Here is a 71,031-nt window from a genome sequence, read left to right as displayed (position 1 = left end):
AATTAAGTACAAAGCTGCCTCGAAGCTCATTATACGTGGGGAGCACTTCCTCATGCTGGGGGTGGGCCCCAAATGCAAGAAGGCAGAGTCTGCTGCTTGGGAAACCAGTTCCCACGACTAACTAGCTGGAGTTCTCTTCAGATATTTCCGTGAGCGTCTTCAGAAAATAATGCGACTTGGAAAAAGGGATGTCGATGAGGTAATGGAGACTTGTTTTATGTGTGCTGTCGTTATTGTTGCTAACTAGGAAATAAATTCTTTTTGTGATGGGGTAGTCTTCCTGGGAGACAGAGGAGGATCTGACCCTTACGAAAGTACAGCATGTCCAGCAACCACGTCAACATCCCTTACAGTAAGGAGGGAGGAAATTGAATCAGATATTTCTCTGCAGTTAACAAAACCAGTGGAATTCAAGCCCAGCCCGCAAGCCCGTCTGGATTTCCCAGCTCACGATGCAGCTGAAACCTCACTGGGATCCCTGATGGGGACGAAAACCACAGCACTCTTAGCATGAAAAGATTTGAACCCAAATGAAACAGAACTCTTTAATTATATCAAAATGGGGATGTAGACTGTCCTCAAACGCATTCTCTGCTACTTACGGCTTCCTTTGCTTCCTTATATCAACATTCCTCAAATTATGTGTAAAACCAGACTGCTTTCCTTGCTGGTGTGCAATCTTAGAGATGGGAGTGACTTCGTAGTCACTGATTTAAGCTCTAATCTCAGAGATGAAGAAAAGGAAGCCCAAGGAAGTTTCCAAAGTGCAATACCAAGGTCATACAACCAGCTGGTGGGAGAGGATGTTAATTAATGATTTTTGCCATTATTCTGGTAGTGATAAGTAACTTGGAGTGCTTCTTAAGATCTTAAAGATGGGCATGTCCTCAACCCCGCTGCTCTGAGAAATTATTATTTTCATACTCTTTTCTCAGAAATGCACTCCAGATTCTGACACTTTATGTATCCTACCTTCTATTACGAACATTCCTCTACTTGGTTTTCAGTGATATACACTGGGGAAAAAAGACAATGCTTCCAGGATATAATTTAATTTAATTTAATTTGGGGAGATTACCCTTCCTTTGGAGTATTTTCATGGAACTCTGTGGTGCACGTTTACATGGGGCATTTGTTCCGCAAATGAGTTGAAAATTTTGTTGATTTTAAAACACTGTTCATCAGGCTGCAGAATCTCAATGACAAGTATTTGTTCCCCAAACCATCTGCACACACATCAGGTTCCATTTCCAGACACCGGGCACCTTGCCATTGTCCCATTCGGATACGGGTGGTTTCAGAGCAGGACTGCGTTAGCGAAAGGTAATGAGCAAAGCTGCTTGCGATAACAGATCTTTTGGTAGATTTATTTCTGCCCAACATTCTTAGGATGCGGCTGGATATTGACAAACTGTGAGAGAGAAATTTCCAGGTAAAGGAAAAGGATCTTTGAGAGTTCCAGGGTTTGGGAGTGGAGCTGGGGGGTCCAAACCGTCCAGATGCCATTTCTGAGGCCAGCAGCTCCCTGTACAAACGGGGACCCCACCGCTGTGCTTTCCAACACCCTCGTTAGCTGTGGCCTCGGTGAGTCACCTGCCTTCCTTTGGGCTTTGGGTTGTGCATTTGTGAAACGAGGCACAGGGCATGGGACGGGGGAGACGCCCAGGGATTGTTACAGCCTCAGGATTTCATGCTTCTATGTCACAAATAAAAAAAAATGTCTGGAATGTGGCTCAAAACAAGCCATTTAAAGTCTCTCTGTCTCTGGCTACAGAACATTTAACAGAGGCCTGCAGAGTTCTTTACCGACGAGCTGAGTGTATTTCAGGTCACACCAAGGTTGAAAACGCAGCATGTCTCGGTGACAAGTGCCTTAGAGATCTTTTGAAGGCATTCACGTCTGCTTCAGTGTTTCTCTAGCCCAGGGTCATATTTTATCTTGAATTGTGATGTTGACGTCGAATTATAAATACTGCAAGTGTTAATACGCATGTTCAGTTACATAACACAAGTGGATAACATTGTTTAAGTGAGTAAGTTCAATTAAAAAAAAAAAGCCTCCTGTGTGACCCATGGACATTCTTATCAGCATTTGAGGCTGACCTGTGACTTATGTGTGTGGCACCGGCACCGAAAGCAGCGTAATCAACTTTGTAATAAACCCGATTCCTCAGCCCCCGTCACCGCCGACCGTGACAAAGGGCGTGCACAAACACAACTCGTGCCCCGCTCCCTGGGGCTGGGGGCCCGCCCCTGGAGGTCACATCGCTGGGGCCACCTCAGTCCTTGGCGAGGACACTCCCAAAGAGGCAGTGTGGCACCTGCGTCCTGCTCCCTCACGGTGCCAGTGGTTACAGGAATGCCTGTTCGAAGCCAGGGCTTCCTTAGAAAAACACAGGTCAAACCAAAGCCAGCTGCTCTTTGGACAGTGGCCTAGTGCAACGTGACAACCGACAACAGCAAAGGCAAGCAGGAGCCCGGGACACCAGAGTGACGGGCCCCATGTGTTCTCTGCATCTTGTAAACCCTCCCTGGCCTTGATTTCCACCTGTGTTCACGGGATTCTGTTTTCAAGAAGGACGTGGGTCTGGAAAGAAAAGAGCATTTACTTTAACGTCAGCCCAGAAAACCCTTGGGAAGGAGCCAGTGGTCATGCGGAAGAAGGGCGAGTGTTTTCAGGTGGCGGAATCAATAAAATCCAGAGCACAGATTTCCCAGCCGGCTCGGCCCTGCACCCTCCCGCCCCCCCGGGCTGCTGCCTTTCTGCTCCGTCTCCCGGACAAAGCGGTCACGGTCACGGAGGTGGGAGGGAAGACGGCTACACCCCGGCCCCCCCATAAAACGGGAAAAGAGAGTAATGAGGTCCCGAGGATGAAATAAGTAAGCCCCTCTGCCCCTGGACTCTAACCTCAGACATTGGGCAGATGCGTTTCTTCTCGCCATCAGGGTGGCCCCTTTGAGGGTTTCACGTGACCACATCCCAGTGGGACTTCTCTCAATATTCCAATTCCAGAGCAGGCTGACTTGAAAAAACAATATTAGCCCAGACTGGCAGTGTGCATCCAGCAGGAGGGAACAGACGCACCGCGTCGGTCTCTTTAGGGTTATATGATGACAGAATGTCCAAATGTCGCCAGCCCCCAAGGAGCATCGAGGCACAAACCCTCCCTCCTGACCTCAGGACATCACCGCCTTGCGACAAACAGGGACAAGAGCAAATGGCAGCTCAGTGCTGGGAGGACTCTCCCAAGAAAGTACCCGCCTTGCTTCCTTTTCCCCTGCGAGACGCCCCGCAGGACCCCGTAAAGGTACAAAGTGCTTCGTCTCCTCCCCAGAGGCTCAACAGGAAGTAAAGATCACAAGAAAAGGCCGCTCCATCAAGAGATCTTAAGTCAGAGTAACAAAGTCCTAAGCTCCCAGGGCAGAGCTCAGTTTATAACTTCTGGACCCTGGCCCGGGTTTTGATAGCACCGTCGATATTCCCGTGCGAAAACTTAATAGGAAAAAAAATGCACTGAGAAGGTTGGGTTTTCAATGCGATTGCTCCCAACGTGCGTGACCGAAACAATTGATAAAGACGTCGAGTGAGTTTGGATGGTCACCCGCACGCACCCAGGACCTGGACAGCCCTTGAGAGACATAGGCTCTGTTCATAAAGAGCACTCAAGGGTTAAGACATAATAAACGATCTGCGCAAGCAGTCGTTTGAAAGTGACAACCGAGACCTAAGAGGAGCTTAACAATATGCGTGTGACAGATAAGTTTGAATATGCAGGATTGGAAAGATAATGTTTCTCATGTGCTTCTTTAATTATAGCTTTGGAAGAGAAGGTTGTCAGTTACGCCTTCCTGGAGGAAACTGTCTTGCGATGTCTCCGTGAATTACGGCTGTCTGTGTATTGTTGAGAAGGTTCCCAGTCCCCCGGCCTTGTGGTAGGTAGGTCCCTGGCTGGGGCACTTTATCCACAGGCTGGTCAGTGCAGTTCTCCAAAAAGGGGTGACGTCAACAGGCCATCCACTTGGACTCACGAATCCCCTGCTAGCCTCCACGAGAAGCCCCATCAGCATAAGCGCCACGTCACCTCCACGGCACTGGCCCCCTGGACACCGATACCAAAGTCCATCGTGGTCATTAATCTTATTGATGGAGAGCTGTGTGAGTCACCGATGACTTTGTCATCTGTCGTTTGCAAAGGGGTAAGTTCAGGGAACAGTTGGACTCACATGTCAGAAAGGCCCTGACTAGGTAGAATTTCAAATGATATACATAAATACTTCCCCCTCCAGCCGGTGAGCTTACCACCACCCTTATCCCCCTGGAGTGTGGGTTTGACCTCGTGACTCACTTCCAAAAGACAGAGGATAGAAAGGAGTGAGTAACGTGACATCGGACCCTCCACCGGAACCAAACGGTCAAAGTGATCGCACGCAGTGACGTCACGTGCGCATCGTGTGCCCCTGATACGACGCCATCCAAGGGAACTTCACCTTCCTGGTATTCTTTCCAAAAAGTCCCTGAGTCCCTGTGTCAACATGAGAAAAGTCTCAGAGAAGCCACATTGTGGGGCATTCTACAACACTGAATAACACTCCTCAAAACCATCAAAAATGACAAAGACTGAGAAACCATCACAGACCAGAGGAACCTGGGGAGGCAGGATGCTACATGCAGTGTGCTTCCCGGGATAGGGTCCTGGATCACAGAAAGGTCACGCGTGGGGGAACTTGGGAAATCCAAACAAGGGCTGGTGTCCGGTCGGCAGCAGTGCGGTGCCGTGAATCTTCGACACACCACGGCCATGCAGGATGGCATCAGGGCGGACCGGGTAAGGAGGACACAGGAACGGGGCGGGGACCAGGCGCAGGTGAGAGAGGCATCTGAATGCAAATTTATGGAGGCGCTCGCTCTCAGGACGTTGCACGTGCTGGCCCTGCGTGACCCTGGGTGGGGACTCTGTGCTACATTTGCAGCTTTTCTGTGAATCTAAAATTATGCCAAAATCAAACATTTATGAAAGAGAAAGATTCTGGTTGGAATCTTGCAATATACTCATTAGCATACAGAACTGCGGTGTTCCTGGCAAGGGAAAGGGAGAGTCTGGCACGAGCAGGAAGGGGCCGTGACCATGGGGGTCAGCCTATCATACCTGCTCTCCAGGTGCGTGTGGATCTGCCACGTTAGGTGTAACACAGACAGACAGTGTCGTTAGGCAACCCCAGCAAACCAGTCGGGGTGTAATAGTCAAGCAGGAGCACCCCAGGTAAGGTCCCCATGTGTAACAAACCCAGAAGGACTCCTTAACTCGGGACCTTAGAAACCCAATCAAGGTACCTGTGAAGGATGTTGGCCCACATATCGATGGGCTATACTCACTGCTTACACCAAATGGGGATGATACAGAATGGATGCTGGTAAGACTCCCTAAAGCACCGGGATGCCCAGGTGGCTCAGTCAGTGAAGCGTCTGACTTCAGCTCAGGTCATGATCTCACCATTTGTGGGTTCGAGCCCCGTGTTGGGCTCTGTGCTGACAGCTCAGAACCTGAAGCCTGCTTCAGATTCTGTGTCTCCCACTCTCCCTGCCCCTCCCCCACCCACACACTGTCTCTGTCTCTCTCTCTCTCTCTCTCTCTCTGCCCCTCCCCTGCTCACACACACTCTCTCTCTCTTAAAAAAAAATAAACATTAAAAAAAAAGAATCCTCAAAGCACTGACAAGAGCCCCCAAATCAAGGTGGATAGCGTCTCATTGGGTCTTGACGGGAGTGAGAACCGTATTACGTGGTCTGGACTGGTTGGAAGGACATTACTGCCCAGTAGCCCCACGCCTATTGGCCACGGAGGCTCTCAGCCTTCACTTGAGAACCTCAGGAAGGAGCCACGTGATGTTACAAATCTCTCTCCTACCCCGGGCATTCTATGTCTGCGGTCGCCTTGAAAGATGAACATTCCCACTGGCTATGCCCTTGACAGATTGCAACAAGACACGGGGCACAGGATGGAGGGAGGGCGCGAGGAGATTTCGGGAGAAGAGTCACCTCCTACTTGAATCGAGAGCTAAAATAAGTTTCCCCATTTGTGCAGCAGCACGTAACTTCCGGTGTAATGCCATGAAACACCCCCGCTCAGAACACTCAGATGCCTGTTCTTCCTCCACTGGCCGGTGCCTGGGCACAGCCGAGGGGAGCCAACTAGCCCTGGAAGCAGCCAGTTCCGAGGGAGATGGGGACATAACAACGAACAAATAGGCTTTTTTTTTTTTAATTGACAAGGTGAAAAAAAGTTTTAAGATTGGGGACTCGTGCCTGAGGAACAGCTGAATGTCAGTGATGAAAAAGAACACGGAATAAACCCAAAATATGTTCTAAGGAAACCCCAAAATGTCTTCTGCATAATATTATCTCCCTGGGCTAGAATGCCAATTTTGAGTTTCTCACTATTTTTATTTTCTTGAGAAATAATCATTTTTATAAATAGCTTTTTAAATGTCAAACTAACCAGCTGAGTAATTTATCTCTACTTATCCTGAGTAACTTAACCCTTGCTTAATTTTCCCGGCATGTCTAAAGGGGTGGGGTGGGAGATGGGGAGGTGACATCAGCCATAAACATTCAGAGTAAGTCATACTGGCTTTGAAAGGCTTGACTTTCTCTCATACTGGCCGTGCCTGTTCCAACGGCTGGAAGGTGGTCGTCTGGCTGACATCCTGTTGGTTCTGGCCACTCATCAGTCACAGCCCACGGCTGATGTCAGATAAGACAGATTGAAACCACTGAGGAGCCACTAACCAGGGTCCAGAGGTGGCCATACATCCACCCAGTCTGAGGTACTGTGGACACCTGCCCACTTGGATGGTTATGGGCTCCTTGGTCGGGGCCAGTCAGAACCAGCTCAAAGCCAGGCTGAAGAGACCAGGAGGTCTAGCTTGACCCGGAACTTAGTTCTCCAAGGTCATGCAACGGCATCCGAGGCATCTGGGGATTCACTAGAAATGCACATTCTTGCCCCTCCCCCAGACTCAGAGAACTGGAACTCAGGAGTGGGGACAGTGACAATGACCTGATCAAGTTCAAGAATCCCTAGTCTACAACCTTGGTCCTCAAATGGGCTGTCTGTTAAAAAACAAAAACAATTCCCTTGCCTTTGGGGATGTGTCGAGGCCAAAATGAACAAATCAGGAGACTATAGATGCTGGAGAGGATGTGGAGAAACGGGAACCCTCTTGCACTGTTGGTGGGAATGCAAATTGGTGCAGCCGCTCTGGAAAGCAGTGTGGAGGTTCCTCAGAAAATTAAAAATAGACCTACCCTATGACCCAGCAATAGCACTGCTAGGAATCTACCCAAGGGATACAGGAGTACTGATGCATAGGGGCACTTGTACCCCAATGTTCATAGCAGCACTCTCAACAATAGCCAAATTATGGAAAGAGCCTAAATGTCCATCAACTGATGAATGGATAAAGAAATTGTGGTTTATATACACAATGGAATACTACGTGGCAATGAGAAAAAATGAAATATGGCCTTTTGTAGCAACGTGGATGGAACTGGAGAGTGTGATGCTAAGTGAAATAAGCCATACAGAGAAAGACAGATACCATATGGTTTCACTCTTATGTGGATCCTGAGAAACTTAACAGGAACCCATGGGGGAGGGGAAGGAAAAACAAACAAACAAACAAAAAAAAAGGACGTTAGAGTGGGAGAGAGCCAAAGCATAAGAGACTGTTAAAAACTGAGAACAAACTGAGGGTTGATGGGGGGTGGGAGGGAGGGGTGGGTGGGTGATGGGTATTGAGGAGGGCACCTTTTGGGATGAGCACTGGGTGTTGTATGGAAACCAATTTGTCAATAAACTTCATATAAAAAAAAAACAAAAAAAAAAACAAAACAAAAACAAAAACACATTTTACCACCAGAGGTTATAATTCCGTTAATATGGGATATGGCTCAGACACTGGGATTTTCAACACTCCTCCAGGTGACTGTGAAGGGTGACAACAATTCAGAAGCTCTGAGCCTCGGTCTTTCTTCGACTCCGTGCACTAGGGGAACACTCTGTCTTCCAGGTCCAAAACACTCGTTGGTCTCTGAGCATCAGTCTAGAGCAGGGTTCGCTGCTCTGCCTGCACACTGAATCATTTAGTGAGGTCTCCAAGATTCTTGCTAAATTGCTTTTTAATTTTACTATTATTATTATTATTATTACTATTATTATTATTATTATTTCTCAGGTAATTCTAATGTGCAACCCAAGTGAAGAATCAAGGGGTAAGAAGCCACACTCCATTCTCATTTGGGCAGGGCTGCTCTCCAACAAAGCATTGAATGATCTCACAGATGGGATTGGGGTGGGGTGATACTGTAATTTTTATAACAGGAAATAAGTTTTTGGTCTTTTCTCTTTTCCTGGCATAGAGCTCCTAAAACCCGTGGAATTTCCTGAAAGGCTGAGAGCAATTAAGGTGTCTTTTGTTATGTTAATGATGTGCCTTCTGGAAAGCACCAGAGGGATGGGGCCCGGTGGTCAATAGAGCCAACCCTATGATTCTAGGGTTGGAACTTTCAGTCTCATCCCCTGACCTCTGGGGAGGGGAAAGAGGCTGGAGACCAAGTTCAATCACCAAAGGCCAATGATCTAATCAATCCTGCCTGTGCACTGAAGCCTCCGTAAAAACCCAAAAGGATGGGGTTCAGGGGGTTTCTGGATTGGTGAACACGTGGAGGTCTAGAGAGAGGGGAGCATCTGGAGAGGGCAGGGAAGCTCTCCGTCCTTTCCCGTCACCTGTCCTCTGCGTCTCTTAAGCATAGCTGGCTGTTCCAGAGTTAGGTGTTTTTTATAATAAACCAGTCGTCTAGTAAGAAAAATGTTTCTCTGAGTTCTGCGAGCCTCTCTAGCAGGGGAACCCAAGGAGGCAGTCGTGGGAGTCTGCAATCCTCAGCGGGACCATCAGAAGCCCAGGAGACAATTTCCCCTTGTGATTGGTGTCTCCAGGTCAACAGTGTCAGAACTGAGTTGCAGGACATCCAGCTGGTGTCCCAGATTGCTTGGTGGTGGGGAACCTTCACACATTGGAATTGGTGACCAGAATTGTCAGCTGGGAATTCAGTCCAGGGTTAAAGGTGAGTTCACTCTTCCCAGTACTTTGGGATGGCTTGGTTCTTTGCCGTGCACAGACCACCCTTCCGGAATGACCCTTCTTACACCTCTCCTGGGACTTTGGGTCACAGCAAACCAAAGACCCCTGTGAACAACGCCTTCCCGATGTCAGCCGCTGGCTCGACCTTTCTGCAAAGCTCATTCCGTGGTGGTATCGTGCTTCTATAAAGAGGAGAAGTATCATCTTTTCCCTTTTAATGTTCCCTGTTTGTATTCAGGGGCATTCATAATTAGGGCAATTTTATTAAATCTTTAAAATAAATAATCCCAAATTACATTTTACTGTAGCCTGTTTCACTGTAATTAAAATGCCCTGGTAAATATGAATCACCCAGAGGAAATCAAGGCCTCCATTTACATTTCTAAAGCAAGTGTGCAAAATCTTACTTAAAAGGATCTCAGCTCAACTGTGTCCCTTCCTCCAGGAAGCCCTCTGTGACCTCCCCCAAGGGAAACGAAACCCCTGGTCAAGGGCCTTCTGGCTCCATAGAACTTGTCTCCTTGTCACGCAAGAGTCTGCAGCCATTGACTCCTGGGCGATTTAGTTCCTCTCTGTCCGGTGAGGACTCAGCCAGCAAGGTGGCCCCCTCTTGTACCCCCAGGGCTTGGCCCAACGGCTGACAGAGGCCTCGAATGAGCAGTGATTTCCTCCTACTGCAAAGAGCAGAGCGTGTGTCCCTTCTCTGGCCTTCGCAGCCTTCTCCGGAAAGGTGGGCAATTCGACACCCACAGGCACTGGAAGGGGTGCTGCTTTTCAGGAGCGCTGGCTGCACAGCACGCGTGGGGCTAGTCGAGCCTGGTTTGTTCCATTTTGGATTCCTTTTGCTCCAGAGGGTCGAACACAAAGCAGGGAACGTGCCGCAGTTGAAGGGGTCGGAAATCCCCCAACGAGATCTTAATAAATGCTACCATGGTGGGGAGGGGGGTTAGAAGGAGCAGACCTTCTTTAAAGAGGGTGGGGCTCTTTCCCCTGATTGCCTGTGGTTGATTGCATCTCGGAAATTTTCTGGACAGAATTACAATCTTAGCATTTGGTATGGACTGAGTTGTGTCTCCCCAAATTCATATGTTGCTGCCCTAATCCCCAGCGTGACTGCATTTGGAGATGGGGCTTTCGCGGAGGTGATTAAGGTTACATGAGGTCGTAAGGGTACGAGCCGAATCCAATAAGACTGGTGTCCTTACAGGAGGAGGAAGAGACCCCAGAGCTCTCTCCCCGCACACGGAGGCAAGGCCGCGTGAGGACACAGCAGGACAGCGGCCGTCCGCAAGCTGAGGAAAGAGGGCTCTGCAGAAACCAGCTTGGACCTCAGACTTGCAGCCTCCAGAACAGCGAGAACATAAACCTTTGTGGCTGACCCTGGCCTTGTCTGTGAAACTGTTAGGGCGTCCTGAGCAGACCGACTCAGCATTCATATCTGCCTTATCAACAGCCATGTGTCTGATTTTATCCAGTAAACCTGGGACAATCAGCAAGAGGGCTGACTTGGGAGAGCGGGACTACCCAGGCACGTTGGTTTGCCTGGCCCTCTGGCTCTGGGTGTTAGGATTTCACTCACTCTGGACCTCAACGCCTTGTTTTTGTACAATCCTTTATCCCCTCCCTATAACCAGGGGTTCTCAACCGGGGGCAACCTTGTCCCCTACGAAGCAAGGGTCACTTGGCAATACTGGTTGTCCCAACCAAGGGCACGTCGCTGCTGGCTTCCGGTGGATGGGGACAGGGATGCCGCTAGACACACAGGACAGCCCCCTCAGCCCAGGTCCACGCACAGTGACTCTGCCCCCAAGAATAGGCCGAGAAACCGGCTCTCATTCCACAGGTTCAGGTTCTGCATAGTCACAATGTTTTCAAACCCCAGATTCGCTCAACTAAACCCATCATTAGCTGAAGCCTGTGAATAATTATATTACAGACACCAGAAGAGAGTCATGGAAGAAAATGGGAAGGAAGGAAGGAATCATTAAGTTTCCAGTGAGCTTTATTAAAACCGAACAATTAATCTTACCACATCCTAATGCAAATAAAACATTAGCTACCAGATAAGATGATGTTCTTTTCGATGCCAGCTTGTCACCTAGGCATGTTTCCCGACGGGTCTCACATTACGGTGATGGCAGGAGAGAGCCCCCGCGACATTCTCTCTGTAAACACAGTGTCAGTCATCGGAGAGGCTTGTGGTTACGGCCGCAGGAGACCAAGCTTCCCAAGCCCATGCTTTTCCTGCTCCGCCTTTTACAATTTAATAATATCTCGTATAATTATACACTGTTACAGGCTGTGATGTCAGAGATGCGTTCAGAACGCTTCTTTGGGGGGTGGGGCCCCTTGGCTATGCTGCACCCAGACGCTTTCCCAATCTTCAAGATGTTCTAGTCTTTTTATAGATCTAATAGAGAAATAACAAGGCAGCTGCGAAAAAGCGCCCCTTTGCGTGGACCGCCCCTGCCTTCAGTGGGGCTCGAGGACCGTGGCGTTCAGGGAAGTGACGCTTGGCTTGCGCGGGGCACCATGTGGCTCCAGCCGGGGAAACAGCCCGCGTCTTCGTAACGGGGGCCAAATCCGCGCCCCCTTCCCTGCTTTCTCCGGCCCCTGTGCGTTCGTCTCCCGGGGCTGCCACCGCAGAGTGTCAGCAACTGGGAAGCTGAGACGGCAGAAACCCACTGCTCCCGCCTCTGCAGGTCATTAGTCCGAGGTCAAGGTGTCGGCAGGGCCATGCTCCCATTGGAGGCGCTAGGGAAGAGTCTGGTCCAGGCTTCTCCCCACGGCGTGTCCCTCTGTGCCTGACCAGGTGTCCACGTTTCCCCCTTTTATGAGGACAAGTGTACTGGATCAGAGCCTGCCCCCTCCCACAAACTCCTAGGTTACCGACGAAACCCTCACCGATGATGTGAGGAGGTGAGGCCTCCGGAGATGCTTCGGTCATGAGGCTGTGGCACAGTTGTTTGTACACACCCTCCGACGTAATCTCTCCGCAGCCAAATAACAGACTAAATTTCCTCCCACTTGGAGGAAGTAGCGGACAGGACATTTAAACCAGCGGCTCACACAGCGGGGTGCTGGGGGTCTGACCCGGTCCCAAGGCCACGCACTTTCCCAGGCCGGCCTGCGGCCTCCAGCGGCCTCTCCTTATCCTTGTAATTAAAGTAAATGGGCGTTCATTTAGCTCTTCTATCTAAGAGCCCTACCGCTACGCCAGAGGAAACCAGAAAGCCCTGGCATGTCACAAACGTGTCATTGGGAAACTGGCTTCCACGATTTTGTGTTGTCGACTTAGGGGACAAGCGCGGCCCGTCGGCTCCGTAGTGATTTTTCTGAGTCTCGTTAATTATGCTCTTGGAGATCCTGTATCTGATTGCTTTCCTTTTTTTTTTCTAAATAAGGGACTTCTTGCCTTTGAAGCGAGCAGTGACCCTGCACAACTCCTGCGGGCAAACTCACTCTGTCATCTCGGTGACGACAACTGTCAGGGCAAGAGCAACGTCACACGAACCTCAGGGGAACGGGCTTCCGCAGGACCGCACGCGGCCCAGACTCTGACTCGGGAGCATGTGGCTGAGTCAGAACTCCAGATGAAGTCATCTCTCTTTCTCTCTCTCTCATCATTTTGGCTTGCTCACCTTGACCCCTTCCCACTTCCCAGTCTCGCCAAAACTCCACTTGGAAGACGGACTGTGTGCTTTGCCCCGCAAATCAGGACACGCATATTCTGTCCATTTTAATTATGTCCATGACTTCATGGCATACTGACAAGTGGAAAACCACTCTCGTGGGAATCGGACTGTATTTCATGGGACAGAAATGGCACACGGGGAGGCTGGTGATTGCCAGCGAGTTAACAGAACAGAGGCCCCTCGTGGTCGCCCAAGACCGTGCTCACCATCAGTACCATCCTCTCTTACGGTTTCATTCAGGGTTTGACACCTTCCATACAAGCGTGCCATTTTTATTCTCTCACCTGTTACAGGTTGAATTGTGCCCCCAAAAGATACACTAAAACCTTGGTTTGCGAGCATAATTCATTCCGGAAGCATGCTTGTAATCCAAAGCATTTGTATATCAAAGTGAATTTCCCCATAAGAAATAATGGAAACTCAGATGATCCGTTCCACAACCCCAAACTAGTCACATAAAAATGACTACAATGCTGTCATATAATACAAAATAAACAAAATACAAAATATAAAGAAAAACGTTTTGACCGGCACTTACCTTTGAGAACCGTCATGAGTGCTGTGCGGGAGACAAGAGAGAGGAGGGTTACTGTGTAGGACGACTTTCACTATCACTGGGGCACCTGGGTGGCTCAGTCGGTTGAGCATCCAACTTCAGCTCAGGTCACGATCTTACAGTCTACGGGTTCGAGCCCCGTGTTGGGCTTTGTGCTGACAGCTCAGGGCCTGGAGCCTGCTTCGGATTCTGTGTCTCCCTCTCTCTCTGCCCCTCCCCTGCTCACGGTCTGTCACTCTCACTCTTAAAAGTAAATAAACATTTAAAAAAATGTTAAATATCCTTGAGAACAGGAATTATGTTTTCCTTCTTCCTAACATGTGCCGGTGCTGTGCCTAATGCCCTTCTACTGCGGAACATATGCCTAGAACATCTTATGCTAATTGTGTCACTTGCGACAACATATTCATGTATGGATGTATGTGATATATAAATTATATTGTATGATATACATCATATTTGCATATTATAACTGCACTAAAATGGAATTTTTTATTCTAATTATTATATAATCAATTGTATTTATAACCACATAAATATAAATCTTTAAAAGCATATTATAGGGGCGCCTAGGTGGCTCAGTCGGTTAAGCGTCCGAATTTGGCTCAGGTCTTGTGGTTCGTGAGTTCAGGCCCCGCGTCGGACTCTGTGCTGACAGCTCGGAGTCTGGAGCCTGCTTCGGATTCTGTGTCTCCCTCTCTCTCTGCCCCTCCCCTGCTCTCTCTCTCTCTCTCTCTCTCTCTCATAAATAAATAAATAAACATTAAAAAAAATTTTATATATTATATTGGAGACCCTAAAATCTCTCTGAACCTGACTAAGACACAATTAGCCTTTTGCCTTTTTAGATAGCTTGCCCCTAAAGGTCCTTGACAGACAGACGAATGCATGGATGGAGGGAGGGATTTATTGATATACAGGCCTCTATCTTGAATCAAATGACATTTTTTTTTTTAATTTTTTTTTTCAACGTTTATTTATTTTTGGGACAGAGAGAGACAGAGCATGAACGGGCGAGGGGCAGAGAGAGAGGGAGACACAGAATCGGAAACAGGCTCCAGGCTCCGAGCCATCAGCCCAGAGCCTGACGCGGGGCTCGAACTCACGGACCGCGAGATCGTGACCTGGCTGAAGTCGGACGCTTAACCGACTGCGCCACCCAGGCGCCCCGAATCAAATGACATTTTAATATAGAAGCTTTAATATAGAAGTTTTTGCCCCCAGGGGACATCTGGCAACATCCAGAGACCTTTCTCATTCTCACAACCGAGTCATGAGGATGCCACGAGCAGCTGGTGGGCAGAGGCCAGGGATGCCGCTCGACTCCCCAGAATGCACAGGATGACCCCCTGACGAAGAGTGATTTGACCCAGAAAGTTAATCGTATCACAGTTGAAAAACCCTGGGTTGAATCAATGACGCCTGAGACACCCGAAATGAAAATAAAGCTAACGGGGAACATTACCAATGTCCTTCGGATCACTCCGGGAGGGCCACAGATACTTACTGTGTGCCTGATACGTGCCAGCCGTTTGGGAAAATTTGTTACATCTAATACCCATGGCAGTCACTGGGGGGCAGGGAGCTGCCCTGATTCTATTGAAGAGGAAAGTTAAGTTTCACAGAAGTTAAATAATGTGCCCTAAATTATGATGGTGCCCATAGATCCAACCCAACAGATGACCCACCAAAACACTTCTGCTTATCAAACCAAAAGGCCTTCCCAAAGCATGAAAGATGCAAGTTTAAGGCCGAAAGGAGGGATGGCCTCACATGGTCAGAAGTAAATATACAGAATTCAATACTCACAAAATTTAGTACAAGCTAAGAGTAAATATAGCTCCAGAAGATGCTGTACAAATGCATTCATAACATTATTAATGGCATTCTTTTTGTTAATATAATTTATTATCAAATAAGCTTATATAACACCCAGTGCTCACCCCAACAAGTGCCCTCATGGGAAAGCAGGCTGTTGGTGGTTTCTGAAACTGACATTAGAAAGGACATTCCTGGGGCACCTGGGTGGCTTAGTCAGTTAAACTTCTGACTTTGGCCCAGGTCATGATCTCACAGTTTGTGGGTTCGAGCCCCGCGTCGGGCTCTGGGCTGACAGCTCGGAGCCTGGAGCCTGCTTCGGATTCTGTGTCTCCCTCTTTCTCTGCCCCTCTCCTGCTTGTGCTCTCTTTCTCACCCAAAGATAAATAAGCATTAAAAAAATTATTTTAAAAAGAAAGGAGAGTACTATCTTTCTAGAAACAACCTTAAGACTAGGCCTAATCCTGTGTCTCTTGCTCAATAATCACTTGTCAAATTAATCTGAAATCCTTGTTGCTCTGGTCAAAGACAAAATTCAACCAAATGGGTCAAAATTACAATTTGTAAATTTAGATGTTCTTAGCTAAGAGAAAGAAAGAGAGGAAGGAGGGAGGAAGGGAGGCAAGAGAGGGTAGGGGCAAGGGGGGGAGATAGGAAGGGGTGGGGGAAGGAGGGGGGAAGGAAGGAAGGAGAGGGAGAAGGAGAGAGGGGAGGGAGAAGGAGAGAGGGGGGAGGGAGAAGGAGAGAGGGGAGGGAGAAGGAGAGAGGGGGGAGGGAGAAGGAGAGAGGGGAGGGAGAAGGAGAGAGGGGGGAGGGAGAAGGAGAGAGGGGAGGGAGAAGGAGAGAGGGGGGAGGGAGAAGGAGAGAGGGGAGGGAGAAGGAGAGAGGGGGGAGGGAGAAGGAGAGAGGGGGGAGGGAGAAGGAGAGAGGGGGGAGGGAGAAGGAGAGAGGGGGGAGGGAGAAGGAGAGAGGGGGGAGGGAGAAGGAGAGAGGGGGGAGGGAGAAGGAGAGAGGGGAGGGAGAAGGAGAGAGGGGGGAGGGAAAAGGAGAGAGGGGGGAGGGGGATGGATTGAACCCATAGTAGATGAAGCCAGCTCAGGAAGGGACAGGACTTTGGGTGGTTACATTAAGAACACATCAACACCCCTATTAAAAGAAATGGGGTGCCTGGGTGGCTCAGTCGGTTGAGTGTCCGACTTCGGCTCAGGTCAGGATCTCAGTTTGTGAGTTCGAGCCCCACATCGGGCTCTGTGCTTACAGCCTGGAGCCTGGAGCCTGTTTTGGATTCTGTGTCTCCTTCTCTCTCTGCCCGCACCCCCCCCCACTTGTGCTCTGTCTCTCTCTACCAAAAATAAATAGAATATAAAAAAAAAAATTTAAGAACACATCAACACACCTCAACCACCAGTTCAGGGAAATCTCCTTGAAGACGGGATAATGTATTCAGGCATAGTTTCCAGATTTCTCCACTCCTGTATTTCTATTTTAACGCAATTTTCAAATCTGGATGTATTAGTACTAGTTCCAAATCTGAATATTTTTAAATTTTGCTCTTTTACAAAATTCGGCAGATCTTCGACCTTTAAATAAGTAGCTTTCACGCGTCTTCCTGACCTCAGACTTTGTGACGTCCGCGTATCGTCAGGAGACGGGTCACATTTTCCGCTTTGCACGCGGACTAGTTCTATGTCACAGGCACAGCTTTTGTGTATTACTTTTAAAAATAGCCCCCTCTGGTCGCGTGCCAGCGCTGGCTCCTCGTTTCCTTCTGCATTGGCTTGGAGAGGTTCCCAGGCTGGAGGGTCTGCGGAGATGTGTGGAAGCCGGGGCGGGGGGGGGGGGGGGACGGCGGCGGGGGGCGCAGCTAACCAGAGGCCCACCGGATGGCTTTTGTTCCCACCTCCAAAGCCTTTCCAAGAGGCCATGCCATTTAAGAGGCTGTCTCTGAAATCGGGGGTTGGGCTAGATGTGTCTCCGGGGCTCATCCAGCAAGGACCCCCATACATGCCAGCCTGTCCACCCTGACAGGTGCCCGCAGGCTCAGCTGGGCCACGTCCTCCCCACTTCCTTCCCTGGCAGAGCCCTCGGGGCCTGGCCCTTGCACCTCTCAACAGCAGTGTGAAGGGACAAGGGAGAAACAAAAATTCTTTGATCTCACTGGATGCACTGCCTGTATTCGGGAGAGAAGGGAGGGAGGGCAAAGGAGGGGCATGGAGGGAAGGGCAGGGAAGGGAGGGGAAGGAAGGTCTCTGCCCCTCACACTTTCCACTAAGGACACAGCCTCTCCCAGCACAATCCCGAGGTCCTTCGTGAGCCGCTATGGTTCCGGGTGCCCTGCTGGGTGTTGAGGGCTATAGAAGAGGTGGGGTCCCCGCTCCCGGGCACTTCTTAACCCAGTTGGAGAAAAGAATAAGCAAATCCACCTATTAAAATGATGTGCTTTCAAACAGAGCGATGAAGGACTCGGCTCCCCTCTCCTGCCCCTTCTGTCCCAGGTCCCACCTGGAGTCTCACCCAGAACTCCAGCACCACGTCCTGCGTGGGACAAGCGAAGGGGAAGTTACCCGTGGTACCAGCAGAACAAACAGCAAGCGAGCCCTCTGGGGGTGGAGGTTAAGTGCGTGCGTGCATGCGTGCGAGCGTGTGTCTGCCTGAGGGATCCTGAGATAAAGCGCAGAATGAGTGGCCAGGAAATCACTCCATATGCACACGTCTCAAAGGCCGCTGGGCACCTACTCGCTGTGCATGATAGTGTTTTAAGGACAGCTCCAGTCTGTGCTCTAGCCGACTGAAAAGCAAGCCTTGACGACACAGCGCTTCCCAAACTGGCCGGAGACGAAGGTGGAAAGTAGAAGGCAGAGCCATGCAGACTAGACAAGGGACCCGTACGCAACGATGCCTCCCCGTGCACCGCACAGACGGGGGCTCATCCGGGTGGGCTCCTTCAGCAGGCCGTGCTGGTTCACTAGACCTGCCGTAACAAAGTGCCGTCTTCTCACAGTTCCGGAGGATAGAAGTCCAAGATGGAGATGTCAGCAGGGTTGATTTCTTCTGAGGCTTCTCTCTTCGGCTTGTAGACGGCCGTAGTCTTCTCTTTTGTCTTCCCGGGGTCTTCCCTCGGTGGGTGGGGTCTGAGTCCTAATCTCCTCTTCTGGTAAGGGCACCGTTGTGCTGGATGAGGACCCACCCGAATGACCTCATTTTACCTTAATTCCCTCTATAAAGGCCCCAGCTCCAAATACAGTCACCTTCTGAGGTCCTGGGGGTTCGTTAGCGCTTCAACCTGTGAATTTGGGAGGGGAGGGCACAGTTTATTTATCCAAGTACAGGGGAAATCTGTGAATGTGTGTCTCGGGGTGAGGAGGGACATGGCCTTCGCTCTCCGCCGACCCACACTCACGTACACGTGGCTGAGTAATTCAAATAACTAGCACTCCTGCGGGGCCACAGGTAACTGAGGAAGGGGAGCTAAGGGCATCTTAGGGAGGAGTGAGCCTCTTGGAGAGAAGGGGAGATCATTTTCCAGCATAGAGAACATAAGTGGGCGGTGGGGGGTGAGTTAGAGAGGAGCAGGGGGTGATGGGGAGACGGACGAAGGCGAGTACGTAGAGGAATTTTGCAGGAGGGCGGGGGCGCTGGGGGCCACAGGTGGACACCGGGGCTGGCCCCCGCCTGCCTCTCCGTTAGCCCAGGACTGGCCCCGTGGTCGTCGGACGAGGCAGGTAGTTCACTACGTACATCTGATGTGAATAAAATGATACCCGTGGAACAGGGGCCACACCTCAGCTTGAGCGCTTCCTCAGAAAATACAAGTATATTCACAGAAATGCCCTGCCCTTCAAGACAACATTCTACATTCTTCTGTCCCCAAACCACAATGTTGTTTACATAATGAGTTTGAAAACAAAAGGGAAATATTAGACGGCGTCCTTCATGAATTCTGATAAGGGTATTATTCTGTTCAGAGGCATCCTAATTATAAAGCAACACAATAAGCCTCCATTCCAACAGAGTTATTCTTCTCTATCAGGCAGATGGTAATTGCTTTTTAAAATAATACATATATATGTGTACAACTCGTGGCTTATCTGTTTAAGTTATCTGTTTGGGGGAAGTAATATCTATCTTCTTAAATTGCCTAATTTTTTATTCTGCAGAGGCTAACTCTGACTAAAATCTCTTTTCGAGAAACATATTAGTGCTTAATGAAAAAGCAGCGCTAGGAGAACAGGATATAGTCTCAGAAATGATGAGATTGCAGAGCGATGGCTTCGGAGGGAGGGGGTGCAGGTCTCTGCCCGCCGCCACCTGTGAACGCAGAGGGCAGCAGTGATTGTTTCGGCTCTTCTGCCCAAGGCACGCCAGGCAGGTTGGGAAGGAGGTGGCCTCCAGGCTCGGCCTCGTCCCAGGAGGAGGCAGGGAGGCAGGGGAGACTTCCAGCCATCTTCGGGATAGCCAAGTATTGGTTACGCCCAAGGACTTCCAGGATCATTCCCTTTCTTTAAAAGATGGCTTCACATCGAGGGCCCCAGCCATAGCCCAGAATAATGCTTTCCTGCCAATGAAACGTTCCGTGGAGACAAATATTGTGGTGGAGAGCGGGGGTTGCCTTTCGTTAGTGGAGGACGATGTAGGGCAGAATTTTAACACTGTAGGTCAAAGCTGATTAGATAGAAGTGAAGTCAATTTAGCATTTGCTGAAAAATGAAAAGGAGAGACTAGATTAGACCAGATGCACGTAGGGCTTGTACCGAGGGCAAGCGCTATTTGGTAAGCCTTTAACGTTTCCAGAGTTAAATGCCAATTCCATCTGGGTGTACCCTCACCGGTCACCCACCCTCTGGGCACGAAGGGTTAGCTGTCCCGGAGCCATCCAGGCCCAAACCAAAGGCGTTGGAAGGCATGGAAGGCCACTTAGACGCGGCGCCCACGCTCACGCGGAAAAGCCCGGCTACCTGGGCTTGCTCGCTCGCCTGTCCCCAGAACACTGAACGGGCTGGTCTTGCCTTGTCTGTTGACTCAGGAGCTGGTTTAGTCTGAGGCGAAGAGAACAGGGTTGTCCCAAGATCATCGTGCGCTGAAATCCACCACCCTCCTTCCAAACACGAACATGGGACATTGTAGACATTTCTTAACAGGGTCCACCTGCTTCTAACGGATTCCTATAGATTTGTCTGTCAGTGTGCCCGGCTACGTTACAGCCCACCCACGTATCCCCTGTGTCCAAAACACATGCATTTCCTGCAGAAATGTTTATAATTAAAATTTCCATTTTTAACAAGATGAAGGACAAAAGGAAATCCAAACACGGGTTTAGCCGCGTAGAGGCAGCTCAGAGTCAGCAGCAGAAATCCAAAATTATCATTTGCTCCCGAAATAAATGTACGAAGTCTCGAACCACCAGCACCATCCCCCTGGATGTCTTGCTTTCATCCGGCTAAAAACACTCTTGCACTTTGGGATACTAGGGGATCGTAGTGGGATCAGGATTCTAGAATCACGATGGGACAGCAATCGCCACATGCCTTAGTCACAGCCTCTTGTCTTCCACCAAAGCCTCCTTGACGCTGGACGCTGGCTTTTCCCGTCTCTTTGTCCCTCGTTCACACTTGGTCTGAATTAAGTTAGAACCTAGTGTGTTGCTCTCCACCCTCAGCCCTTTCCCCGAGGTGGAAAGACTTCCCTGCCAGGGCCGTCAGTCAGCCGATGTGTCTGTCACCGGCTCTTGTCACACACTACAGATACAACCATTCCCCTAAACCTGCCAGGGATTCCGGGAGCAGATCTGAGCCCGGTGATCCCGTGGCCTTGCCTTGGTCTTGGCTGTTCAACAGCAATCGCGACGATGCATTCCAGCAACAACGCGTTCCAGTGTGGTGGAATCAGGTGACAGTTTGTGAAGTCACACCCCTCCAAGCAAGGTGAGGGCTCTCAGAGGCTGGCCGCCCACGGAACCCCACTGAAAATCAATCCCCTTGCTTTTAAAAAGCAAATACAACGGACAGTGGGGGGGGGCATGTATCATTATGACAACAACCATTAAATGGCATCTCAAGGGGGACCCTCACCCCTCCCTGCCCCTAGGGCCTGGGTTTCTATACAAGGAAAGCTGCAAAAATACGATTCTGGTGAGGCAGCGTCACCTGTGGGGATTGCTGTGATCCGGACACAGGCTTTTCTCTTTAAATACTCATTCCTGGATTAATTCGTCCGCACACATACCAGTCATTGAGCAAGAGTGCATTCAGAAAGGCTACCCACTGAAAGAGAGCACACTAAATTTTATCTCACACTGCTTTTGAGGATACTCGTTGCATATATTAAAATCTCCGGGTTTGCTCTTTGAGCATTGTTTCAGATGTCCGTTCTTTGTTTAGGGTTGCTTTCTCTCAAACCTTTGGTGGTGTTCTATTCACTGTGAATCTGCGTCTGCTCAGGAATTCCTGCCCGAGTCCTGGGGGAGGCTGATTCTGCATTTCTTGTCTGCCATGACTGAGGGTGAGGAGTAACCTCCAGAAGGAGTGAACTGGTCCTGGTCGTCTAGGTGAGCAGTTTCCCACCAGTCGTGGGGTCTCTAGCTATATCCGCACTTTGTCCTACGTTTGCACACATCTTCCAACGTCGCCTGCTGGTGACACAGCCGGGATCAGCTTGGTGACTACCAGAATCCGCTTCCTGTCCTGTGTCTCCGCTCACTCAGAAACAGCTCCGGCCTTGGTGGAAGGGTTTCTGTGCTGTGGATTCTCTGCTCTATTTTCTCCCACAATCTGCTCCAATCCGCTATCGTCTTTCAAGGGCTCCCCCAAATGTCACGTCCACAGATGAGCCTCTTTCTTGTTTTCTGGCAGTTACACAGGCGGGAGTGTTAAGTGGTACAGTCATCTTGGGAAAACGTTCAGAGGATTCTTGTGAAGTTAAACACATGCCTAGCCTTTGACGCGGCCATTCCATTCTTGTCACAGTCCGGGAAGAAGTGAAAATACGTGCCCCAAAAGACGTGTATGTGAGTGTGCTTGGAAGCTATACGCACCATACTCAAAACTGGAAACAACCGAAATGTCCTTCCACAGGAAGACAGAGAGACTGTGGTATATTCACACAATGAGTATCAATGAAACAAACTATCACTACCCACCAATAAAAAGAGACTACCAACCCCAGCAATGGCACTACTAGGTATTTATCCAAGGGATACAAGTGTGCTGTTTCGAAGGGGCACATGCACCCCCATGTTCATAGCAGCACCATCAACAATACCAAATTATGGAAAGAGCCCAGATGTTCATCGATGGATGAATGGATAAAGACGATGTGGAATATATATACAATGGAGTATTACTCGGCAATCAAAAAGAATGAGATCTTGCCATTTGTAACCCCATGGATGCAACTAGAGGGTATTATGCTAAGTGAAATTAGTCAGAGAAAGACAAATATAGTATGACTTCACTCACATGAGGTCTGTAAGACACAGAACAGATGAACACAAGGGAAGGGAAGCAGAAATAATATAAAAACAGGGAGGGGGACAGAACATAAGAGACTCTTCAATATGGAAAGCAAACAGAGGGTTCCTGGAGGGGTTGTGGGAGGGGGGATGGGCTAAAAGGGGAAGGGGCATTAAGGAATCTACTCCTGAAATCATTGTGGCACTAGATGCTACCTAACTTGGATGTAAATTAAAAAAAAAAAAAAAGAATCTGGGAAAAAAAAAAACCAACAGACTACCAACACACACACACCACATGGACGAATCTCACCATGAGATCATATATTGATTTTACATTGATTTACAGAAGCCAGATATAAAGGGTGCATACTGTATAATTCCATTTATGTGAAGTTAAAAAGCAAGTAAAACTGCTTTATGGTGATTAAAAAAAAAACAAGCACAAGAGAGGGTGCCTCTGGTGGAGGGGTGGGGTGGACTTGACCAGAAAGGAACTTTCTGGAGGGACGGAATGATTCCAGGTCTTGACTGGTGTGTAAGTTACACAGGTGCATACGTTTTTCAAAACCTGCCGAGTTGTGCGGTTAAGATCCGTGCCCTTCACTGTATGTAAATCAATCTTCCATTTAAAATAATTTTCAGGGGCGCCTGGGTGGCTCAGTTGGTTAATCGTCTGACTTTGGCTCAGGTCATGATCTCACGGTCCGTGAGTTCGAGCCCCACATCAGGCTCTGTGCTGACAGCTCGGGGCCTGGAACCTCCTTCGGATTCTGTGTCTCCCTCTCTCTCTGTTCCTCCCCCGCTCATGCTCTGTCTCTCTGTCTCTCTCTCTCTCTCCTTCAAAAATAAATTAAAACATTTAAACAAATTTAAAAGAATAAAGAAAAAATAAAATAAAATAATTTTCAAAATAAGAGGCTATTTTCGAGCATGAAACATGCAAGGTTTATTTTTAATCGTATTTTTTAAAGCTGACAGGAGGCAAGAAGACATTTACTTGCTGTCTCACACCGCCGGTAAGATAAACAGTAAAGAGGTTCAAAAGATCCCATTACATCCTATTGCTTCGAAAACGCATAAGATAAATATAATACATGTTCTCCGTTTCAGCTAATTATAATATTTCACTCCCCACCCCTCAGCTGTGCCAGGAAACAGCACTGACTTTCCTTTCTGAGAATACTATATTCGGACCTATATTTAGACCTAATATTTAAGGTAACATTGAATAGAGACGCCACCTTGACACGCAACACCAGCTGCCATCTCACGCGTGCACACAGCCAGAAAGTAACTGCCTTTGCCTCGAGCGAAGATGAAAAGGACGGGAGAAATGAGATTATTATCTCTGGAAATCTCTCCACCACGAAGCCGCTTCCTCTTCAGAAAAGAGTGCGTGGCTCATGTCACCACTCAAGCATTCCTTCAAGGGCCAGGGAGAGGAATCTACATTTGGCAATTACAAACCCTCCCTCGGACCCTCCCTCCCCTGCCCAGGAAGCCGAGCACAGCCCGGGAGGAGCCCTGCAGAGATCGGCACGGTGATGGCACTGACGGGTCCTCCAGGTGATGCGCCCACTGACCGCCTTTGGGCCAGACCACCTGATGTTGGGAGATCCCGAATTAACCCAGGGGTTGGGGTGTTGCGCTAGCCCCCCACCCCTCTGCAGTGACAGCAGAGGCCGAGCAGCTGTGGACCGGGAGCCCTGGTTGGGGGCGAGGTGGGGGGGCGCCTCTGTACCAGCAGAGGCTTCACTCGGGGCCCCTGCGTTCCTGCTCCGGGAGGCGAGCGGCTGACACCTTGGGGTGATCCCCCTGTCTCTTTCGGCTCCCTCGGCACCCCCTTTCTTCTTTTGTTTCCCAAACACTTCAGCACCCCTGTCACTGATTGTCTAGATTGACCCTCTTGCATGGAAACACACAGTGTGGCTCTGTGTTCCTGATCAAAGCCCGATTAGTACACGGCTGAGGACCAGAAGCAGGTTCGAAGGCTGAGCAGACCATCAGCGGCTTTGGGCTTGAGCACAGGGACGGGCTCGACGCCGTGGACATTGGCAAACTGGTCGCCGTGCAGAGAGGCGGGATCACAGTTCTGTAATCGCACCCCGCGTGGCCTGGGACGAAGGGCACGCTGAGAAGGGAGCCAGCAAGCTGGTGTGCGCTTGGCCATCGGGGCAGGAACGCAGACGCGGTGGGGGCGCGGGACGGCTGCGCCTGACTGCCTGGGAAAGGTCCTACAAGGAAAACAGCAAGCTCGGGGATCGGAACTCTGAGGTCGAGAAGAGTCAGAGCGGGCAGGACACTCCACGATGGCCCTCGAGGGCTACCGGAAGTCTCACGGCCGCAAGACTGGTACCAAAAATCAATCCCCAAATTTCTTCGGGGAGTTGCAGAATTACCTAGTACTTTGAACCCACAGCCTTGCCAGTCCTCTGATGTGAGAGTTAGGGCATCGACTGGGGGGGTGACGAGCACCCCGAGCACTGAAATGTGCCCACTGGGTTGACTCGGAAAGCTTCGAGAAGCTCCAGGTCTTGAGGACGCCTTGCCAGACGTGGTGTCTCCTCACCTGGTTGAGAACATCAGCTTCCCTTGGCCCAAAGACCCATTATAGTCTTGCCCCAGGAAGTTGCCTTATGAGAGAGTTTGTCCTCAACACTCACCCCCCACTTCCTGCTGCTACCAAACCGAGCCCGGCTCACGCCAAGGGGACAGATACCATGTCGGATCCAAGAGGGTTGCAGGCACGTGTGATCCGAAATCTCCATTCTACAGTTTCACTCTCCAAAAACTGAGCTGTTAAAAATCCAACTAGGAAGGTGCCTGTGGTTCAAGACTTCGAAGTGGCTCCCAGACTTCAGACCTCCCCGTCTCCTTCCAGTGCGTGGAAGTCAGGTGGCAGGTGGGCTACGTGTGAAGGCGGTGTATCTAACCTCCAGGACCTTTAATGACAGTCACTTCCAGAGCCAGGGAAAGGCAGCAACTGAAGCCACCAAGGAAGCCGCGTCCCATTGCATGCAAAAGAAATAAGCTTCTTATTTGAGCCTCTGGATTACTTTTTGTCACAGCAACTTCAACCAGTGTTCTAATGCAAGACATATTCTTTTAAAATATAAATACTCTTAGGGAACTATACGTGACTTAACATTTCACATGAATGCGTTTAACCAAGGTGTTTTCTTCCAGAGCCCTTGTAGTTGAGTCTGACAGCCTGGTACTCGGAATACCGCCCGCCCGGCACTTAACGGCAGACGACCTCTACTGATGACCGTGCTCTCTGAGCCCAACTCGAGTCCTCACCATAGCACTGCTGGCAGCTTCTACCAACTGATCCAAGTTGGCGAGGACATAAAACCCACTTGCCGTCCTGACTTAGGTTTGGATGGGAAACAGCAGACTGGGTTGGTCATTGAAGAGAGGCCCCATGAGTCTAGGACAGCAAATCGTAAAGAATGCTCACGGAACGTGTGCTCTGTGGGGACACACCCCCAAGCAAGGGCGGTCACCGTCGGATACAAGCGCGCAAGTCAGAGTCCTTGCTTAGCAACAGGAGAGTTGATCAACCAGAAAGGAGTGTGCAGATGTCACGCGAAGAGTCTCCAGGATGGTCAGGAATTTGTTTTGGAGGCTACAGAGCCTGAGTGACCCCCAACTTAAATCACTGAACCATCCCAAGGGGGACCCTTCTGCTCCAGCCAACGTACAACCATGAAAACGGAGCCATCGATTCTGAGCTCCGAAGCCCCCCAGGAGTGGCTGCTGCCCTCTCTGAAGGTTGGACGGCTCCCCACCCCTCCCCGGGATGAACCCTCCTTGGTCTCCAAATTCTAACCCCCAGTTCTGCTGTTACGTCAGATGGGCTGACATCTTCATTCGTCTATGCCTCAGCTTACTCATCTATAGTGAAGATAATTGTAGCACCTACTTAGGAGGTACCAACTTAATGAAAATTAAGTGAATGTATATAGTGCTTGGGTGGCACCTGAGATGTGGCAAGTGCCATCAAAGTGTTGGCTTTGACGCTCAATAAATGAACGGCATAACTTGTCGCGTGACGTGGTGACATCAGAGGTCCCCGCTATGCCGACTTAGAGTGAATTCGTCTGGCAGGAAATTGTTTTGAATTTTGATAGTAATCTTAACAGCTTCACTCGAGAGAATGAATAACATGTATGAGTTGGGGGCAGGTACTTTGAGGCGGCCTGGTTGAAACCTTGGTGACTGCAAGATTGGAGCTCCTGAAGAAATTGGACCAACTAGAAAAACTGGGATGTAGTCATCTGAGGCAGAGGATAAATGAGCAAACCCCACTTCCGCATCTTTATAAAATCTGCGACTGGAGACCGCTGGCCTCTAGGACCGTTGATTCCAATGCTCATGGGAGAGTCGATGGCAGGTCGAGTGCAGTTCCCAGACGATCGAGGACTATGATAACCAGCTTCCCTCCCTCCCTCCCTCCCCTTCCTTTCAGGGTAGATTGGCAAGGCTCTCTCTGCAGACATTCCCTAACCAGCCGCCTCCCCACCCCATCACTACTTGAGGACAGAGGACCAAGACACCACGTTTTCCTTAGTTTTTTTTTTTTTTTTTTTAATTCCTAGAGAGAGAAAAAGAGAGAGAGCAGGGGAGAAGTACAGAGGGAGGGAGAGAGAGGATCTTATGCAGGTTCCACGCGCAGTGTGGAGCCTGATGTGGGGCTCGATCCCATGACACTGGGATCGTGACCTGAGCTGAAATCAAGAGTCAGATGCTCAACAGACTGAGCCACCTGGGCGCTCCCGTCCTTAGAGATTATTTTATTTCACCAAATGCTCTCAATGCAACTGTCCCAATGTAAACTTAACCTTTAATCAGCTAATTTTTAAATTTGCTGACCATTTATTTTCACTATAGCTGCAATAGAGTCCTTTTCAGAATATTTGAAAATCAAATTTAAAAAAAGAAAAACTATGTCAATGAAAGGTAACCTCTCTATATTGCTGGGCTCGGTAGGTATCCATTTGTTTCTCTGGGGACGTAGAACTTTCTAGAATCTTCTGGGATGAAAGAACGAGGGAGGTTTACAGACCATACGGGTCTTTCTTCTCACTTCTGCCCCTACCTTCCTGTCGCCGACGTGAATGTTTGGATCCATGGACTGGAGGACCCAGGATACAAGAAGTGGAGAATACCCACCTCCGCTAACATCATAATTGTTACCATCAAAATTATTTTTCTCCGTCGTGTCTTTTTTCCTGCACATAGTTTTACGTAGTTGTAGCTACAGCGTGGATATAATTTTGGATTCTGCTGTCTCGCTTACAACTATTACGTAGATCACAAGTATTTTCATTTTGCTATATAATCCGCATAGCAAGCATTATCGCTGCCCAATACACCCTCAAGTGGATCAGGTATAACTTACTTACCAAGTCCCCTCTTATTGTAAATCTAAATTGTTTCCATTTTTTCACCAACATTTGACTTCAGCGCTTTCAAGAGTGGATCAGAGACGTGGTAAGTCTGTGGGAGAGGTCATAAGTAAGATGACTTCCACCTTGCGTGTCTCTGGGTTCTTCACGGGCCCTCTTGTCCCAGCAACACACTCTCAAAAAGTATCTGCATCCAGACAATAAGTCATGTGACCACCCCAGTAATAATTCCACCTGAAAATAGTTTTACAATAGGTACCTGGGATTTCAGCTACATCATTCCCAAATCACACTGGATGACCTCCTTGCTTCAGGGAGAACTGGTCACTATTGCTGCCCCCGAGATTTCTCTGAGGCCACACCCAAGGCCAGGTGGCTGTGGCACTGACGGTCACACCCCTCCTGGTGGGGGTTGGGGCTGATATCGAACCCAGAGTCCTGACGGTGCACTGTGCGGTCAGGGGCAGCTGGTCAACCCACAGCTTGGGGCTGGGAGGCACAGGACCCGGGGGGTAGGTCAGAGCACAGGACTGAGCCTCTTTGAAAGTCCGTTTCTTCAGCAGCACCAGGGGTCAGGTAAAACCTGAGAGGGCTCAGAAGCCACAAAACGATAAAACCTGTAATGCCTGCCCATCCCCACCAACGTTACCACCCAGCGTGTGCCCCTCGAGTGTAGATGAAGTGAACACACGGTACTTTCCAAACAGACGTCGTCATCCTGCTTTTCGGCCTATCCTTACAAAACACAGCTGGACAAAACGAGGTCAGCAGAAAAGCCCATGAGACCCGGACCAACGGACCCTCCATCAGCTCTGGCTGACATTTGGTCACCATCACTGGTCTCGCCTGGGCCACACTGCACTGTCCTCAGTTCCACCCACCTGAACACAGCCTCCCGGAAATGCACTTTCGTATCGTCACCTCTCCGGGGTGGGGGTCTGTGCCCCAGGGAACAGGTGTCCACTGCTCACTGCCACAAACTGGTGAGGACCACGCTAACACCTCCCTTTCCCCCGGAGACGACCCCGGAAAGCCCAACCCCACACCCATTCAGTCTCAACTAGTCTCCGCAGGTGGCCTGAGGCCTGAAGAGTTCTTTCGTGCCATGAAAACCTTTAATGATTTGGAAATGAAAAAATGAAATGAGAATGATAAAGATGCTTTAAAAAACAAAACAATACTGTGGCACCAGAATGAACGCGCCCTGCTGATGAACTTAGAGACGCCCCAAGTTGAAAGTCACGTCGGGAAAAGAGGTGAGGTTTAGAGTTCTTGGCCACTGATTGAGGTTTAGGGGGTAATTTCTCCCCCATTTCAAGGAGATGGGCGCGCCTCTCACCACTGCGCAGTCCGGCCGCACACCCTGGAACGCGAGCGGCAGCGCGCTCCCTGCAAATCTCCAGGCTTCCCGGGCTCTCGGGCTCTTCCAGCTTCTGGAGCACCGAACAAGCTTTTTGCTTGAAATTTCACCCGATAAAAATTATAAGTTTCAGTGGGTGAAAGGCAGAAAGGGAAAAGAGGGATGGAGGTGTCCGGATTGAAGGAGGATCCCCTTCCCTTCCGCGGGCGGACCTGAGGTCCGCGGCGGGTACCAGGGACTCCCGGGCGGCGGAGCGGAGAGGGGCGCGCCGTGCGTCTCCAGCACCCGCGGGCGCGGCGCTGGATGCCTCCCCCACCCCCGCCCAGTTTGGGGGACGACTCGAAAGGCAGTGCTCGGCAGTCCCCTCCTCCTCCTTTCTGAACTCAGAACCCTCTGGAGTGGCGGACAGGAGGGAGGCCAGGCCGGCCGGTGGGGGTGACGCTGCGAAACGTTCACCCTTTAAAGTCGTGACTCGGGGCGCGGGGGAGGGGAGGGGCTAGTCTTTAGGGGGGTTGCGGCGGGCACGCTTCCCGCATCGTCCCCGCCAGGCCCCGATCCTTCATTCGGTCAGTCTTCATGAAAGCGTCCCCGCCGCCTGTCCCCCAGTCTCCGCCTCCGCCGGCCGGGGACTGCTGTGTGGGACACTGGGCTCCATCTGGTCCGAGGCGACCAAGAAAACAGGTTGCTTTCTACCCTTCCCCGACACCCCTTCCCCTCCGGACTGCGCTAACGAGGTTAAGCGAGGTCGGAGGCTCGCGCCCGGGGGGCGGCGGCGAGCCCGCATCCCGGGCCGAAGGCCCCTGAGCCCCCGCCCCCACGACCCCCGCGACCCCCGCGGGCGCGCGCGCGCCCCCTCTCCCGCCGCTGTCCGCCGTCGCCCGGCTTCCGCGGGCCGCTCGGCCCCGCGCCGCTGCCCCGCCGCCCGGCGCCCGGCCAGCCCGCCGCGCGCCGCTGTCTCCCCCCAGCGGCCGTGGCGTGTCGCCGCGGGAGCCGGGCGGCGGGCGGGCGGGCGGCGGGGGCGGCTCGGCGCAGGCAAGCCCGCGGCTCCGCCCCGCGCCCCCCCCCCCCCCGGCCGGCAGGGCCGCCCCCTCCGCGCCGCGCTCGGCTCAGACGGAGCAGCCGCCTCTGCAATGTCAGCAGCCGCAGCGGCGGCGGCGACGCGAGCGGCAGCGGCCGGGGCCCCGCGGTAGCCGCCAGCGCGGCACGGTCCGGCGGGCGCGCACGGCGCGAGCCCGCGGCCACCTAGCTGCCTCCGGGGCGCTGCGGACGGCTCTGCGCGCCCCGGCGCGGCGCTCGGACTCCAGGCCGGTCCGGCCGCGGCCGCGCACAAAGGACCGCGGACGCCGGGCTCCCGGGGGCTGCGCCCAGGGACCGGCCGGGGAAGGGGGCGGGGGGGACGACCAGCCGCTGCCGCGTCCCCTCCACGCCTCCCCTCGCCTGGCGGCCGGAGCCCGAGCCGGAGCGGGCCCCGTCATATGACAGCGGCGACACCGCGGCCGGCGAGCGCGCGTGCTGCCCACTCGGCTGCGCCACGGCCGCCGGCGCCGGGGGTGGCCCGCGCCGCGCCCCGCTGAGCGCTCGTCCGTCGCCGCCGCCCCGCGCCCCCCGCGCCCCGACTCTCGGGCCCCGGGGGCAGGAGCCGAGGGGAGCCCCCCGCCGGCGCCGAGCCTAAAATGGCCACGCTGCTCCGCAAAATCGGGCTCATCCGCCTGCACAACCGGGACACCGAGGACCCCAAGCACCACCACAACCACCGCGGCGGCGGCGGCGGCCAGCAGAGCGCGTCGCTGCGCGGCAAGGGCGGCGCCAAGAGCGGCGGCCACAAGCAGCAGCAGCAGCAGCAGCAGCAGCAGCAGCAGCAGCCCGGGGGCGCGGGCGACGCGAGCCCCGGGCCCGGCAAGGGCAAGGGCAAGCGCGCGGCGGAGCCGGCCCCGCGCGACAAGCCGCCGCAGCCGGCCGCGGGGGCGGCGGGGGCGGCGGGCGCCGGGGGCCCCCGGGAGCGGGCGGCGGGCGCCAGGGCGGGGCCGGGCCCGGCGGCGGCGGCGGCGGCGGCGGCGGCGGCGGCGACGACGGCGGGCGGCAGCCTGGTGCCCGCGGCGCGCCAGCAGCACTGCACGCAGGTGCGCAGCCGGCGGCTCATGAAGGAGCTGCAGGACATCGCGCGCCTCAGCGACCGCTTCATCTCGGTGGAGCTGGTGGACGAGAGCCTCTTCGACTGGAACGTGAAGCTGCACCAGGTGGACAAGGACTCGGTGCTGTGGCAGGACATGAAGGAGACCAACACCGAGTTCATCCTGCTCAACCTCACCTTCCCCGACAACTTCCCCTTCTCGCCGCCCTTCATGCGGGTGCTCAGCCCGCGCCTGGAGAACGGCTACGTGCTGGACGGCGGCGCCATCTGCATGGAGCTGCTCACGCCGCGCGGCTGGTCCAGCGCCTACACCGTGGAGGCCGTCATGCGCCAGTTCGCCGCCAGCCTGGTCAAGGGCCAGGTAAGTCGGGCGGGCCGGCGGGGAGGGCGGGGGCGCGGGGCGCCGGGCGGCCGCTTCCAGACCCGCCTCCGACGGGGCGACGCTGCGGGGGCCCCAGCGCCGTCCCTCCGGGTCTCCGGTCTCCGCGGGCGCTCGCGCGCGCTCGCTCGCTCGCTCGCTCTGCGCCTCTCGCCACCACCGTTCGTCCTGTGTCCCGCTTCCCCACCCCCGCCCCCGTGCCCGGGGCTCGGCTCCCTTTCTTCCTCCACCCCCCACCCCGTTCCTGCTGCGCCTCACCCCTCCCCGTCTCCCCTCGCGCCCCACCCCTCCACCCCCTGCCCTTGGTGGCCTTCTCCACTCCGCATCCACCTCTCTCCTGCCCCCTTTGCCCCGGTGCATAGGCCGCATCTCCTACTCCTTCTCCCCCTTTCCTCCTTCCCAGCCCCCCTCCATCTCCCTGACCCCTCTCATTCCCTCCCCCCGATCTGTTCTCCCCTTCTCGGAAACCCCATAATCTCCTGAAGGTGGAACTTTAGGGGTACCTCACGACCCGAACGCCCTGCTCTGCCCCCAACACACACACACACACACACACACACACACACACACGGATCTTCTCAGCAACATCTCAGGTGGGTGCCCCGCAGGGGTGTGGGGTGCCCTGCGGAGGGCTGGCCTGCTGGTGAACCTATAGCCCTGTTCTGCCGGCTCCTTCTGACAGGCATCTAGAGCAGAGGTGAAAATACTGCTCTTGAGAAATTTCACTGGAGCAGCCGAGGTGTGGTTTGAGTGGTTCCTTAAGTGTCAAGGCCAGACTCTGTCAAGGAAATGCCTGGCGCCTACCTGCCCCCTTCCGGAACCATCACCTCTGGGGCAGGTGTTCAAGGTCCGGGTCTCTCCGAGACCTGTTTCTTCCCTGGGTTTCCTCGTGCCTCTGCAAGTTAAATCCTTTCTCAGGGCTAAAGATTTTTAACTAAGCAGTGAACTCCCCCCAGGGGGTAGGGGCGGGCAGCTCCACGCCTGAGGACCCCAGAGCAAAGGATGAATGCGTCTTCTCTGAACTGTGTTCCCACCTGGCTCCAGACAGGGGCATGATGATTTTATCTTGCCACACTGCACGCTGTTGATGATGCTCGAGTTGATTGATATTTTCCCGAATCAATATGAAGCAGTTGATAAGACCGTATTTTTGTATGGGCAGTTGTAGATTGTGGAGAATCGTTGTTTCGTTTAGAAGACCCTGAATGACCTCGATTTGCTCATTCTACAGCCAGCATATCAGAAACCATCAGTCCTCTGTCACCTGCCTCTGTCCCTTTCACGGCAGGATCTTTTCACACTAATCAAATAATGCTTGTTCACTGCCAAGTTCACCAGAGGTAGAGCCCCTGGGATTCTACTCAAATAGTGTCCTGGCTCCAGTGGAGGGGCACTTCCTGCTTGCCCCTAGTCTGTTGTTACCAAGTAACCATCCTGCCGGTCTGTCTTTTCTGGGATTCGTTCGGTTCCACTTATTTCTTGAGTTAGGAAAAGGATGCATATGACAGCTCTGGAGAGACATCTTTAACTGAGAGAGGTGTAATGCTTTTGTGTCAGAGGTTCATGCTGACTCCTTTCCGTTCAGTGCTGGCTCTGATGTAAGGTGCCTGAGATTTAAATACAAGCCACAGGAGTGGGGCGGGTGGGGGGAGGGGTCACCTTAGTTTATTTTTCCAACAGGATTTGTACAAATGATGTGGAAGAATATTCTGCAAAAAAAAAAAAAAAGGCCTTTGTTATCTGTTTCTTAAATCATTGTGAATCAGAACTTTCTGGAAGTCTTTACTTTCATTCTCCACGGTGAGATGACTTTGGGGATCAGGGGAAGAGGAACGTCATCTTATAGAGCCACAGAATCATGACATTTTAGGTTTGGAAGAGATCCTAGAGGTCCCTTGGACCACAGCCTGCATTTTGAAAGGTGCAGGAAAATAAAGATTTCAAATGGGAAGTGAGGACGTTTCTTAAAAAGAGATACATCTTTGTAAATTAAGTGGTTTCCACGTTTAAATTAATGTTGTGCATAATAATTGCATCGATGCCCGTATACTTCTCTTAAAGTTCCTTGGGTATACGTTCCTTCCCTTCATGACCAAATTGAGCCTTACACACAGTTTGCAAGTTGCAAGATTATTGCTTTCATTGTTGAAAATAATTGTCAACATTTTTACTGATTAATTTCAAACCTCACTTAATTGAACTCAGGGCCCTCCACCAAACCTGTTGTATTCCTATCCGTTCTAAATTCTAGTGTGTAAAATACCTGAACTAAAGGCAAGAACAGGGCAATGTATCAAATCACCAGCTCAACACCTTTGCCTTGCCAGTGCTGGCTTCAACACCCGAAAAGACACCAAAGGGGGATTCAACGTCAACTATTCAGAATGCAACATGCAAATAGGAGAAATGAAGCCATGATGTTTCAAGATCCTGTGTGCAAAAGGATTCTAACAGTGTTTCAGGGACCTGAACATTAGTGTGCCTTTCCGTTTCGAGGTCCCTGCTTACAGACTGCTCGGTGCAAATACTCTTTTCGTGGTGAAAGGTAACAGGCTTTGGCAAAGCCATCAAAACACCTGGTGAGGTATTCGAAGACAGTCAGGACGGCCGAACCAATAATTAGTTTAGAGGAAAGAACCGTTCTACTCTAGTTAAATTCCCCTCTCTGTTGCCGTTCCTTTTTTGGATTCGTGTGTCTTAAGAGACAAAGTTAAGAAAGGCTTTTTTCCCACTTGCATAACTGCTCAGCTTAACTTTCCAAATCGAGGGTGTACTAAGTTGACTTTGTTTCTGCACCTTCGGAGAAACCGTAAGACACTTTTAAAGGTTCCATCGGGAGTGTGAAGAAAAGGTTTGCTGAACAGTTTTGTGCATAAAATAAAAAGCTCGGGGTTATCGCAGGATACGATAAATTGAGTCGTGTCACGAGACCTCTACCTAGTGGGCCCGCGTTATCCGATGTCTTGCGTGCTGCTTTATGGATTGTGGTGGTTTTAAGTGAAATCGATGTGCATTTCTTGTAGGATGTGTTCTTTGTAGACACAGTGAGACACGTGCCCTGCTTGCTTATTGTGTATAACTAAGCCTTGTTCTGACCGAATGGAGACATTCTCAGTAATTCTTTTGGTTTTCCGCAATGAAGTGGAAAATTTCCAAACTTTTAAAGTGAACGGATGAAAATGTTGGATCATAATTTATACCCTTTATCATTTACCGAACCAAAAGAGACGCTCCCTGGCTCCAGGGTAGGATTTGCGACCTTCAGAAGCTGTAAGACGGTCCGGAAGTTCATTGCAGCGTGAGACCTAGCAGGTGGCCTCACACACAAGACTCCCCTTGCCAAGCTTTCCGAGGTACAGACTCTGGAGACCTAGGCTCACTAGCACCAGCGTTGGAGGGCCCTGGTCGGGAAGCGACTCGGAGTTCCCTGGCTCACACACCAGGTTTGGAGCCTGGGATCACTGAATGATCGATAGAGACCCTCTCCTGGCAGTCCTTGGAGCAGAAGGGTCCCCAAAAGCCGTTTGAGGAAGCTCCAACTCAGCTTTCTGCTTGCACATCACTTTGCCTCCCGAGTGTCCCCTTTTCCAATCACTTAGACATCGCCAGGGGCAGGGAACCAGATGGCACTTGAAAGACTGTTCCTTACTCCTCCTCTGTTTTCCCAGAGCCAACCACACAGCTCAGCCCAACATGCAGGCGATGCTCAGGATAATAGCAGCAGCTAACCTCACGGGGTGCTCTGTGCTAAGCCCCGGGCCAGCTCACACTTAGGCTGCGTCACCTCAGTTGGCACTAGTGTTTCCATGGTCCCCGTACAGGTGAGGAGACCATGGCTCAGCACAGTCGGGGGAAGTCGATACCTCCTGTTCCAATTCTCGCGATGACTGGCAAAGCTCTGGAAACCGAGGATCCTCGGTAGTGAAGGCTGTCACGACTGGCAGAGTCCGACCGGGGGCCGTCTAAGCACCTGGCCGTCTCCTCCAGGCAGCGGTCTGCTGGGTGTGACCCGCGTGATAATCGTTTGTGGCCGCAGAGAACAGAATACCCAGGCAGGCGTCCGCAGAAGAATGAGAACAGCGGGACTGACACGGCCTCAGATCTTCGTGTTTGAACCACAAGCTGGGAAGCGATTCCAGGACAGTGATGTTTTGCCTAACAGAGTTAGTTTCTGGGCTCTTTGAACAAAGGAAGCTGGCAGGTGTCTCCGAGACTTGTCGCAACGTGGTGAAAAAAGTAAAGCGCCCTGCAATTCAGCGGTTTGATAATCCAGGGCATCTCTGAGCTCGACCTTAGGACTTAAAGCTCTCTGCATCGCGCCACTGCGAATTGTGTGTGCGCACGCACACACGCGCACAAATACAGCCTTCTTCAGAACTTCTTCTGAAGTGCGAAGTCTTGGAATAGCATTTGACGTATGGCCGCAAAATCTCCAGGTCTTCTCAGAAAGAGCGATGAAGATCAACCACCGTTTCTTTGGGTCCTAAAGTGCTGTGGTTTCTAAGCTGGTGTAATCAACACACGGGGTTTGAAGCCCTATACCGTTGGCCAGGCAGCTGTCGGGAAGCACCGTGGACTGCGGGGGGCGCGGGGGGGGGGGGGCAGGGTGGCGCCGAACAACAGACATTGGCCGTTCTGGAAGGCAGACATCTGAAATCAGGTGTCAGCAGGGTGGGGTTCTCCTGGGGCTGCGTGGGAGAATTTCCAGGCTGCTCTCCGTGGCTCTCGGACTTCTCCCTATGTCTTCACGTGCTCCTCCCACCGTGCACATCTGTGTCCTCGTTTCGTAAGGACACCGATCACATTGGCTGAGAGCCCACCCTAACGACATCAGATGGACTTGATTGCCTCCAAACACAGTCACATTCCGAGGTGCCGGGGATTAGGACTCAGTATGGGAATTGTGTAGGGTCACGGTAGCAAACCAGAACAAGCTCAAATGGGGATTTTATAACCCGTTCAACCTCGTGTCTCTAGAGGCTTTTACTGGTTTGCAGAGTAATGTAGGTGAGGCCGATTCCTGTGAACGCAAGGCCACACTGAGGAGGGCCCGGGAGGGCCACCTTGGGATAGAGCCAGTAGCCCTTATAGGGGGAAGTAGTGGGGGCTGGAGGGGGGTATGTATGTAGAGTATAAACAGTGATAACCAGGGGGCGGGTAAAGCCACGGGTTCACGAGCAGCATGGATTGGTGGGGAGTGCTAATGAGTCACTCTTTTTGTCCTGTGCCGAGTGTAGGTGACGGCGATAATTGCCCACCCAGGATGACTCTGCAGCTTGAGGTAGCCATGTGCTTGGCCGTTTGAAGAAAAAATAGCTTGTTCCGATATCAAGTAGGACGGGCAGGAGGACACAGACGGGACTCTGTATCCTAAAAATAGCCCTATGCCAAGTTGGCGGGCTCCCATAGCTGGATCCCTGGCGAGCGCGCAGCGCCGTGGCTGATGGTGCAGTTAAGAATAGTAGTGACTCACTTTACCCTGAGTTGTGGACTTTTGAGAATCTGAATTTGCAGGAAGAGAATGTAAATGCGTTTCTGTGCACGCTTCTGACTTGTGGAAAGGGATGTGACAGGTCTGTGTTTCTCGTTAAGGGATAGGGTAATTTTGGGGGGTTTCGTTCGTTGATGGAAAATGCCAACAAGTAACGACAATTCGAAGTTTGTTTTGAAGCCGGAGGCCCACAACCCAGAGCTCTGCCCTTTTTCATCCCTAGGGACAGGCGTGTGAGAGTCCACGCTTAGAAGTAAGACGGCCTCGATAGCAGTATGTTGGGGACAGCTAACAAACCCTCCGAGAGGGCTTCCATGTTTTGTTTGGTTTTTATTTATTTATTTTTTTTTTTTTTAATTTTTTTTTTTCAACGTTTATTTATTTTTGGGACAGAGAGAGACAGAGCATGAATGGGGGAGGGGCAGAGAGAGAGGGAGACACAGAATCGGAAACAGGCTCCAGGCTCCGAGCCATCAGCCCAGAGCCTGACGCGGGGCTCGAACTCACGGACCGCGAGATCGTGACCTGGCTGAAGTCGGACGCTTAACCGACTGCGCCACCCAGGCGCCCCTTGTTTGGTTTTTAAAGCAGCCACTAGGAGTGGGTCCTTTGAGCCACATTTCCGATCTCGTGAGCCTGAGATCTTTGCCAGGTTGATAAGGTAATGGGGAGGCGAGAAGGAGGGAGGGGGGCAGGTGGGGCTTCATTCTTCTCTGCCAGTCGTTCTCAGCTCCCTTGGTAAATTGGATGCCCTGGGAGGCTTTCAAGGATTCTGGTGCCGGAGACCTCCCCTCAGGATCAGGCCCTGGGGACGGCTTGGAAAAACTCCAAGGTGATTCTAATGTGTGGCCAGGATTGAAAAAGCCACCCTGGGCCACGAGTTGCTCACCTTGTCCACGTGCATTTCCTCACCAGTGGCCACAGCAGGAGTGTCCGTGGCCGTGGAGGTAACTGTCTTACCTTCTCCCCTCCTGCCTTGTTGGACTCACTGTCCTGTGTCCGCCCTGGCTGAGCCCCCTGGGAGCCCTCCTCCTGTAGAGGAGGTCGTCATAAAACCACGTCCTTCCTCCCTAAACCGAGGGGAGCATGGCCCCTGGAAAAGGGAGTGTGCTCGAGAGAGTTCACTGACCCATTAGACGCAGCCGTGAGGGCTCAGGCACTCGGACTACCCAGAAGTAACTAGTAGGAATCAACCAGTTCCCATGACACAGGTATTGAGTGTCTACTATGTACTAGACAGTTACCGGGCATACAGTGGTGCCTAAGACACGCGTCGAGTGCCTGCCACGGAGAAGTACCCAGTGGGGACAATGACAAACCCGTCCACGTTGGCCTTTGGTGTGTCAGGCAGCCCCACAGTCATACCTTGGTTGCTGTTTGGATGAGCGCCCCTTTGTTGGGTATCCGTGGGCCTGACCTCTGGCAGTGGCCCATGTGTGCCCTGGGGATGTGGGAGAGGTGGGGTCCTGGGGTCAGTGGGATCTTCGAACCTTCTGTGTGATGTTCTCAGAAGGAGCATTGTCCCCTACAGGTGGGTGGGACTCTAACGCTCAGGCTCGCTGCTTTCCCGAATGCTGTTTCATTGCCCGTAAATGGGACAATCAGGCATTCCCAAAACACACAAAGGAGTCGTTGTAACGGCAGAAATGTTTCCAGTAACGTCTACGCTTCCCTACCCAGTAAGTCAGCAAACTAAAAGGATTGTTTGCTCATTTTTCATCATCATACTTCATTCATTTGTTCACTCAGCACCCACCTACTGAGGGTCTACCTTGACTTGGCCATGGCAGCTATGTCACTCTTGGTGTCCCCAAGGCTTCCCTTCCCCATTCTTCATGCCATCCCTGGTCCTCCTCCTGGCCGGCCACTTTGGTGAGTCTGGGAGGGAGAAAGCAGTGTCGGGGGACCCAGGACCCCAGATTGAGAAAGTCGGGGGAAGAAACAGATTTGGGACCTGACAGGCGGCAAAGGATGGGAAATGGAGAGCAGGGTGTGGCTGTGGGAGCCGAGAAGTCACCTGACGAGCCCCTTCCCCAGCCGGCAGGCTTGGGCGTGGGCAGGGAGCAGAGAGCTGGGACTCCGCCTTTCGTGTTTTGCCGCCCGCCTTTTCTTCTCAGCCCTGCGCTCCTGCCTTATTAGATGCTTATCATCTCCTGCTTGGACCCCTGCAATGCCCCGTCCAGCCTCTCTGTCCCCGTACTTCCTCCCTGCTGCCGCCTCCCTGGCTCCCCCAAGACGTAGGCCTGGCTCCCGCACCTTTCATGACGCCCCTTATGGAATACCCCTCAAACCCTCCCCACCTGCTGTGGCCTCCTAGAGGTCCGTCCTCCACCAGTCTCTCCCAGCCCCAGCTGCTGGTCCTATACATCCTTGCTTGGCTCCCGGGCCGGCCCCCCCGCCCCCGACATTCACCAGGTGAGGTCCAGCCGACCCCGATGCTCCAGTTCCTCTGCAAAAAACCCTCTTCCGAAGCACTCACACTTTCTGGAAGGCACTCATTTCTGTTCTTATCCTGCTAGACTGCATTTATGTATTACTCCCATCGCACAATACCAGACACATCGTGCGCACCAAATAAATCGTTCGTCACGCAACGTGCTTATCTCAGCAGACACCACAGTCCTTTCGCTTTGCCCGTTTGCAACACAACAGGAGGTGAACGTGTGTTGGCTGCTTACCATGGACAGGCTGCCGTGCAGATGCCTTATGTTGGCCATTGGATTAAATCCTTGCAACAGCCTATGAGTCAGGTGCTATTTGTTCTTCCCATTTTACAGAGGAGGAGACTGAGGCTCGCTGAGGTTGAACCTGTGCCTAAGGCAGATGGCGAGTGAAGGGGAAAGCTGAGTTGGCATCAGGTAGTCCAGTGCCAGAACGGTTTCAGTGAGCTGTTGAGTTGGCAAGTGGAAGCCATCCCGGCCCAGTGACATGTGCAGTTTGGTCGTCCCCCACGGGTCCCTGTGCACCTTTTAGAGACGCTTCTGCAATGATGCCAAGCTTCGTTTTGCTACAACGCTCAGAATTGATCCACGAGGGAGGGATAACGTATCCAATCTACTGAATTACCAGCAAAGTTGGTCCAAATACGCTCATGGTACGAATTGTCTGAAATAGGAGAATGTTTTACATCTTTCAAAACTGTAGGAGAAAGACCATCATTGTTGCCTTCCTTCTACACAGAAAAAGGAAAGGCATTTTAAAATTTCTGAAAAACCCGAGAAAGAAATGCTTTTGGAACATAATTGCTACTCCGGTTTAAAAAATTACCACTTTAAAAATAAGTTCTGGAAAACACCATTTCTCCATCACAATATTTGGCAAGCAGTCCCAAGATGTTTTTTTAATTAAAAGTTCTTTGATGAGAGAGGTAAGGAAATACTATCTTATAATGGATTCGACTGCACTTTGGATTGAAATGTGTTCAACTTACTTGGAAATCGAAGCAAACGTTTCCAGAAAAATATCAAGGTGGCGCTTTCTGTCTTTTGATCTTGAAGATCATACATTTCCAGAAATCAGAATGTGGAGTAACAGAATTGATTATTTGTGGGTTATAATAAAAAGCAGCCTTTACCATTTTACAAATTGGGACATTTTGCGCACGTAATTATTAAAACAATTATTTTTACCTTGTTGACACATATGAATTAGGGTGAATTTTGAGTGTCAGGCTGGGTGCCCATTTTGCTCCCCAGGAGACACCAGTCAGGAATTGGATGTAAATGTACAAAATAAATATTAATTGCTGCAAGGAGTGATCTGGGTTGAGGTTTTTCACAATAATGACATCCACTAATTCACTCTGTTTCCAGGCCAGGGAAAAGGAGAAATATTATGGAAGAAACTGGGAACTGAATCTTGTTACAAGCTTAAATTAATTGTAACTAGTGGAATATTACAAGCCTTTAAAATGTAAAACTTTTTAAAAAGTTATCAAACTACTAAATTAATCATTTCTTTAATCTCACTTTGTGCAAGGGGGCTGTTTCTCGGGGAAGCTTCTTCGCATGCAGAGAACATGTCCCTGGGCTGAGAGCCCCCTCCAGTCCTCCCGGGGGAGGGGTGGGGGTGGGGGGTGGGAAGCATATCACACAGGTTAGGGTCCTGGGGAAGTGGCCTCCACCAGCCCAGAAGGAAGCCGCCCAGAGTGGCCGCAGAGATCCCCCGGCTCACAGATCTGCTCGTTTATTCTCTGATCACGTGTGCAGTGTATATTAGGAAACATCATAATCTGAGCTCTTCGAAAACAGTGTGTCCAACTGTAGGATCAACCAGTAAAATTATTTAAAGCTTAAAGGAAATTATTATAATTCATAAACTAATCTAAAAAAAAAACGTGAGTTTGAACTCTGCTGGATTGAATTAGGATAATTTTTTATTAAGTTATTTTATTTAAAGGGGGATCCTGGCATCTGCCTTTCTGTGGTTAGGAGAGATTGGTTATTCTCCCAGATCCATCGGAGAAGAACTGGAGCCCCCAGGAGCCCTTTCTGCCACCTCTGACCCTGACAAGGCCACCTTGAGGACTGCACGGTCCCTTGGCATCTGGGGAGGCCTGTGGACCCCTCCTCCGGGCAATTTTTTTAATGCACAAAAGAAAATTCCTAGGATTTCAAAGGAAATCAATTACATTTAAGTACAATTACCACATTTTTAAAAGTGATGGACTAAAATAGAAATTAAGAAGCACCTCTTTATGAACATGTTTAATATGGAAATCTAAAGACAGATCTGATGACTCCTCTAATTGGAGGTAGTAAGTAACAGCATTTCAAGATATCTATTCCAAAGGTAATGTGATTTTGTTTTTTTATCTCAATTTCTGTTGGTGACAGAGTCAAGGCTGTGGTTTGTTACCTCCCATCCTAATTAAACGATGTCCTGAATTGCAGTTAGGAGGTAGTGAAAATAAAGGCGTGTTTTCCATCCAAGCTTCTGTACCCTTGTACCCTCAGGGATACGTGGCCCCAGTTAAGAACTCCAGGTAGTTCGTGGCTGTCAATGTTGACGGCTGTCTTGGGAAAGCTCTACAAGCGTATCATGCAGCTCGTGGCCAGAACCACTGGGAATGAGGCTTAGAAGTCCCAACATATAGTCAGCTCTCCCATCGTCCTGTTGGGATAAAGCCGTGGACATCAAGGTGAGGGAAGGGCTCTGATACCATCCGTCTTCCGGAACCTCCTTCCCTGCTGGGCAGGTGGCCACCTCCTTGGGCCTCAGGGACCTCACCTGAAGATGGAAAGTGTAATCCCATTCCACAGGTGAATCGTGACGCCCAAAGGAAGTGATGTTCCAAGTGCCACGCACAGAGGGGGCCATCAATAGATGTTCCTTCTTTTGAAGAAGTAGAGTGGGCAGTGAAATAAACACACAAGGAAACTGTCACCAAAGACCCAGAACTGACTCACGTTTAAATCCATTATACGAAGGGATAAGCTTTCACAGCTGTTAGCATTTCAGGGCTATGTTGACATCCAGCTGGCTCGAATTTTTTCATATCTGACCACGATTTTACAAATACTCACAAAAGTCTCAGGGTAGCCTGTCTTTTTTCCCCTCTCGGAGCCGCTGCCTCTTACTGTGTCACTGCCTCTGTTGGCTTTGCGTTGTCAAGTGCTTGTACTTTGCCAGGATCTGGTTTCTGACAGTAACCGTGACTGTGTATAGTCCAGCCAGAGATCAGAGGCTATTTTTCACCTTTACAACTTTGCTCTCTCAGGAATCCTATTTGTTAGCGTATCTTTACATTAGCTTAATTTTCTTTGCTGCTGCTAAGTCAGAAAATTACGTGTGAGAATATTGTTACTGAATACGTTTACTTTTATCCTATCTCCGCGCACACCAAATGGCTTTGTTAGCCATTAACTATGGCTGAGATGCTTTGATTCATTATGGAGTATGATAACTGGGACACTTTGGGGTTACCATTTTCTTTTAAGATGAAGACCTGGCTTAGAAACCAAATAATCACCCGGATTGCCTCAGTCCAGTGTCAAGAGAATTTCACTGTGGTCGGGTATTGCCTTTCTAGTACCTCCAGGAAAGTCCTTTCCTTGAGCGGAATTCAAGGGAGATCTAGTTGAAAGCTCCAACCTGTAGGACTTCCTGCATTGTCTCAGGAACACCTGGGAGCTGACACGTGACGTTGTGACAGTTGGAGGTTAATCAGAGTGAACACCAGCGCCTGCCTCACATTTCCATTAGGACCCTGAGCTCAGGCCCCACGCCTAGGGCCGGTCTTCCTGCGTTCGCTTGGAGAGTGCCTGGATGCCTCCAGGATCCGTGCAAATCCTAAGACTCGGGTGGGTAGGAGCAACATTCCCACGAGGAGAGGGGGTGGCCTAGAGTTCACTGATCCTCCGGGGTGTATAGGCTGAATGGTGATTTCCCACAGTTGAGCCATACTGAAATCTGAAACTCAAGCTCTGAGGTCACGAGAGGCTCAAGCATCCTCTGTCCTCGTGTTTCTCAGCCCGTTGGGCCCAGCAGCCTAGGGAGGGGTGTTCTCTCGTACGTGAAGTTGGAGTCTGTAACATCTAAATCGGTTGACGGGCCTCAGTGGCTGGGGCCATAGCTGCGTCTTCCAGTGGGTGATGTTTTCAGCATCATAGCCAGCAAATGGAAACCGTTCTGGGGCGTCTGGGTGGCTCAGTCGGTTAAGCGTCCGACTTCAGCTCAGGTCATGATCTCACCGTTTGTGGGTTCGAGCTCTGCATGGGGCTCTGTGCTGACAGCTCAGAGCCTGGAGCCTGCTTCGGATTCTGTGTCTCCCTCTCTCTCTGCCCCTCCCTCACTCTCTCTCTGTCTCTCAAAAATATACAAAAATATTAGAAAAGAAACAGTTCTACTCACCGTTGCTCAGACTGAGTTTTCACATTTGAGTCTCTTTTTCTCTCCTGCAGACTATCTAGCTGTCATCAGATCTTTCGGTTGACATCATTTCAGTCACCCTAGCCTAAGAAAAATATTAAAGGACTTCAGTCTGCACCTTGACCCTGACCGCACAGCCCTGAGTCTCTGGGGCTTGCTGGTCCCCTGTTCAGATAAGCCTTGGGCTCTGCAGGCTTCGCCGGGAAGGTCGAGCCCAGCGGGCTGTGCACCTGCTGTCAGGCAGCCTTCGACGTCATCGCCCTTGACGAGGCCATAAACGGCACAAGGGCAGGCCACACTGTTGAACTTTTAAGGCCTGTGGACGAAGGGATCCATGGTGCCACCTCAGAAGTGGGTGTGCGTCAGCACCCAATCAGGAGAGACCCTCAAACCCGGACGCGGGAGGAGGTACACGAAGGGTGCAGCCGTCTCTGCGAGGCACGAGTGCAGGAGGAGGGCGGGAGGGCACCAGCAGGTGCCGGCCAATGCAGGGTGGGCCGGTGGGGGCCAGGCACCCCCAGCCCAGAGCGTGGTTTGCACGTGGCTTTGCCACGTCAGAGCACATTCACGTGCGTGCTTTTCGGAGGTCCAAGACAGGCAGGGCTTCGGGCGCGAGGAGCACAATGGGCTCGGCTGGCAGCCAGCAGAGGCGAGGCGGGTGTCTGTTTTCTGGGGCGCCCGTCCGTGACGGGATTGAACCAGACCGCTGCTTCTCCAGCGGGAACTAGGGACTTCAAATTCCTAGGTGCATCTTCTTCCCTCCGTGTGGTCTCATTTTGTAGCATCATCATGTAGGACTTGTCAAAGATCCGGGTGTGAGAGGCCACTAATTAGAGAGAAGACGGTCCGGCACAAAGCAGTGGCTGTAGGACTTGAGGGACAAAGGACTGTGCCCTCACTCAGCACGCACTCAGGACACAATGGGCCTCCTCCCGGAGGGCCCGGCCCCGTAGATTCAGTGGAAACTTCCATACTGGACTATTAAATTAAGTTGCCCAAAGGGTTGAGGAAAATTCGGGCTCCTACATCTACCCGGAAAGGCTATTATTTTCTAATGCGTTTGGTCTTAAGAAAAATAATTCAGTAATGCTACCTGGTCTGATAAGGCAGGTATAGTTTGAGTGAGTGATAAGAAGGGAGAATTTTTCTTCTTTAAAATTTTTTTAAAGTTATGTATTTATTTATTTTGAGAGACAGAGAGCATGAGCAGGGGTGGGGCAGAGAGAGAGAGAACGAGAGAGAGGGAATCCCAAGCAGGCTCCACACTGTCATTGCAGAGCCCGCTGACGTGGGGCTCGAACTCACAAACCATGAGATCATGACCAGAGCTGAAGTCAACAGACACTTAACTGACTAAGCCACCCAGGTGCCCCGAAGGGATAATTTTTCGTAAGCGATCTTTGCTTTCAGACATAGGAGTCTCTGAATCAGCCGGTCAGTCGTCGGCCAGTGAGTATCTTCCTTTCCTGTTCCCCGTTATGTTGTCCCCATGAATGTCGCTACTTTGTATCCCATCTTCTTCTCTCCCATCTCCTGCTAGACCACCTGCATCTCGCTAGTTTCTGCGGTTCTTCGAAGCCAGTAAGTCACAACACTTGCGGGTAGGTAGCATCGTAGAAAATATTTCAGAATATTCTAGAAGGCATCTCTGAGGTTGGAGGAGTAAAACCTTTTAAAACCCATTTGTTGCAAACCTGACGCACGTACCATATGTTAAATTTATCACACGGTAATGTGAAGAAAGTCTGGGCAAAGAATGCGGGTTTGGGAATGACTGCAGAGAAAAGAAAGAGCCCCTTGGATGAAGAGGAGTGTGGGGTTTGCTCGGCGCGGGGCCCCGTCCCTATCTCCTTGCTGGTGCACGTTGTAAAGCTTGTGGGCTTGTGGTGTGGCCACTACCCCCTCCCACAGTCCGTGGGCTTCAGGCCTTAGGCCACAAGGGGCCAGGAGCTGGGCCTTGATCCACAGGTTTCCCAAAGCCCAGGCTTACGCATAGCATTTGTGCTGTGATTTTACACTCACTCTCTTTCCAGAATAGTCTAAGGTATTTTTTTTTCTATTCGTTGAGTCACATAATTAAGCAGGGTTGGGAAAAGTAGACGTAGTGAATGAGCCCACCAAGAGGTCAGTGACGTTTCTTGAGCTTTGATAACATTGGCATTTCTTTGCCATTTAAAGCAAATTCTCTTCGCATGTATTATGGTTTTAAATTCCTCGGTGGGAACCACAAAGCTACAGGAGATTGAAAATCCTGCACCAGACAAAATTCCAAAAGTCCAAGGTCAGAGGCGTGAGTTGTTTTCCCGTCAATGGAAGAAGATGAGAAATAGCTTCCAGCCCATTCCCATAGAACTTTCCAGCACATGTACTCGCTGTCTGTCTGTTCGTAGAGTCCTCGTTGGAAGCACCCGATTTCACTGTTGCATCCACGAACGTGCGGTTCTCGCCACCCTTCTCGAGTAGAGCTGCTGGCGGCCCTTCTCGGGTAGAGCTGGGCCAGGGCCACTGTGTGCAGGTCCCCGGGAAAGAGGCAGGCTCAGCCTGCCTGCGCTCGCCCGCCGAGCTCAGAGTGGGCACCCTCCTGGCAGCTGCGGGTCCGGAAAGGCCGCCTCCGGCCCGGGCTCTCTGGCGGGCTGCACAGCACTGCACCAGGTGCACACAGAGGCGTCAGGTGTCCCCCCCCCCCCTTCAGATGTCAAGTGCCTCAATGACATTTGGGACGTTGATTATTTGGACTGGAGGGCGGCTGTTGCCTGTGCTGGATATTTTTACGTGGTGCAGCCGGAAGCATTCGGAGCTCTGAGGGCCACCTGTGCTGGTGCCCTGAGGAGAAGCCACCCCTCCGAGGGATCAATGACATCATCCTCACGCAGGACCCATGAGGGGCAATGCCAGAATCCGGCACTCAGTAAACGTGATGGCCTTCTTAGTTTTCTTAGACTCATAACAAAGACACTGAAATTTCAGAGCAAAGCGGAGTAGGAGACAGTACTTAGGTTCTGTCTAAATAAGAGTGGATATTTTAACGTCATAGCAGAAAACCGGGAAATTAGCAAGATATAACTCACCAAATTGCTGTCCCGTGACCGGGTGTCAGCCTTGGCCGCCGCTGTCCAGGAGGAGAAGGTGCTAGGGAAGCCCGTGGGAGACCCTGCACCCCCTACAGTCCCGCTCTGTGGGGCGCTCTGTGATGCTTCTCCGTGCCCACCCCCCGCCCTGCTCAAGGACCCAGGACACAGCGGCTCAGAGTCAGGTCAGAGTCAGAGGTGGGGGGTGGGGGGTGGGGGCACAGCCGGAGGACAGGAGCCAGCTCACTTCCTGCTTGGGGGTCAGCGTGGGGGGGCAAGACCCGGTCTCCCAACACCAGCTCCCAGCGCACCATGGGCCACCTACACATGCTTCCAGAGTTAGCCCGTACCGGGCGTCAGAGGAAACGGAGTCTCCACTCATCATGTCCCCGTTTTCAAACTCTCTTGTTTCTCCTGCGCGGAACATTTATCTAATGCGCCTTTTGTGTTACCACCTCCCCACTCGCTACCGCTGGCCTCCCTCTGCAGTTCAGGCCCTAGCGTAGCCCTCCCTCCACTCCCCTGTCCTCCCCACTACCCCCTGCCCTCCCCTCCGCTCCCCCGTCTTCCCTCTGCTCCCCACCTGCTCAGGCCCCGGACAGCAGGGAGGCCGGAGGGCGGCGAGCACCTGACTCTAGGGAGACTGGGCTCAGTGTCTCAGCAGCGGGTCTGCGGGTCCCTTCAGCCCCCCACCCCCTCCTCACTCGCTGGAACAGGAGTCCATTCGGCATCCCTGGGAGGACTCAGCGAGCTGCCCCGGGAGGAGCTGCCTTGCCCCTTAGCACCCCAAGGCCAAGTGCCCCATGGGAATCCCAGCATCCATGCGGGCCCCCCTCTGCCTCACCTCCTCCTTGCAGCCTCTGCTCTCCCCCTGCCCCGCACTCTGGCTGAGCAGCTCCCTTCCCTGCGCAAGCCCAGAGTTTCCTGCTCCCAGCTCATGGGGCACATGCTTCCTCACGGGTCCCTGCTGTCTCCCGGCCTGGAGAACCATGTGATCCCCACAGGGGGAGCACCTCCCCATAAAGGGAGCGCCTCCCCTCAGGGGGAGCATCTCCCACTAAAGGGAGCGCCTCCCCTCAGGGGGAGCATCTCCCCATAAAGGGAGCGCCTCCCCTCAGGGGGACCGTCTCCCCATAAAGGGAGCGCCTCCCCGCAGGGGGACCGTCTCCCCATAAAGGGAGCGCCTCCCCGCAGGGGGACCATCTCCCCATAAAGGGAGCGCCTCCCTGCAGGGGGACCGTCTCCCCATAAAGGGAGCGCCTCCCCACAGGGGGAGCACCTCCCCACAGGAGGAGCACTTTGGTGGGGCTCCGTGGGGGCACGTGGGGCCCACGAAGGTAGCCCTGCCCTCGCAGCTGGCTGTCAGCCCGCAACTGGGGCAGAATAACTGAGGCGGTGACCTTGGGGTGCTTCAGGATCCTGAATCATCAGAGAGACTACAGGTGTCGAGTGCTCTGTAAATGTCGGGACGGTGGACGTTTTTAGCAACAAAACGACACTCGATCAAAAAGGCGATTGCCGGTTGACAGTAGGCACCCAAATAATTTCACCCCCAGCACCGTGTGGATCCCACATGACTTGTGTTTTCTTTTTTTCTCTAAACACGAAATCTACCGGTCACGGTGTTTTAGCAAACGAGAACTAGATTTATTGTTTTTGTTTTTAATCATGTGCCCTTGAAATGTCACCCTCCTACTTGCCAGAAAGCACGAGGCAGACGCCTGACGGAGGCCGAATCTGGGCTCCAGGAGACGGTGAGGGAGGGACCCTGTTCCACTTCCCCAGCCGACTGACGGTGTCCCGGTTTGGGGTTCATTTTTTACACAGTTTTAGTGTGAAGGGTGTGATTTGAACACTTGTCCGCAAACACCTTTTCCTTCATTTCTTCGTGGCCATGTCCCTGGTGGAAGTTTCTGAGCCACTGTAAATTCACTCCCTCTCTCTCCCTCTCCTCTGCCCCCTCTCCTCTCCCTCTCTCTCCTTCCCTCTCTCCCCCAGCACTCCTCTTCCTCTCTCCCTCCCTCCCTCTCTCTCTTCTTACCCTCTCTCATTCCCTTCCCCTCTTTCCTCTCCCTCTCTGTCCTTCCCTGTCTCTCCTTCCCTCTCTCTCCCTCTCTCTCCTCTCCCCCGTCTCTCCTCTCCCTCTCTCCCTCCCTCCCTCTCTCTCCTTCCCCCTCTCTCCCTCTCTCTCCTCTCCCCCGTCTCTCCTCTCCCTCTCTCCCTCCCTCCCTCTCTGTCCTTCCCTCTCTCCCTCCTCTCTCCCCCTTCCTCCTTTCTCCCTCCCTCCCTCTCTCTCTGCTTTCTCTCCCTCTCTCCTTCCCTTCTCTCTTCTCTCTCTCCCTCCCTCTCTCCTCTCCCCGCTCCCTTCCATTCAGCTGTGACTTTTCTGGTTGGAGCTGGAGCTGTATTCGGCTATATTATTATTCAGAGGGTGCTGGGATCACAAGGCACCACAGACAGGTGGCTTAAACAGCAGACACTTATTTCCTCACAGTTTGGGAGGCCGGACCTCTGAGCTCTAGGTGTGGGCGAGTTTGGTTCCCCTGAGGCCTCTCCTAGACTGTCAAAGCCCTCTTCTCCCCGTGTCCTCACATGGGCGTCCCTCTGTGCGGTCTGTGTCCTGATCTCTTCTTACAAGGACACCTGTCACCTTGGACGAGGGCCCACCCGGATGCCTTCATTTTACCTTAATCGCTTCGGGAAAGATTCCGTCTCCAAATGCAGTCGGATTCGGAGCTCCTGGGGGTGAGAACATCAACATAAATATTGGGGACACAGTTGAGCCCCAAACAGAGCCTTTCTTTCAAAGCAGGTGTCGGTGTGGACTATGCTATGGACTTCCAGCCCCAGAACGTGCATTTGCCTGGGGCCGCAGAGAGAGAGGACACTGGGTATGCAGGGGCTGGCATCGGTGGTGTGGCTAATCCAGGAGGACCAGACCGTTGATGGTTTTTTTCCAACACCCGCTGGAGGGTCGGTGGTCCTAGAATTCAGCAGTAGTGGACAGCCTAAGGTCGAGAGGATAGTGAATATGTTTTAATCCAATTGGTTTTTATGGCGAAACACCCAAGTCGATGCATTTTTTAAGATCAAAAGTTACTTTTGGGGCACCTGGGTGGCTCAGACAGTTAGGTGTCAGACTCGTGGTTTCGGCTCAGGTCATGATCTCATGGTTCATGAGTTCAAGCCCCACATTGTACTCTGTGCTGACAACGTGGAGCCTGCTTGGGATTCTCTCTCTCCTTCTGTCCCTCTCTCTCTCCCTCTCTGTCTCTTCCCCTCCCCTGCTCATGCTCTCCTCTCCCTCTCTCAAAATAAACTTTAAAAAAAGAAGTTATGGGGCACCTGAGTGGCTCAGTCGGTTGAACATCCGACTTCGGCTCAGGTCATGGTCCCACGGTTTGTGGGTTCGAGCCCCGTGTCGGGCTGTGTGCTGACGGCTCAGAGCCTGGAGTCTGCTTCGGATTCTGTGTCTCCCTCTCTCTCTGCCCCTCCCCCACTCGCACTCTGTCTCTCTCTCTTTCAAAAATAAACAGATAGATAAATAAATAAGTAAACGTTAAAAAATTTTAAGTTGCTTTTGTCATTTTAGATATCCTCATCAAATTTAGATGCAGGATGCTTTCCAAAAACCCTGTTTCACTTGCACGGTAATTTGACTCATTCAATTTACAGTTCCGTCAGAAAACAAGTCTTAGTTGTAAATTATATCGATCACTGGTGGAAACCAGCGCGCCACGGGTTTTGGTGGTCCACCACATCCGTCACGGAGTTTTGGGGGAGGGCCGTTTGCACTTTGCAGAGCAGAGGAATCCATTAAAATAGGCCCAAATACCTCCAGTTGTCTGTGTCCAGGACGCTGGAACGGGCAGGGGTCCCCCCCCACAGGAAGGCTCCTGGCAGAGATAACGGACTTGACGTGTAGAGACGTGGCCTCTCCTCTTGTGCAGCTACGGTCCGCCCTTAACCCCTCCTGCCTTGTCTTCCCAGAAGTGTAGACTCTGGAGCAAACAGCCTGGCTGGGTCACCAGCACTGACAGAGGGTGGCAGTGTGGTCCGAGCCTTCCCTGCGGCTCCCCGGTCACGAGCACCTTATGTCCGTGCGTCCAGACTCTAAGCTGGCACTGGCTTTCGGCATCTTGCCCACGCCCGACCACAGATGCCCACCCACCCCGGAGGTCCCGTGATGAGAGGGCTTTTCCGTAAACTTCACAAACATCAGGGCCCCCCAAAATACCAAAAGACTAGGTGCTTTATTATATGTATTCCAAGGGTTTTTATAAAAGAAAAAGGCATATTCAAAGTGTTTATATAATTTTCTAATTCACACACTGTACCCTTAGACGTTCACGTTTTAATTTCGGGAGGCTATCTCTGACTCTCACGGTATTGTAATTAAAATGGTCTGTAGGGTTTTTTCTTCCACTACGTGCATTTGATGGGGAAAAAAAGCAATTAAGTGAAAAAGAAACTGATTTTCTCTGTGTCTGTCGACTTTGATCTGCCTTCTCGATTATAATGATTTTTTAGGGAAGTAGATTGCTCTAATGCGGTTCAATTAAGCAGCATTTATTGAGTAGGAGTCAAATGCTCTTCGGCAGTGAAAGTGAACACGAGAGACGTCGCACGTGGATGTTCCAGTGAGCCCTGCCTTGGTCAGTGGCCATCGTAGGACAGTAGCACCAATGAGGAGCGAGCTGTCCTGGTTGGGGACTGAGTTATAGGTCTGCTTCTGTGCACCAGCACTGCTTGGGTGGCCAAAGCAGGCACCACAGCCCGGGCGACTTCAGCAATGTATTTTCTGGGGCGCCTGGGTGGCTCAGTCGGTCAAGCGTCTGACTTTGGCTCAGGTCATGATCTCGCAGCTCGTGAGTTCGAGCCCCACGTCGGGCTCTGCGCCGACAGCTTGGAGCCTGGAGCCTGCTTCGGATTCTGTGTCTCCCTCTCTCTGGCCCTCCCCTGCTCACATTCTGTCTCTCTCAAAAATAAATAAACATTAAAAAAATTATTTAAAAAAAAAAAACAATGTATTTTCTCACAGCTCTGGAGTCTGTTCCTCTTCCTAGAAGGACGTGAGTCGTCCCGGCTTGGGGACCCACCCTAGTGACCTCGTTAAAGCTTCCTCGCCTCCTTGCAGACCCCGTCTCCAAATACAATCACAACAGAGACGAAGACTTCAATGTACGGATTGGAGGGGAATGAAATTCAGTTTGTAACACATCTTTCACGTGATCTTTTTCTTTGCCGTTTGAATTTTTTACTCTGTCCTTTGCTCATTTGTACTTGGATTGCAATCTGCCTTATTTTCCTTAGGAACTTGGCCGTCAAACTGAGTCCTAGCAATCTTTGTCAGGGGTCTATTGCTACCTAACAAATCAACCCAAGATTTGGTGGCCTGAGACAACAAGCGCGTGCTTGTCTCACTGTTTCTGTGGTCGGGCGCGTCTGGCTCTGGTCTTCCCTCGAGCGGCTGCCAAAAGGTGGCGGAGCTCAACTTCCAAGGTCTTTCGTGTGGTGCTGCCAGGGTTGGGTTCCTTGATGGCAGTTGACCGGAGGCCTCTTCCTGGGGCAGCTCGCAATATGGCGGCTCGTGAGAGAAGGAGAGGGGCCCAGACCGAAGACGCATCCCAGCACTTCACCCTACACTGTTCCTTAGACGTAAGTCACAGGTCCCGTCCACACTCGAGGGAAAGGACGTGGACGCCAGGGATGGGGACCGTGGTGGCATTGGTAGAGGCAGCCCGCCCCAGGGTCATGGAGTATTTGCTGATAGTGTCAACGGGCCTTGCTTTCCTCACGTTTTCTAACCTGTTACTATCGATAGATGGGAAAACGATCAAACTCTTGTACGTACGTATATATTCACATAGGTACGTGAACTCCTACCTCATCTGTATTGACTTTCCTTTTGTCTCAGATGCAGAGAGGTGGGTTCCCCACAGCCCCCCAATCTGTGGAAACCCCTCGGCTTTTAGTAGATGTTCTTTAAGATGCTTGAATCCTTGTAAAGTGTGTAACGTTCTGGGCATATATGTGTTTTCGGTGGTTTAGTGAGCCGTCGATGTAACCCTTTATATTTTTCCTCATTGCTCTCACGCCTGTGTTTGCTGCTGAGCACATTGTGTGCACAGTGTGATCGACCGCTTTTACTCATCCCCTCTCGGGGGAAGACCCCAGGCTTCTCAGGCTCTTATCCTCATGTAAATGCTGCAGTTCACCTCCTCAGACTGGCCGTCTTAGGAATGAGTGTTCAGATTCTCCTGGGAGCTGTGCCCAGGCGTGTCTTGTTGGCATAAAACCTAAGCATTCTGACTTTTTCTGGGTATTGCCAGAATCTTCCAGAATGGCTTCCCTGACCAGTCCATGCACCTGCTCAAACACCCTCAGCAATATCCTCCATCCTGAGTTTTGGGTGGTTCCTTATCTCTGTTTTAAAGTACAGTTCTTGGGGCGCCTGGGCGGCTCAGTCCGTTAAACATCCAACTTCAGCTCAGGTCATGATCTCGCGGTTTTCAAACCCTGCATCTGGCTCTGTGCTGACAGCTCGGAGCCTGGAGCCTGCTTTGGATTCTGTGTCTCCTTCTCTCTCTGCCCCTCCCCTGTTCACACTCTGTCTCTCTCTCTCTCAAAAATAAACATTAAAAAAAATAATGATAAAGTACAGTTCTCGCTAACTAATACATTTGGACATTGCCTCCTGAACTCGTCAGCCGTTCAGATTTTTTCTTCGAATAACCTCTTAATATTTTTTCCCTACCCTTCTCTGGGCTTTCCGGTTACCTGGCTTTTTCTTGTCAACTTACAGGAATTCTCTCTGTTTTCCGTAGAAGTCCACCTTCGTTCCCCTCCGCGTCATGAACATGTTTCCTTGGCCCCATCTACTGACCCACCTGGCCCTCTTCTGCTGCCTTTTATTATTCCTTTTATCCTGCAACAGGTCCCCGTGTAAATATGACTCACTTATCTTCCTGCTCCTGTGTAGGTACTATAGTATCTTTACGAACCGCCTCCTACTCTAATATCAGAGAGGACAAGACCTCTTCGTTACTCGTCTTTGCTCTTGGTGAATCATTAACGTCCCATGTAAGTTTTTTCAGTGATTTGTCAAGAGTTTTTGTCATCGTGGTGATTTACTTTCTGCAACAGAGCATCCCCTGAAATCTCACCATGACACAGTGAACGCGCATTTCCTGCACATGGTCTCGGGTGGCTTGGCCCCCCCCCTTTCTTGTAGTGTGTCCGTCTAGAGCATGTGGCCCCAGAGGTCACGGGGACAGGGGGCGAGTATGGGCCAGCACATCAGCTCCTAACTGCCCCCACCTGGAAGGACACGCTTTACCTCTCCTCCCGGTCCACTGGCCGGCACTGGCCACAGGGTCGCGGGCTGGTGGTGGGAGCTGGGAAGCACGCTTGTGCTTGTAAAGCACTGACCTGTCTAAGACATCAGGTTCATCAAAAACAGCCGCATCCGAAACCCACCAAGTTGTGCACGTTAAATATGTATGGCTTTTTGTATGTCAATCATACGTCAATAAAGCGGTTTAAAAAAACAGCTAAGCCTTTAGGATTTTCTATGTAGGCTGTTGTATCATCTACAAATAAGGAGGTCAGCAGAACAGTGCATCCTGGTGGCACAGAAAAACTTAACAATATCGTGAGAGCAGACAGACAAAACCAGAGCAAAACTATTATTTTTACCACCTCAAATATGAAGATGCGATAAGCTTGATATTTGTATATTTAGATCTTAACACCAGCCAATGTAAATCCCAAATAACAAATCCGGGAAAATTCAGTTGAAAAAATTGTCCTTCTGCCATTTGAAACATCACTGCGAACATGCCTGGGGTCAACGTTGTGTCGCGGGGAAAGGGCGCGTCGATGGTTTGCTCCGAACTCCCCTGACATCTGGTTAGCGTGCTCCGTGACAGGCCCCCACGAAAGTTTTGACCGCAAACAGGACAACGTGTTGCAAGGGGTGTTTTCAGTGAACATGAGAGACTTTACCTTGAGATTCCAGTTTTCTGAACACATTCACCTTATTAAAGACATTTACTGGACAGCTGTGATGGAAGTTGAGTGCTCACTGACGTTTCTAGCCACCACCCACCGCCACAGTCTGTGACTTCGTGAAGGTCACCTGTCCAGCACAGAGCACTGGTTCTTGGGCTGTTCTTAATGACTAGTGTGGGCGAGGGGTGGTGTGGTGGGAACGGGGTATCCACGTCAGGTAAGGTTGGCATGTCCTGGCTTACGCGGGGTTATTACAATCCTTGGAGCCGACCGGATGCTGGTATGTCTTGGGAATATCCAGTCATAGTTTACAGAGCGCACCATTTCCCAAAATTTCGCATCGTGGGGTTCTAACTCTAATTCCAGAAATAGTCTGGCCTTGTTGGGGGACCCTGTCATTTAGTGCAGCTACTGCCACGGAGAAGTCCTTTGCCCCTTCGTTCTCCACCCGACTGCTTGCAAAGTTGGAACAAGGGCACCTCCTGGGTGAGGCGGAGATGAGCTAACGTGTATAAAATACTGAGTGGGACACGTTTTGGGGAAATGGCGACACGTGTGTACTACCTTTGCTTTGGAATTCTAGCTGGGACACAAAGCAGCCTCGAGGTCGATGTCGGTAATTCCGCACGCTTGGTCGTTCGCTCCTCTGGAAGCGTGCGTGAGCACCCACGGGGTGCTGGGTGCATAGCGGCGCGACCCTGCGGATGAGGACGCAGGCACCCGACATGACGGGGGAGCTGCCACAGCCTCGGGTCTTCGTCATGACCCGTAGCGTCTGGGAAGCTGCTGCTTCACGTGTTGGTTGATGCTGAAGGGGTGTGTAGGAACCATCGTGTCCCGGCACTTGTGGGGTGGGGTGACCATGCTCCCCGACCCCGCCCCAGCCAGCATGTCTCCGCTCCCGTGTCAGGGAAGGCGACACAGGAAGGCTTACTCTGCCTGCCTCACCATGGGGCCAGATGCAGAGGAGAAGAAAGGTCATTTGAAAATGACGTAGAGACTATTGCAGGCTTTGCAGGGACGGCCCTCGGGCCGTAAGCAGAATTGCCTCGCCTGGCACCGTAGGGTAGAAGCAACCGCGGGTGCTGCCCGGGTGAGCCTGGCGATTCCGCCTCCGTTGCAACCCCTGCCGCTGGTGCTTTAAGGTGCTCGTTCCGCAGCAAGGATGCGTTGCGTCCTCTGTGGCTGCTGGTCTCAGCATTCCTGTGGGTTTTGATTAAAGACAAGACCTACCAACCCCCGCGCGGTGAGTTCACGTCTTCACGGAAGGGTCTGTCTCTTTCTTCCCCAACGCTCAGTGCCCTGGTACAGAGGAAGAAAATTTGGGGAAAAGAGGAAATGAGGCAAACGTAATCCCAATTGGGTGGGGCGTGGGGTGGATCTAAGAAAGGACTTGATAGTCTGGTGTAGATAAATAACGTGACTTTGTTTTTCCAAAAGGGAAAACGGATATATTGCCTAAAAATCTATTTAGTATTTAAATACGATTATGAAATGCCCAGCTGCACCAATATCGTGCAGACCTATGCACGATCTGGGCACGTTTGGGGTGTGGGCTGCTTCAGGGGGCACCCCGTATTTATATTTCCGTCACCTATTGTCGCCGTCTTTGGCAGAGAGGCTAGGAGCATGGACACTGGGGACCAACCGTGGGAGTTCAAGTTCCTGTTTCACCACCTACCTGCTGTGTGCCCTTGGCAGTTGAACTCTGCCTCGGTTTCCCCACCATAAGGGAAGCCCTCGCAGTTCCCCTCTAGCGAGGACTGAGTGAGTTTATACACGTAAAGCCCTCAGAACAGTGGCTGGCACAAACTTTACCTATATTGTAGTACAAAGTACGTAGGGGCACCCAGGCGGCTCGGTCGGGTAAGCGTCTGACTCTTGGTTTACGCCGAGGTCGTGATCTACCGGTTCATGGGTTCAAGTCCCGCGTTGGGCTCTCTGCTCTCAGCACAGAGCCCGCTTCAGATTCTCTATCTCCCTCTCTCTGCCCCTCCTCCGCCATGTGCACACTCTCTCTCTTTCTCTTCCTCTCTCTCCCAAAATAAACATTAAAAAAAATAATAAAGTATGTACTGTTTGAAGATCCCCAGTGATGTACGGTATATAAAAATCACAGATTGAATTCTTTACTCATTGTAACTTTTACTTTATCAGAAAGAGAAGATTCTGTGGCAACACCACTATACAAATAAAAGTGGAAATCAGAACATCCCCAAAGTAATGACCTAAAAGTAATAATAGCCATCCCAGTTGCTTATAGAGCATCACTTTTTAATTTTTATTAGGTCAACCAAAATCAGTCCCTCCGTTTTCTACGCGGTTGAGTCAGAGCCTAGAAATTGGAATTTAGGACCAACTTCCGTTCTTGATTGCAGGCTTGAGACTATTTTATGATAACGGAACACTGCATTTTCCAGAAAGATCCCTACTCCTTGCTTTCTCAACGCTGAGGTATTTTATGCCATATCTTTGCCCTGTGTTTTCTTGCAAACAGAAAACGTGTGTGTTGGGTCTCATCTACACTGGGGCCGTCACCTGCATAACACCGGCAAGTCAGGGAAGGTGGGACAATGGTGTGCGGGCCTGGAATGGTTGGAATCCTTCTATCCAGTTCTGCGTCGCACCCTGCCAGCGGACTCTGAATGCTGAGCGCGCTGAACTGAACGAGAGACCGGTGTTCGGTGGAAGGTGGGGGGTAGGAAGGCAGGGTCAGGTAATGAGGGGTGGGAGCCGGCGGGGAGCCTCAAGAGGCCAGGGGTGGGGGAGAGACTGGAATACAGGGAACAGTAGAGTCCAGCCGTGGGGACAGAGTGCTGACGTGTGCCGGGTTTGTGTCCACGGCGTGGGACATGCACAGGCTTTCCGGAGCCTGCCTCTGGTCTGGGTGCTGGATTTCACCAAGCCCCTCCAAAAAGTGTGGTTGATGAAAATACTCTTCGTTTTTGAAGTAAGTGCATGAGGACTGCTTGAGTTAGGGGATGAGTTCATCACCCGCCATCGATTGGCAGTGGTCGGACCACCCCAGGGGCCTGGAGTCAGGCTGCTCAGGTGGTGGCTGAGCGTCTGGAGATCTCAGGGGGGCCGGTCTCCCTCACCCTCCTCTCCTCTCCAGCAGCAGGTCGTCTAATAATGGCGGTGGGAAGGGAGCACCTCATTGGCGCCTCATTAACAACCGGTGCACAAAACAATCAAAATTGTGTTCTCAGGGCAAATGTAGCAAGTCTGGTTCAAGCCCACTCTAAGGTGTGTGGATGTTAAAAGTCCTCCAGCACTTTGGGGCGTCTGGGTGGCTCCGTGGGTTGCACATCTGACTTCGCCTCAGGTCGTGATCTCGAGGTTCATGAGTTCGAGCCCCGCGTCGGACGCACTGCTGTCAGCCTGTCGGCGCAGAGCCCGCTTCGGATCCTCTGTCCCCTTCTCCCTGCCCCTGCCCTGCCTGCGCTCTCCCAAAGAGAAATGAGTATTTTTAAAAGAAGGTCTTCAGCCCTTGGAGGGCCGACATTCCCACAGGGGAAAGCAGCCCATTTTAAGACGACATCAGGGATCCTTCTGGGTCTCCGAGATGCCCAGCGGGCATGGCTGTCGTAGGGCCCCCTGCGTGCGGGGCCTCGATGCGCTGGGTCGTCATGGTGGTCCCATGAGACAGGGACTCTGGGGGGCGGGCAGCCTGAGTCACGGAGGCCAAACCCGCTCCCACATCAGCAATACCTACGTGCCAGCTATTTCCCCGGCAGGAAAACGTACTTTGGATTCTAAAGGCAAACCACAGCTGTCTTCACTGCCTGCTGGTCGCCCCCGGTGAGGACGTGCCGTTCGTAGGGCAGGAGTGGCCCCCGCTAGGGACAGGTAGCAAGTCCCTTCCCCCGCAGTCCAGTGACCCCAGCTCCGGGGACTCGGAAATGCCCGCCGCCCCCGCCCGTCCTCACGGACAGTTTAGAGAATCAGAGCCCAAGTCATGGCACTTGCACACTTTAAGTTTTCCAGAAACTATATCTCAAGATTCCCAATGATTTCAAAGTCTCGTTGGCTTTATTTAGTCCACGTGGCAGAATTTCCTTCCGAGCTGGGAAGGTCCCGCGGCGCCTGTGTTGTGGGGCAGGAGCGGTCTCGGCCCTTACAAGCTATGCTGCCTGGGGGGGTGGTGAGGCTGTGACGTGCCACCATAAACCGCAGACAGACACGTGCCTCCTGAAGCCGGAGACCGTCTCCCGAGTCAAAGCCTTGGTTGCCGGTGACAGCCTTGGGTTACTTCTTGACGTCATTTGTCCAGAAGAGCCCAGTTTGGGTGGTTTTGTGAGACTCACGGAGCCCCTGCCATCGGGTGCAGATTGCGGAGCACGGCCGCCCCCTGTTTTGACAGGTCGATCCCCAGTGACAGTTCCTGTCACGTTTTTCCAGTGACGTTCTCGGGCTCCTCCGTGTCTTTGGAGTCCCCGTCGGTGGCGTCGCCGTTGTTATCGTCCGTGCTAAGACAGAACTCTTCACGCTACCCTGATCGATGGGGGCGGGTGGGGGGTGGAGCTGGTTGCGGAGGGTCATAACATCAGGCAGACCCCTGGCCAGAGGCGGGTGAGTGACCCTTGCCAGCAGACCTGCCTTCTGTGGGTCAGAGGGCACAAGGCGGGCAGATGGGGCACCTCGCCACGCTGGCAGCCGTCGGCTGGTTCCCGAATGCCCACGGGCCCCGCCTCCCTGGAGAAGAGGATGACCCGGCCTCTCCCACCAAGCGCCCCCCACCCCCACGTCGTACAGCAGCAGAGAAGCTCCGTGTGCCCAGCACGCGGTCCTTAAATCAGGGCCGTGGGGCAGACAGAAGCAGCCTCGGGCATCGGGGCGCGTGCACTGGGTGGGTGGCCCCAAGTCGCAGTGAGTGGAGTTGCAGCCCCGGAACGGAGGGCTGCAGCGAGGATCGAGCCACCGGGAACGAGCAGATAGACGAAAGCACCGGTGGGCACTGTGGGCGAGAACCTCGACCCTCATCCTCTTTAAATGTGTCTCCAAGAAGAAGGGCAAATACGGTGCCCTAAGGAAGGCCCAGTGTGTAGGGATGATGGGCACTGGGATTCCGGCGCAAGAGGTCAAGTTGCGCAGGAAAATGCCACCTTTCCTGCCAGCCAGTCACTCAGCACAGAACGGATGCGGCGCAAGAAGGTGGCCGAGGCTAATGAAGTTAACACGCGCCTGTTCGTCCCAGTGGAGCTGGGTCCCAGGGAGGAAGGTTTCCGTGAACCGAGATAGGCCAGTGTGTGGAGATCCGGGGAGTCTGACCCTGATACCAGAGACAGAGATGTGCTGTGGGGCTGGCCCAGAGCCCCACATGTAGGCAGCTGGGTTTAGCTCGTAAGAAGAAGCCGACGGAGCGGCTGCAAACGGAACACGGGGTCCTCGGCTTGGCCTGTCCACGGGCTCCGTTTGCATTCTGTGTCCAGGAGCAGCGGACGCTACGGTGGCCAGTCGTCTTGAGGAGCAGGAACTGTGAGTACGCAGGTGTCTCACGAAGGAAGACCTGCCTGCTCGGGTCGCACACAGACCGGAGTCGAGGAGGGCGCCAGGGTCCACAGCGCCGTGGCCGGAAGACCAGATGGGTCCAGGTCACTGGCCAGCTCAGGGCTTAGAAGTCTGATAGATGCGACATGGCAGATGTGGAGCCCCACGCGACAGAGAGGGTGCAGGGCGGTGGCGGGCGTTCAGTGACCTCGGCGCGTCCTGAGTCCCACGGGAGAAGGCCAGGCTGGGCGGCGTTTCGTGGAGTAGATGGTCAGTGTCGTGTTTCCTTTCTCCTGTATCTGCAACCCTCCTCCGTGTGCCTGCGGGCCGGCCTGGCCTTGGGCTTCAGAGCATGGCCTCCAGCACGGCCCTGGAATCTTCTGTGACTCTGACCACATTACGTGACCTCGCCGTGTCTGCTTAGTCATCTGTAAATCAGAGTTGATTATAGCGAAGCCTACCTGGTGGGCTTTCGGGGAGGGTTTGATGCGTGCGTTCAGACCCCATCCCGAGAAGGATGACGGGCACACAGCCGCCGTGACCGCCTTCAATAAGTATGTCGAGCTGTCACTTCCTGTGTTCTAGCGCGGCTAATGAAACCCACGGGGACCCGGCTGCTTAAGCAGAAGTATCAGCATTCGTGGAATTGCCAAAAAAAGAATTTTTTTTGAAATGATTATCTGAAATAATTTAAATTTTTAGGAAAAAAAATTATTTTTCTCTGCTTGCTTCTTCCAGGAAAATACCATCTGTCTCAAAAAAGAAAAAAGATTCAATAATTGCTAGAACTTTCTTTAAAGTGTAGAGGATGTAGAGATGCTTGTGTTTTGCAAGCTGTGCCTTCGGTGCTGCCAGTGGCTTGAGGATATTTTATGATAACGTTAAATAAGGTAGCTTCAGTTTCATTGCTACTGAATGTCACCCAAGTTTATATAAAAGCCGCCTGGCTTTGATATCCTGAGGTGTTCACAAATTTAAGAGAAGATATCTGAGGACATTTGCTACCTAGCCATTGGGAAAATAGTTTAGAAACTGTAATAGAGCATACGTTACCTGAGCTTTCTCAGTGGAAAATTCTAGAATGTTCCACGAAGTAAACAGTCCTTCTTGAGTGAAGTGGCTTTGTATCCTGGGCGGTGTTCTCAAACTTGGCCCCGGTGAGAGTCAATTCCGCAGGAAAGCTAGTCAGTGGTCCTGGCTGTGCCCGCCAGGGTCCTGGGTTAAGCCCCGCGCCTCTCGCTCACCTGGCCTCGCCTGGGATCTGCAGCAACCTGCATGAGATCTGTTGGGGGGGGGGCGGGGGGGGGGGGACAGGCACTTAATAAATCTTTGGGAAATACAGGTTGCTTTCTTGGAACTTTTTTTATAGCTGAGCTGTCCTTAACAACCAGGCTCGTTGGGTTTTCGTGTGCAGAGATTGCTAAAGCATGAGGCCAAAAGGAGTTTTTCAAGCTCCGATCTGATGACAAGCCAAGGAAGCATCTCACACACTGCGGGTGCTCTCCCGGCGCTCACCTGCCGCCTGAGCGCCAGCCGTGGCTTCCCGATGCCCCCTTGCCTGACGCCCGCCCCCTCCCCACTCCCTTCCCAAGACGGTGCCACCGGCTCTGCCATCACCGTGCCCCAGTCGCCGCCAGACATCTTGCCACTGCACAAGGACCAGTTCCCCTTTATCCTTCCCCAAAGGCTCGCTCACCCCCGTGGCAGGTGTCCCTGTGCGTAGGACTCGGGTGTGGAGGCTGAGGCGCAGGGAGGGCAGTTCACTCAAGAGCCAGTGACTGTGTCCCCTCCCTCCTCTCTCCCCGCCGTGGACTCTCCCCATGTCTGTGATTTGGAGCCCGCGATGTGAGAGCCCCACGCGCCACAGCCGACGGCCCCCTTCGGCCCTGCGTGGCTGCATTTCTGGTGCGTGTCCCGAACCCGCCGACTCAGAGGACTTAGTGGCTGATCCTGGAGACCCGTTTCCTCCCGGGTCGGAAGCCTGAAACGCCCTGGGCCTCCTCCGCCACCATAACCATCCTTCCCCGAGCCCTGCTGTCCTGTCCTTTGCTGGACTTCACCGCTCTCCCCCACCCACACTGCCTCCGCCCCAGACCAGACTCCCCTCCCTGCCTTGGCTGGTGCTGGGCAGACTCCCCGACAGGCGGGGGTCTCCCACTGTAAACTGACCACCCTCCGGACTGGCTCAGGCGGCCTGGGGCTTCCCCAGCTCAGCCAGGAGGCTTCCCTCAGGGCTGCTGTCGGTCCCCTTGGTGGTCATTTCACTGCAGGGACCCACACATCCCTCCGTGCAGCTTGACCGTCACACACAGCCGCACACACAAATGCACACGCGCTCAGGAGACGCCACATACGGGAGAACCTGTGTGCGTGCTCGTGCACACATACACACGTGCGCCCGTGCACACATGTGCACTCGGGCACGCGCACACACACTCTCAGACCCGTGGAAAGTGCTGCAGAACCACGTCAGCGTGTCCCCGCTCCCAGCTGCTGTTTGCCGCCTCGCTGGGCCAGATCCAGCTCAAGTCCCCCCCCTCGCTGGTCAGCGGCTTGGCGTAACTGTTTCGATTTGAAAACGTGTCTGTGAAGCTGCCTCGTCTGTCGTAGGGTCCTATCTGCGCTCTGGAACTCTGTGAGTTGAACCGCTTTGCACGTCAGACCTCAAAGAGCGGCGGACTCGTGGCTGCCTTCCAGGGTGGACCTCCTTCCAAAGATCTGGGGAGCGTGTCTTCCCCCCACCCATGGGTTGGAAACCCGCGCCGGAGGGGTTAGGGGTTGTGAGCGCTCTCAGACTAACAATTACACGTTCAAAGACTTTGCAAACAAGTGGCCACTCTGTAATTCAGCCCAGGAAATGAGTGAAAGAACCTCAAAACTTCACATGAGGAGTCTGGAAACTCTATTTTTAAAAGAGCGGAAGCCTGTAATTCACAGGCAAATGAAACACAGGAATACCACGAAAGTAGGTTTGTGAAGAAAAATAAAGCGGTAAGAAGAAAAACCTAATCAAGGGAGAAATGCAGAATGAGTGTATTTATCTCATGCACTGTCATGAGACAACGGTGTTAAAACAGACAATATTGAGAAAGCTGGGAAATCAGCCACATAAATGCGAAATACTAGATTTGCCCGCAGACATTCCGTGACAGAAGAAACCAAGTCGTGATGTCCATATGGAAGACAGAAATTTGTGTGTTCTTTTGTTTTTTAATTTTTTTTTTAAGTTTACTTACTTAGAGAGAGCATGCACATGAGCAGGGGAGGGGTAGAGAGTGAGAGAGAGAGAGAGAGAGAATGAGAATGCCAAGCAGGCTCCACACTGTCAGCACAGAGCCCGATTGCGGGGCTTGAACTCACAAACTGTGAGATCATGACCTGAGTCCAAATCAAGGGGCTGGCGCTTAACCGACTGAGTCACCCAGGCGCCCCTGTGTGTGCCTTGTTTTTCCAAGAGGCCAGAAGGAAACTAATTGTCAAGGGGTAAGATCCTCTGTGATAGTTCCCAAAATCAAAAGCCCCGTTTGTTGTGGCCCCCTGTGCCTGGCACTGTGCCAAGCATTTCACGTGTTTCAACGTAGGAAACCCCTATAAAAATCCAATGTCCTGTAACACTATTCATATGCTTATTTTACAGGTGAGGAAACTGAGATTCAGAGAGGTTAAGTAAGTCGCCCAGGGTTACACAGCCAGGAAGTGTTGGAGCAGGGATTTGGGGATTTGAAGCCAGGTCTGTTGAATTGTGTACCCTCACCCCAGCACACACGCACACACACACACACACACACACAGACTCACTCACTCCATGCCCCAGACTCACCAAGTGTCTTTCCATGGTTCTCTGAATACAGCAGGCTGTTTCAGCTTCTGCTGTGGGACCCCTTATTCTCGCCACCATGGCCTGGAAAACACCTGCCACCCATATGTCAGCTCGAGTGTCGTCAGACACAGAAGTCTTTCTCGAGGCACAGACAAGCGGCACTACCCCCCTCTCCCCTCCGCCCCGCCCCCCGCCCCCACCCGGTCCCCTACGAGGACCAGAATCGTTTCTACCTTAGAAAGCCGTGCGATCCCAGTGACCAGCAGTTGCTGACCTGGGGAGGACTTGTAGCAATCCTTGGCTAAACAGATAGAAAATGAACAGACTCCTTGGTCCGGGCTGTCTTTATTCTGTACTCCAGCTGTGCTCAAAGGGTGTGATTCTACCTCTGAGGGGACATTTGGCAGTGACTGGAGACGATTCGCTTGTCATCTGCTTGGGGGCCACTGCTGCATCCACCTGCAACGCAGCTAAACTAAACATCCTACAGTGCACAGGGCCACCCCCAGCAGAATGATCTGGCCCCTGATGCCGGTGGTACTGAGGCTGGGAGCCCTGACGTGTGCCTCTGTCTCAGCAGCTACAGCACACCCCCGTTATCTCCCCATAATGGGCTCTAAGCCCCTACAGGCAGGGGCCATACCACTTTGTCTTTTTAGGCCCTGCACCCAACATAATGAAGGAATAAACGCAGAAGTGACAGGGACGCCTGGGTGGCTCAGTTGGTTTGGGCATCCACTTCAGCTCAGGTCATGATCTCACGGTTCGGGCTCTGTGCCGACAGCTCAGAGCCTGGAGCCTGCTTTGGATTCTGTCTCTCCCTCTCTCTCTGTCTGCCCCTTTCCCTCTCTCTCTCTCTCTCTCTCTCTCAAAAACAAGCAAAAAAAAAAATTTAAAAACCAAATCAAATTAATAAAATTAGAAAAAAGAAGCGAGAAAGCCACACTGAAATTCAATGTGCTCATTGGGGTAATGGAAACCATGTAGGATCAGGGGATTGAACTGAGGACCCGAGTTTGGAGTTGCTTATTAGCTACATAGAAATGTGTAGCCGTATAGAATTTTTCACGTTGAATTATTGTGATTGTGATAGCCCAAAAGCTACGCGGCCAAAAGAAAAAAAAGAGTCAAACCAAAGTATCAACTCATAGTTTTGTTTGACACACGCAGTCCCAGAGAACTGTATACTCAGCACTGCTCGATATCCGTGTTATGGTGAGATTTTTAAGGCAGTTGGGGGGAAATCCTACGGTTGCTTATAATTGCATTTACCGTCTGTGGCTCAGGAGAGAGAGGGAGGTTACGCACCTAAGCTCTTAATGATGGCGCAAAGCTATCACACTGGGTTGCGTAAACTCCCGTCCAGGTCTTTTTGCCCTAAACACACGTCAAGGTATTTTAGGAGAAACAACAATTATTCAGGGAAACTCTCCAGAAGGGACTCTTTGGTCATCAGGCAAATGGAAACAGACAAGGGAGAAATGTGAATGTTGTAACAATAAGAAAAACAGCTCTTAAGTAATGGTAAGACACAATTTACATTTTTCTGAAGTGCTTCCGAATGCAGTATCTTCTCTGACATTCGTAATGATGCTGTGTGGCGAATATTGTTCCCACTTTATCGAGGAAAATACAGAGGGTCAGAGCGGTTGAGCTGAAGGTTTTCCCACAGTCCACCCTCTAGGAGATGGTACCTGGGGTGGGGGGAGTGGAAAATGGAAGGCGGGTCCACATCAGAATGTCGGGGGCCCAGGCATGTGGAATGTCCCCCCTTCTTGATCCAGGGGGCATCGCAGGGGCATCTCAGCAAAACAGCTCAGCCACCCTGACAGGGCCAGGCAACGTAAGTGGTGTTTCTCAAGCTCGGTATCTCGCTGGGTGATATGTAAACAGCCAATCAGAAGGGGACAGGCCATCTATGAGAAGAGATCTGTTAACTGTAAACTAAGATGTGAGAAACAGCGGACCAGGGGAGAGGTCTCTGTTGAGGGCAGCGAAGGTCCGGAAACCTCCGGCTGGCCGACAACAGACTCTGTTTCCTGGTTGCTGAATTGACTGAGTGCTGGGGCTCTATGTTCATAATATTTCCTGGGAAGAAAAGGAAACAAAGAGCGGTCTGTTCATTTGGGGTTTTGTCTGTTGTTTTTTGTAACAGTTGGGACTTTTCACAGGGAATAGACAAAGTCTATGTTCGTGCCAAGAGTGACAGAATATTCCAAGATATTCGAGAGCTTGTATTTGGCTGTTTTGGGTTCAGAATTCTCAAACCTTGCCATGGGCTTCTGGTGTTATAGACAAGAGTGATAGGAGATGGGTAGAATCTGCATGTTGTGCAAAAGAATACAGCCTGATGTTTGCTCCCACTCCATGTAGAAATTGATGCTGACATTCCTGCAAAGGTGCATTTGCTTGTGTTTAATGAAACAACCTTGGACTTTGATCTCAACCCATCATGATGATGATTCTAAATGTATTAGCTTTTCACAGTCCCTTTTTATCAGCTATAACTATGCCACATAGGAAAAGTGGGAAGTTCCAAAATTAAAACCAGGAGCCACATCCCGGAGAGGCATGGGGAACTTTCAGGAAGTCAGTCAGTGGAAATTTCCTGCCTTCTTCTCCTCCTGTCCTCCTCTGCCCTTTCAGCAGCTTGTGTGATGGGAACCAAGCAGCAGATTGGATGAGGTGGCCTTGCCCTTGGTGGGCATACGGACAAGTTCTGCCAGAGAGGTGTCCAGAGGGAGCAGAGCCCAGCTGTACCCGGATTTCTCGCTCCTTCCCTGGGCTTTGGTTTCCATCTCCACCGTTGGAAAGACAGATGTTGAACCGTATGCTCTGAATTTAAGTGCACAGAACAGTCTTCCATTCCCAGCGGCTGGTGATTGGGTGCCATTTTCCCTGTGAATTACGAGGCCGGTGCAGCCGTCTTCCCACCAGAATGATTAGTGGGTTAAGACAGCTAAGATTGGGTGGACCTGACCTGCCTGTGGCCACACGGGCCAGGGTGGCTGCCGCCCTGGATGCCTCGTCCGAGGGTCCACTCAGAGGGGCTTGTTAGTAAAGGTTTATAAACATCAGGAGATTGTTGGAAATAGTGTGCATGCTCTTGTTGGTGGGTAAAACTCAACCAGGTCTTTCCGAGGTATCTCTTCCACCCCACCTGCAAAATGTGTGCATGCAACGCTTAGGAAGACACGTAGATCTTCCAGGAGAGGCTCAGGGGGGTTCCTGCTGGCCACGAGGCGTAAAGGGGGACAGCGCAGCTGGACAAGAGCCCCGACAGGCCTTGCTGACCGACGCTCCGTTGCCCAGGCTCCTCTTTCCCTTCAGTATTCCCCGTGATGCCAGGCACACCTCACTCCCAGGGCTCTCTGGAAAGGAGGGGACCACCTGAGAGGTGGTCACATCAGCAGTGCCTTTGGGTTCCTTCTGCCTCATGATCCAGAGCCTTCTGTGCCCATTCTAAGGTAGATCAGACCTTCTTGTCCACTGCAGATGCCAACGCCCCACCTTTCCGGCCAGAACACACCTGGTCCCCGTGAGGGGTCGGGCCTCTCCCTGGGATTGTGTAAAGGGGCACCTACCTCTCATTGTTCCTCCTCTCGGGGCTCAAGGACAGCCTTCCTCTTCCTGGAAAATGGCTCTGCCGTCCTGTCCTGAAATGGCTCCCAAGAGACATGAATTACAAGAAATTCACTCGTTCCTGGGCTTGACTTTTAAGAGTCAGAGTTTTTTTTCATTTATTTTATTTTATTTTTTAAATTTTTTCTAATGTTTATTTATTTTTGAGAGAGAGAGACAGAGTGCAAGTGGGGGAGGGGCAGGAGAGAGAGAGAGAGAGAGAGAGAGAGAGAGAGGAAGACACAGAATCCGAAGCAGGTTCCAGGCTCTGAGCTGTCAGCACAGAGCCCGACACGGGGCTTGAACTCACAATCCGCAATATCATGACCTGAGCCAAAGTCAGATGCTTAATTGACTGAGCCACCCAGGTGCCCCTTAAAGTCAGAGTTTTAAAATGTGTGTGTGAATACGTACACATCCAAATACGAGTCTGTTACAGGAGAGGCTGGAAGTCACAGGGAACATGTCCTCGGTGGGAGGCAGAGGCCACGGGAGCTGCCTTTCGCCCGAGGGACAAGCCAAGGCTTCTGCAGATGCTCGGCTGGTGCAGGCCGGGGCCTCCCGGGCCACGGGGAGCCGGGCGGAGAGGAGCCAGCAGGTGCTTTCCGGGCCTGGAAATGAGGCATCAGGGGGAGCTGGGCGGCGCCCCTCCTTCCCTGCAAGCCCGGCACCCCGCCTGCTTGGCACCCGTCTGGGGGTCCCACAGATGAAGGCAGCAGAAGTTAACCCCTGTGGGATCAGAGCAGGGGTTCTAACCTGGTTTCCCTTTCCCTCTCCTGCAGGGACGGATCTGTAGAAAGGCCGGCAAATCAAAAAAGTCCTTCAGCCGCAAGGAAGCCGAAGCTACCTTTAAAAGTTTGGTGAAGACGCATGAAAAGTACGGCTGGGTCACCCCGCCCGTGTCCGACGGCTGATGTCCCCGGCGACGTGCGGTAGACTCTTCAGCCACCTGTCCACACACACACACGAATTCCCGACATCTCCTCCTCAACGCCGAGCATCCCCCATCCTTTTCTACTCTGCAGCCGGAACTGAATCCTGAATGCCAAGGAGACGTTTAAGTTATTTATGAACAGATGTGTTTACAGGGAGAACGAGGGAGCGAACGCTGTTCGGGATTAGGTTTCGATTGTAAATGAGCGGCCATCTCGAAGTCACTTTAGAACACATGTTGAGATGGTGCCATCCCCCAGCCCGCCTGCCCCTGTGCCTGCCCCTCGCACTGCCCTTAGCTTCTTCCCAGACAGTGGCCCCGAAGAGCAGGCAGGAGAGCCAGTGCCTGCTGCTCGCCCACTTCCATGTACGTGGTACCGTTCTTGTTTCCTAGGAACGCCCCGCATCGCTGTGCTCTGTGTCTGTTTCTCTCCCCGGCAGGTCAGCATAACTTGGAGACGTGTCTTTCTGTGGCCCCGTGTGACGACATGTAGACCTCATTTGTGCTATGACCTTCGGCTCCTGAAAACACGAACTTAATATCGCCAAGTTCTAGAGATGGAAAATGACAGATGCCCCCCGGGGAGAATGTGCTTTCTCTGCCTCCGCGGTGGTGGGCACCTGTCCACAGATAACCAGCACCCCGAGACGAGAGGCAGGGGTGCTGTGGCCACCGTGGGCGCACAACGGTTCAGATGCCGGGTGCACGCTCCCCGGGGCTCCGACGTTGGGACAGCCTCTTCAGTATTCTGGAACGTTCCTCCGACGCTGCATCGTGCTCCTATCTTCTCTCAGCTCGTCAACCCACCACCAAAAGCAAAAGACAATTTCCCATTCACTGAAGTCATCTGACTCATTTTATTATCTGTGCTAGTGACAGGGAATCCGAGAACCGCCAAGGGTACCAAGTGACCATACGAGGACTTGCATGACCGGGTCTGTTTCCTCACCTTCAAGTCACTTGTGTGTCCCGGGGAGGGGAGGGGGGGGCCGGGCTGCGTGATGCGCGAGCACCCTCGCTGTGATATCAACTTCCTGTTATTTAATCTCCCACAGTTCATTTTTCTCTTCTGTTAAGTTCCTTAGAACTTTCTAAGAAGTTCCATGAAATGAGGAAATACTGTTTATAACAATACGTGGGAAGAGGTTAAAATGTTCATTCCAGGTGGAAAAATCTTATTGGACACATTTTAAATAAAATCATGCATACCTGATGCCCTGCCTCAAGAATCCAATCATTGGGGGCTGTCCTTCCACTTAAAATATTTGATCTGTTTTTAAAATTTAATATTTGAAATGCCACGATGGCATTCTACGGTGAGATTAAAAAAAAAAAAAATGAGTCTTAGGGACCCACGGTCTTTGCAAAGGAGAAGCAGTTAGAAGCTAACAGGAGGCATTAAGGGTTGATTTGACCAAACTCGAGTGTTGGCCAGTGTGAAGGACAAGAAATCTTTGCCGATTAGGTTAAAATTCTGTGGGCAGTTTTGGCTAACCCGGGGACCTGTTCACTTGTCCAGGGTTGTCAGGGGTCTGAAAGACCTGGCCTCAGAGGACGGGGGTCAGCTTCCGGCACGACTGGCCGTTCACCAAATCCGCCCCCTTTTTGCTGCTCTTAGTTTTGTTTAAGCCACTTCCTCCTATGCCCGTATTTCACATGTGGCGCCCTCTGTCCGGCCAAGAGGTACTGTGTTGAGCATGCGTGGCTGCCTGCTCATGTTCCCTCTGAGTAGTAATAGTCACAAAACGTGATGGCAAAGATCCGAAGCTGTTCTTCCGTCGGA

At 51.9% G+C, this 71,031-nt stretch overlaps 1 protein-coding gene across 1 annotated transcript; it reads left to right on the top strand.

The window, feature by feature from the left end:
* The first annotated feature begins 31,104 nt into the window (after positions 1-31,104).
* Positions 31,105-69,228, top strand: UBE2QL1 (ubiquitin conjugating enzyme E2 Q family like 1). Its single transcript, XM_047074461.1, has 2 exons — positions 31,105-31,923; positions 69,097-69,228. Exons 1-2 carry the CDS (start codon positions 31,105-31,107, stop codon positions 69,226-69,228), a joined length of 951 nt encoding a protein of 316 aa, XP_046930417.1.
* Positions 69,229-71,031: the final 1,803 nt, after the last annotated feature.

The sequence above is a fragment of the Lynx rufus genome, unplaced genomic scaffold, assembly GCF_022079265.1.
Source record: "Lynx rufus isolate CCGP_SWC_20201006 ecotype Redwood Valley unplaced genomic scaffold, mLynRuf1.p SCAF_1, whole genome shotgun sequence".
NCBI classification, from domain to species: domain Eukaryota; kingdom Metazoa; phylum Chordata; class Mammalia; order Carnivora; family Felidae; genus Lynx; species Lynx rufus.
Note: the sequence above shows the minus strand (reverse complement) of the source record. Positions and strands in the feature narration are given on the sequence as shown.

What these genes read in the sequence shown, in the direction of transcription:
- UBE2QL1 (XM_047074461.1), top strand. Translation starts at nt 31,105, where the DNA reads ATGGCCACGCTGCTCCGCAAAATCGGGCTCATCCGCCTGCACAACCGG. An exon ending in CCAGCCTGGTCAAGGGCCAG is followed by an intron (nt 31,924 to 69,096) that starts GTAAGTCGGGCG and finishes CCTCTCCTGCAG; the next exon opens with GGACGGATCTGTAGAAAGGC.